Below are 71,855 nucleotides of genomic sequence, written 5' to 3' on the forward strand. Positions count from 1 at the left end.
CTAAACTATCTGGAGCTAAATACTAAGAGCAAACATTAAAAAAAAAATCAATTAAAAAATCCCTCCAAGTAACCAAAGTAACTGTCTCAAAAGTTACATGGCAGTACAAAAGAGAACAGAAGCTAATTTTTATATTTCAGGTCTGAAACAATGAAAGCACGGTAGATATGTAAATTGACAAAACATTCTCACATATTGCCACCATTCTAATCCCAAGCAAATTCCAACCATCCCTAATGCTGGAAAGGTTACAGCCAGCCTCCCAACGGAGACACCACTTGAGGGAAGCTGAAACCAGCAGTTCAGTTATAATTTCACAGAACAGTTACTACTACAATCCTGAACGAGATCTTTAAGAACTGCGCACCTTAAGATAAATATAAGCTTAAAAGCAGAGCACCAAAACCGATCTGGTTCTTCATTTTTCAAGTGTAAGCACTCACCAATGACTTCAGAGGCCAGCTGCTGAGTGCACAGAGTTTCAGAAGGCGCTTAAATGCAGACTCAAAAATGTAACTTGAGACACCCCTATCCTTACCATTGTTTTTAATGAAGTCTTGGCCATGTCTCTAAGACATTTGACTCCTGAACACCAGACATCCAGAGCCAGGGCTGCTCCCCACACTGGCATTGGCCCCACATAAAGTGAAGTACTCCACTCCGTGTAACGTGCCCTTAACAGCTGCCTCACACAGGATTAGCGTGCTGCCCCATTAACTTATTGAAAAATGAGCTGGTGACAAAAAACCAACCAACCAAAAAAAAAAAAAAAAAAAAAAAAACAAACACCAAAACAAAAAAACACCCACTCCCAACCTTGGTTTTTTTTTCCTCTTGCACCCCAATATTCCATAAACTATGTACAGTCAGCACACAGCCAGCACCTACCAGTCAGTTTATCACTCCCCATACAGGGTGATGTATGAACAAGTCTCATAGTGAAACTGAGGTTTTAGTGTAAGCCATATTTGCTTTAAGTTAGGCTATCAAGAAAGTAAATTAGATTTCTAATTCAGTAAACTGTATCCTTAATAAAAGAGACAAATTTAGCTGCAAACTAGTCTGCATCAGAAGGCTGAATATCAGTATTTGGTCCAGTCTCTTCTGTTATAAATAACTTATCACTACAGCTATGATGGCAAACATCCCCTCTTTCTTTTAAAACATATGAAAATACTCAATAAATCATTTATAACAATAAACAAACCCTAAAAATCTGCCAACTTGCCATACACCCCCAAATACTCACATTTCAACCCAGAACATAATTCCTACAAAGATATTGGAACACAATATGAGAAGTTTTGCACATTGTTTAAATTTCTATTTCAAACTTCATTTACACAAGTAGGTGTTATTTTTAACAAGTAAAATTTAGGGTGATTTTGGTCCCTTTGTAAGTGCATTCTTTTGAACTCCCTGAGTACCGTACATTCCTTTTTCTACAGTGAATTCTGACTGGAAGATGCTGAATAAAGTAGTTTTGCATTGCTGCATATAAAGTAAGGTCTATTGCTTAAAATGAAACACAGCAGAGTAAGATTTTACAAAATATGCAGCTCATGTTTCAGCATCGGAATTACGTGACAGCCTTCAGCTTCCCCAGAGCTCTCCTTTGGGTTCTGGAAGTGGCTAATTTACATCCACAAAGATAGTCAAAATGCAGTTACTGTTATTATTTATGTCTTGGCAGATAATTCTTACCAATCTGCTGTCATTTATACCTGCAAGTTAACACAATGGAATAGTCAAAGCCCACTTGGACCAGCCATATATATTCAGGCACTCCAAGGTCAGTAGCTAGTTGTGTAGGTTTTTATAAAAAAACCAGAAATTATACTAACAAACCAATCACCTAACTCCACATTTTCAAACACAGTAGTTCTTAACATTGTTAAAAATTAAATAGTAAGAAAAAGATTATACCACTTCAATATGAGTACTCATAGTGAAGTGTGAGTATAAGCAAAATATTGACAATAAACTGTAGCATATCGAGTATCCAGTTCCAAAAATAACTGTGGGCGGCAGCAGTGCTGAGAATTTGCTTACTGACGTTTTCTATTCTAAGGAAAAAAGAAAACTAGGCAGCACATTGAAAACATAAAGAATCTTGGGTAAAATGAGTTTTCTTTTTAAAAAATAATTCATAAAATAACAAATAACCAACAGTTCATTTTGTAGCAACAATATAAAGAGTTTAAGGTTACTGAATCAATCAGTACATACTAAAGATAAGATACTTTGATACCAAATGAGGCTTCCAGTTTCACTTAAGAACTTTGAGTTATTTAGCTCATGAAAGAATACCTTAAATTCAACAGATATGGCTGAATCTGTGCACTAGTTAAAATATAATATTGTAACTGCACATAAAAAGATGCATTTATATACAGTTTTTACAGTGTATGCACATGTGTGTATACATTTTTTTTTACTCTCCAACAAACACAACACAGACAATAAAAGGCAGCATAGAAATAGTGTTTTGAATATAAAAATGCTTTGTTTTCAATTCAGTAGAAAATGTGTAATTTGCATTTTGGCAGACTTACTGGTACAACTATCCAAAACCAGGAAAAGGGTCATGCAAAAGGGTTAAAATTATTCTCCAAAGTAAATAAGAGAAAACAAAAATGCCTAGTAGATTTGAGAGTACCTTATAGTTAATGGGAAAAGCATCTACAAGACAACATAAAACACAGAAATGGTTTGGTTTTGTTACTTTATACCTGGTTGTACCCAAATGCAGGTGATGAGCTGTATTTTGATGCTCAATAAAAAATGAAAATAGCATCTTTCTTCTCTTCCTTTCAGAAATATTTTGTCAAACTCAGCTTATTTCAAAAGCATAGTAGTATCATGGCCATTAAAAAAAAAGAGAACACATTGTGGACATTAACTGTTATTAAAAAAAAAGCAGACTCAAAAATATATCTTTTTCTCATACTTACAATTAAGTTTGTTAAAAAAAACAAAACAATAAAGCTTTCACAAGGTCAGACCAACTATCATCTTTTCTAATAAACTTGGTAAGTATACTCCCCATACATCTTGTTTCTATTGAGCATTTAGCTGTTGTTCTTATGCACAAGGAAATGTCTCTGCAGGAGTTCTAGTGGTTTGTAATTGTTTTCAGTATAGCTCTTTCGTATTTGACTGGGTTGTTCATACTCTTTTAGCTGCAACGTCTAACATGCTCCAAAACATACTCAGGAAAGTGCAGACTGCAGACCTGTAAGCCATCCAGCTTGCACGGCATCCTTGGATATTCATCTTCTTTCCATTTGTTTTCCTCTGGATCAAAAGTGAGAATTGAATCACTGTAATGACCATTGTAACAAAGGCCTCCAAGAACCATTATCTGTTTGTCCAGAACAGCTACACCATGACCACTCCTACCTATTGGCATAGAAGCCAATATAGTCCATTGATCAGTATCAGGGTCATAAACCTCTGTAGATGGACATCCTTGAGATTCAAAGGAGGCTCTCAGGATCACACAGACACCACCAAAGACATAAAGCTTACCATTATAAGAAATCATTTTGTGAAAGCATCTTGCATAATTCATTTTGCATTTGTTCTCCCAGCAGTTAGTGACCACTTGAGTTCTCCGTGTTCGCTGCTCTACTGTCCCTTCTTTACTGGGATCAAACACACACACTTGCTTCGAAGTTGAAGATGATGTAATTCCACCAGTGATATACAGCTTGTTACCAAGCACAGTCCCTTCATGTCCATACTTATTGACTGGATAGGGATCCACAAATTCCCATTTATCTTCAGTGATATCATACCGTTCAGTTGAGTAAAACGTTTCATCCCTGGTTCTCCCAGCCACTGCATAAACATACCTGCCAATCACTCCAACAGCAAACTCAGAACGTGGCACAGACATGTCTGCCATTCGTAACCAAGTGTTCTGTCTTGGGTCATATCTAAACACTTTGGATGAAGCATGGAACTCACCATCTGGCCCCAGTTCTTCCCCACCTAATAAGAACACAAAGTTATTTACAATGGCAAGGCAGTCTGGTCGTAAAGGTACTTGAGGACCCTCTAGCTCCCACCAGACCCTCGGTTTGTGCAAGAGAAGAATTTTACTGTTTACCATACTGTGTCCTATCATTCCTCTAAATACTGCAGTCTGGGGTTTGGCAGAACGGATTTTGTTCGATTTCATTTCCATCAAAGGCTGTTGGTGAACGCTATGAAAGTAATTCATGGCTTGGTCAACCTCATGTCGCAGCTGCCGGGAGTAGCGATAAAACTCTGATGTTTTTACCTATGAATACATTTAAAAGATATTAAAATTCTGACCAAGAGAAACAATCCAGAAAACCTAAATCACTATGTGTCATTAGAAGATTATTTTACTTTGTTTCATTCAGTCAATCTTAAGAGCAATTACATTTATGCATGTAGGTTTAAACTGATGTATTGTTATCCAAAATCCAGAAGGCAATTCAGTGATTAAGAGCAGTGACTAATATTTTCAGCAGAATAATCATATGCAGATTTTATGGTGGAATTAGGCACAACTGAAAACCCCACATCAAAAAATCATTATTCCTTCTCCTGAAAAAACCTTCTGTTCATCTTTTGCTTAATCCATAAAGTACCCAAATTAAAAAAAAAATCCATCTCTTCTTGGGTTTCAAAGACATTCTACACACCCATTCTGTGGCTACCAAGGTCTACTCTAGTCTGTTTTCTTTCTGAATTCCCACAAATGAAGCCCGAGCTCTCAAATGCTAGGCTCTGCTCACAGGGCTATTTAATTGCCATGAGGTGGGAAGGGAAGGTACCCAACTGCCTTCCTTCAGAATATGAACTTGCACCAACCACTCGTCATCACAACGACCTTATGGTTTTCCCCTCTGTGAGTCTCCACATGTTAACACATGCCTTTAACACAAGAAGGAAACATCTCTACCTATAATCCTTCAGTTGTGCATTTATTTGGCAAATTGCGGAGGCAGGTTTGAACTTTCACTTCCCAGGTGAAAGTTAAAACCTAAGAGCCATGCCTGCTCAGTTTCATAAGAGTTGTAAGCACAGGGGAAAATAAGAATTCCTTTCTGAGACCCTTCCTACTATCTAAGCCAATTTAAGTGCCTGAGGCTGGTCCCGAGACTACTCCAAAACACATTCCTGTCTTGAACATTTTAATTAATCTAGTTGAAGGCTGTCCTCAGCTCACTATGGGAATCCCTTCAGAGGCCTCATTCTCCCTGTACAGTCTGATGTAACATAGCATTTCAAATCACACTTCTAAAACAAATAAAAACCTGCTGGATGCTGCCAAATACACAAATCCTCCATCAGATTTGATCCTAAATCCCAGTTTCTTTCGCATAGAATTGGATTACTTTCCAACAGTCTGAAAGCCTTTAGTACCCACCATCTCCAAATAAGAAGCAATGCTCTGAAAAAAACATGGGAGGCCACTCTGAAATTTTAAGTGATCACATGGGAACACCAGGCGCTATTTTTAATTATCTTTTACCCCACTTCCTCCTATTCTCTGTCCCAAAGAACAAATGCCTCAGGGGTGGTGGTATGAATTTTGACATATATGGAAAGAAATTTATAAATTATTTTTCTTTATATCTTGTGAATAAAGTAGCTGCTTGTTCCATAAACACATACCGATACAATTTTGTTAGCCATCTGTTCATCATCTCTGCCTCGTGTAGTAATTAAGATATTCTGCTATCAAAGAATTTTTAAAAAAAAATATTTTGAACTGTTATTATTGAACACAATTTTCACAGTTTTTGAGACAGTTTGAAACACCAGATTTTTAAAAAATGCAGAATACTAACCTACTATTTTAAAGCAATCTATAGCTCAAGAGTGACAGTGACTTGATGTTTCTATTTACACTTTTTGTTTCTTCCACTTTAATTTTGACAAGTTCAACTTATCTTTGAAAAAAAGGAGGATGGTCACATGCAGCTCACATATATTATTCTTGCAGCTTCTTTCTACTGTTTTTACCAGAAGTGATTTTGGAGCAAAAAGGTTTACTCAGGTATGGTACTTACAGAAAACCCAGAGTAAGCCAAACATTTCTGGGAACAACAGCTCTATTTCTTCATTGCAAATAAAGAATATATCATACAAAGACAAATCTGCTCATATGGTATTTGTTAGAATAAACAATATACTTTGCCTGACTGAAAAGACTGATCATAAATTAGAGAAAATATGCTGGCAGGGAGAAAAGCACAGAAAAATGTTAACATAAAGGTTACAAAAAAAAAAAATAATAAGGATGTTAAAATAACAAAGAATAATGGCTGGGCTACTTTATCCTTAAAAGGGACTTTCAAATTCTAAACCAAAAGGACTACTTCAGGTATTCCCAAACTGGAGCTATCCCCTTTGGAATTAAACAAAAATATAATTTATCTTTGTTCAGGTTTTCTTGGATAATTATGGTAGACAACAGAAACAACATGCTTACAATGTGAAGTATATCAGTAAAGCCTGGCAGAGATATAAAATGTTTTTCTTCCTCCCTCAACATTTACAACTCTGTTATTAGATCTAGAAATCGGAATGCCAGCCAGAAACTGGAATTAAAATTAGCCTACAACCCCATCACTCTACTCCTTCACACAGCCTAAATCTCACCCCATGAGAGCACGCCAAAGGAAACAAGGAATATCTAATTCCAGAGAGACACCCTCAAGACCAGGGAATGAATCTATTAGTTTACTACTGCTTATCTCGACAAAGGCACTCATGACAAAAGAAAAGCCTCAACCTCTTACCTTTAAAAAATGAAAAAGACATCATGGAGCAAATGCAAGTCCCAGTTAATAACACCCCTCTGTGACTGAAGGGGAAGCTTCGACAAGCACAAGTTTGAAGAGCTGAACACGAAAATACACAAGCACCAGCAATTCTTACAATATGCAGAAAAATAATTCCACAAAATAAGAGTGATCTACTACCTCACTTCTGGTAAGAAAAAGTAATTGGTGCATTCCTAGACTTGGCTGTTGAGGAAAAATATCCCTGTTTTAGCTATCCACCTTTCACCTGCATAACCTCTGCCATACAGGAGCAGTACCTCTCCTCAGGCTCAAATGATAGTCCAGGATGGATGTTAGGATCTGTCTATAGCAAAGTATAGACTGCTCACACACTTGCTTGATGCAGATGAAAACACAGCAATGTAGGTCATTTGGCCCACTTTCAGTCACACATTATGAAATGTTCCAGAACTACTGAGAGCCCTGTTCAGCCCCTAGTAAGGAAAACCCTCTGCCCACAATTTCAAATAATTTTAGAGTAATTTTTATTACTTGTACATATAATCAAAAAAGAGAAGCATTAAAATTTGGGTAGTTTGGTATTTAAAACAACCGTAAGTTGTGAATATCAGCAGATGAAAGCCCAAAGCCTTTTGAAGGAATTTCTATCTGACACCCAAAACACGCAGAAGGAAAGCTCTCAGCTTTCAAAAGTAGGCTCTGCCACTACCTCTAAGTAAGTAGCAACAAGAAATTGATAAGCAACTATCAAAGTGCTTATTAACAGACCAATTTTCCTGTTATGTTCAAATGGAGAAGCTCTGGAAGGAATGTGTCCATAATTACCAACATTCAAACAGAATACACGGATTTTGGCAAAACAGATGGAAATGTACAGCAATTGTCACGAACCCTGAAGTAAAACAAAATGTGCATTCCTAAAGAGTACATCATCAACTCTGAATTGATAAAAATACATAAATGCTTCAAAGCATTTTTCAAAGTTTTTATTTAAACTGTTTTGTTATCTTGCTGAAGGGTCTCAAAGGCATTTTAGAAGTTGGGCTTCCTTATCAAGCCCAGTCATTCTGGAAAGGAATTTAATCCAAGTGCTAAAGCTTTGCTCATGTGATAATTTTTTTTTAACATTTTTCACATTCTTTCCAATTCCTTCTTTAATTTTCTGGAGAAAACCTTCTCAAAGAGGTTATGCTGGCACACAGCCTAATGCAAGATCTCCAGAGATGGAGAATGGGAACTATCTCAGTATAGGAACTACCAGACAATCACAATCAGACTTTCAGCTATACAGACTGAGAACAGCATAGACAAAATCAAATGTGTTACTCCATAATAAAAGATGCAAAAATAATTTCAAACATCCACCCTGTAAATTTGAGCTTTAATGCATTTTCTCTTCTTCACTTCAAATCAGTGAAGCACTGCATAAAAAAAATGTTGGCTTTCCAAATTAATGCAGTGATTATTCATTGCCTATTTTTCTGCTGTACTGAATGCATGCTTTTCTAGTTGTAGCAGCTATGGAAATCTCCAAATCTTCCATTTATATCATATGAAGTAAAACAAAAAAATTAACCCGCTAATTTCTAATTTGAAAAGTTATCCCCACAGAAGACCAGCTGTGTCCTACATTATATTGATCAACCTTCCCCCTCCCCAAAAACAACTATGCTAATTAATAAGCTTCAAGAAGAACAATAAAATGCAAGGTAAATGTTCTGTAACACATTTAACTTCAGTATTTAGCCTTTTAAAAATATTTTCCTCATACAACCATTTACAGCTAATGCTCTATTTGTATTCTTGTTACTTAGGTTTATAAGAAAAAGCTTTCAAAACCAGAAAGAAAGGTTTGTTTTGAACTGCCCAAACTAAACAGCTATTATTTGTGCACCTGGTAAGTAAATTTCAGTATGTTACTATATGGGATGGATATTAACTTGCTTCCTTCTGTAGAACTGGTAAAAAAAACCCAAGACAAACAAAAACAAAAGCACAGAAAAATCTCAATGGTTGATAATGTCACTTTTATCATCTCTAGTAATGTAAACAGAGAACTGCTTTAAAGATTCTAACTTATTGTGCTCAAGTGTTGAATCTGAATGTGTGATGCAATTCAGCTACTAGGAGTACAGAAACAATGCTCCACCTTGCCAATGAACAATGATGGTACCTGTATCACACTTGTAAAGACCAAATTCTTACTAAAAGAACAAACAACAACTTATTTTACTAGAGATTAACCTGAATCAACACTAAAGATCCATCAACTCCACTAATAAGGATCCTTATTATTGTCACATTTACTTACCTCTGGTCATACTCTAATCACAATTATAAGCTGGTATGAGAACTGCTGAGTACCAGTGAAGGGCTTTGAAGGGCTATTCTGCAAGAATAGAAGTCACTTAAGTATTTTCAGCCTAACCATGGAAAGGCACAGCCTCTGTGCAGCAAGGACAATGCCCTCAAATTGATTACTCAGCTGCTCCTTTTTAGAAACTGGAAAGAGAAATTGTCAAAGTCAAGATGGAGTCTAAATCTAATCTCTCAAATCAGAGTGGAGTCCACAATCTCTATGTGAAAATTAAGAAGCTCAGCACGTAATAAATACTGCTAGCAAATCTATTCAAATCAACAGTAACCTTAATAGCCAAAAATATTAAGCACAGCACCTATTTGCAATAAGAGGGGCCCCTGACTTCACCCACACTTCTTATTCTACACTTCAGCAAACGAAGCTGTGTAAGTAGATACATATGTACTACTAGACATGGAGGTAGATGGGAAAAAAAAAGAAATTAAACACACACACTACCATTAAACTACAATGACATCTTCTCAAAAATTATTGTTTTCTATGAACAGGACAGCAAATATTCAAAGATAGTGTGGTTTTCATCCTACCTCTACAGCAGAAGCTGATGAACCTAGTGATTAATAAATTTTTTATTTAAGATAGCAATTAATAAATCAGCATGGGCAAGTAGTCATAACAAACCTTACAGACTGGACATAAAAAAATGGATTTTAAGGACAGAGATTTCGAAATAACATTTCAATCTGAGTAGTACACAGGAACTAAATGGAGCTTAAACAGTGTATTTCAGTGAAATTCATTATATGGTTGCCTCCAGTAACACAGAGATTAAGTCAGATAAAGGCATGCCAATTTCTATCTAAAAAAATTTCTTCAAGACTTACAGAGCTATGGATGTTCCACAAAATAGGAAATCACAACGTGGATAGTGAAACTTGTGTTTTTCCCCAAACACTTTGCCTTTACTTTCTAACTATCCCCTAAATCCTTACTTGATTTATCCTTCCATTTTCTCCATACATCTGCATGTACTTTAAGGGCTGAGGAATAAAAGGAGTACCTACTCACAGTTCAGAAGCCATTCTTCCATGACAGTCTGTGGTAAGCAAACATGCTGTACCTTCACTTTGCACTCTAAATGCTCACCAGCCTCCTGGTATTAATCTAGACTCACTGATTTAATTATTAAACTGTACACTTCTCCAAAGAAAAAAAAAAAACATTGTAAGGAACAGAATGGCTTAAGAGGACAAAAGTATCCTTACCATGACTGGCAAAGTTAAGTTATATAAGTCACTTACATCCTACAGCGACAGGCATCTGAGAAATGTGTATTAGAAAGATTACACAAAAGTACATGACAAGCCAGCCAGTGTAGAGCAAATACAGAGTTTGGTGAACTGGAAGAGTCAACCTCAGACTGTATTTGGTACATTCATGCATTTAGTATGTACTGACTTCAAGAAAAGGGTGGATTCTCTTCATGGATCTTACCACTATTTCCCCATTCCACACAGAGAAGAAAGAGGCTCCCACCAAGTTACTGCCAGAACAGTGAACAGACTTTATTAAAAAAATAAAGTGTTCTATATTCTGATGTTGGCTCCAACTGCGGTTGTCCTTTGTCACTTGTCCTGCTGGATAACTTAATATTCTCTAGCCAGAGTAAAACACAAATGCATTCCTAGCTGAAGTAACAAATGACATAATTAGCTCTGCTTCCCTCTGCTGAGCTGTCTCACTCCATAATCTGCACCAGCTTTTCTCTGCTCCCACATACAATTAACAGAAAGGGTATTACCAGATAAAGCTTTTACATGTAGGTATAGAACCTGGCATGCTGAAAAAACTTCTCTACTGAAATTGTACCTATTGGGCCATTTGGTAGCTGTCAAGATAAAACCTGAGAAGCGCTCCATGCAGAATTTATACCTACACTATCAAAACCAACTCCAGGAGTTATACCCAAACATATATAATGCTGAAGGTCAACATACACTTTCACTTGCACTTACAGAAATTTAACTGAGGACAGCTTGATGTTTGAGCTTGCATCCCCAACACTCATATAGCTGAAGCAGACTCACAATTCCTGCCTTACTAGGTTAGCCTCTAAAAAATAACTTGTGAATTCTGTAGGTTTTATTACTGAAGGGTTTAAATGATGTAATAATATGGTAGAAGTGCTATTTAAAACAAAACACTACACAGTATCTTGCAGAGTTCAGCTCTTACTAATTAAAAAGGTTTTAACCCAATATAAACAATTGGAACACTATTACATTAATGTTCTAAAATATGTTTATGTCTATAGTCCAATATGGCATAAGGAATACATTTTATGTATCATTACTTCCTATACTCAGTTCACACACAGAAAAAAAAAACCAAAGTATTAAAATTCACTAGTCTGAAGTAAATAATAGCTCTTATAATCTGAAATACAAATAAGTAAAAGAATTACTGCTTGGATGATGCAGTGGCCCTTAAAACCACCAAAACCAATACAAACATGTCTGTATATTCACTAAATTCTGAAGTAAAAATATATGGGAGATTAATTTGTAAGAAGCACAACAAAAACATTGGGTCTGAACTGCTATCAATTTGCTGAGAGGTGAAAAACACAGAAGTTGAAGTTGTATCTTGTAACACAAAATGAACATGGTTAAAACAACACAGGTAAGTAATTCCTAACCTGAACACTGTTACTGGTCTGTAAGAGAAACTACTTACAAAGTATGTAATCCTCTACTGTTAACAAATATTCAGAGATTCTCAAGAACTAGAAAACATTTTGTCTGTTCTTCAACAGAAAAGTAGAAAAGGCAAGTTCTCCTTTAACTCTTACTACATACAATGAAATACACTGAATTATAAGATCATCTGTTACAAAGAATCCTCTGATATTTAAAGTAAATCATTACATTTTATACCATCAATTTTTGATTGCATTGTCTTGTGTACAACCAAGTGTATGTTTAATTTTGCAGGATCGGGGCTTACTTCTAATTGCTGTGTAATACCACAAGTACTGAAGATACAGCAACAACACTGAAGACTTCAGAGCAGATGCTACTTTTCATTTGTAAATAACCCTCCCCTGTACTTAAGCCACAGAAGATCTACATCACTGTTCTTGATTATATTGATATCAATCGTCATAACATACACCCTGCACATATCATGTGCGGGTCTAAAGCTTCTGGAAAGCAAGAAGCAACTTGCAGAAAACAGTTAAAACTCTGAAATCAAACTAGATACAAGTGACCTTATTTCAAAAGGTCTTTTCCATATAAAATCATGTATAAACATGTACTGCAAACATACCTGTTCTCCAGCCTCTGCAGGTATTATTGTCTAATAACCAAAGACCACACTTCTAGATGTTGGAAAGTACTTGTGTGCTTTTCTTTATTAGGAAAAAAAATGCTATCATTTTGTTCTTTCTCATAGCTTCCATAATCTTACCTATTTAATGGCATGCTGCCCTAGCTAAATGATGAATCCTGCCTATTGCTTTTCAAATGCACCAACCTTCTCAAAAACACTGGATGGTGTCATCAAACAAAACCTGATGTTCTGAATGATGGTGTCCGTATGTCTCCAGCGTCTTCTATCGTGACGTAGCCAGGCCTGAACAGCTTCATACAGCTCTATCTCTGGAAACCTGCTCAGATGATCATTATCCAAGTAAGACATGAGCTTCTCAAAGCTCAGATATGAAAGAAAGTCAGGTCTGGACATGAGTGGCACAAAATTCTCTAGCAGAAAAGAATCCAACTTTTCCCTGACTCCTTCAATGTTTACACCGAAATCATCCAGAAGTCTCATAATTTCTGCACAGTTTTCTAAGCAGATTTTAGCTAAGAGAAAAGAGCAGCAAAACTTTACCACTTCTATAAGCTGGACATACATGGCAGCCTGAAGGATTTCATGAACAGTGTTCATGCTCAGTTCAATAGTTCCATAGTACATGAATTGGAGGACATGACTGAAGCCTGTAGCTGTCAGACCTTTTAAATGGATTTTGTCCTGATCTCGTTCTCGCATGTCTGCTGTGAACATAATCCTGAAGTAATCGCTCTGGGTGGCAAGCAGTGCTTTATGGGCCTGAAATTGGTGGTCTTCAATGACAAGTGTGACATCAAGAAGCAATCCCTCCTCATACAGTGCTCTGAATCCTGCAGAGACACTGGTGTCGTGGATGGAGGAGCTAAACCCTTCCACGTCCCCTGCCATGAATCACCTGGGGGGAAGAAAAAAATAAATAAAAATAAATCATAACTTCTAATAACATATTACAAGCCCTTCCTTACCAGATAAATCCTAACTGAGATGGCTTTGATTAGGACTTGAAAGTCTTCATCAATTTTTCTGTTTCTCTACAGCTGAAAAATCAACTTAAGAAATAACTTAAAAGACAAACTTTAAATATTTCTCCCCAAACCAAATATCCTCATTTTAAAGACAGGGTAATGAACAAAAGTAACTACGCAATACTGTCAAAATGATTCCATAACTCCAAGTTAATTCATGGTCATACAATAAACTAAACTAAACCCTAAACTTTTTCCTCTCCTCCCTGTCAATCTTTGTAAAGAATTTATCTCAGGGGAGCAATAAAACACCCACTCTTGAATATCAAAGGTCTCAAAAAGGAAACCAAACTTCCTTAACTTCAGAAACAAGCTTCAGTAGATCTGTACATGGTATGATCTAAAAAAAAAAATTATTATGTTTTAAAATCTATGTCAATTTACTCGGAAGTTATTTGTAGGAAAATGAACATTTCCACAGTTACTATTTGAGATTGTGTGCTTCATTTCTCCTGTAAAAACACAGTCCCATCATGTTCTCCCCCATTTCTTACTATAGTGATTAATATTAAGTTATGAGATTTATGAAGTGCAAAATACTAAGGCAACAAGAAGCACTGACAAGAATAGGTTACAAAAAATAATATTCTGTTTAATGAGCTTAGTGAAGCCTAATTGCTCATTAAGCATTTGCAGATATGGTGTTACATATATGCAAGTTATAATTAAACTGCAAATAAACCAAAAACATTTGAGAGTAGCAGGATCCTACCCTGTTGGAGTAAAATCAATTATCAAAATAAAAACCTACTCAAAATCCAGAAATTTCTCAAAATGTTTCTCAATTTCCTTGGGTTTAGGTAGGGTAAAGTTGCACAACACAGTTTGAACCAATTAACAGTTCATCAAATGACCACAGCACACTCCATTCTCCTTCTCTGTCACATTCCACAACCTGAGCTTCTGCTGCCTACTTTGAGCCATTTCTGGTGTTCATTTGGTTTCTCCAGAAGGTCAATTCAACTCAAAAAACATGACTAAAAAATAAACTAAGAGCAGGGAGGACAGACACGAAAAAGACACATGACACAAACACGATCACCCCTTCTCCCCAGCACATAGAAAACCTCAAAACTAGAAATCTTTCTGCTTCCCAATGAGCTGACTACTGACCTGACACTGTAGGGTTTTGGCACAAGAACTGACCTGATGCAGAGGGCAGGACACATACTTGTGCAGGAAGAGAGAGAAAGAGCAACAGCTTCCCTACTTGGCATTCATTTACTATTAGGATTGGTTCAGCTACTTTTGTTCCACTTCTTCCCAACTTAAATTACACTTCAACTTTCCCTCAGATATTTGTTGCATTTAACTCTGAATTTTCTACAGCAAATAAAGCTAATAATGTTTTGGTACTGGCAAACCACATGACAAGCTAAATAACATCAACACATTAGAAAAACCTGTAGATTCTCAATGTCATAACACTTCACACAAGTATATGGACCCGGAAGTGACTCTAGGCAGGATCGTATTTCACAGCCTCAGAGAGCAGTTATCACTTACCCCCACTTCCTCAAGCACTACCTTCTGGCTGCTACCATTGTAACAGGAATGCATTTCATTAGACTCATCAATAGTTAATCATCTCCTCTCCTTCACTCCTCAGCACATATCCTGGAAAACCAAACTGGAGATACCCTTTGTCTTTGCAAAGCTGAACTGGTGAGTGGGTGTTTGTAGCCACACCTCATGAAATTAGCACCACTCCCACATGTTGAAGCCTGATGATGGGTTCTGTGCACAGTAAAGTCAGTGCTGGGAGTGTTCATTACAATTAAGACCTTCTCACTAAATTCAAATTCCTGAGAGTAAGAGCAGGATCAAAAAGATGACAATCCAATCACTTTCTCACCAGTATCCAAGAAAGCAGCTTCCATTCAATGTCACTGAAAACAAAGAGAAACATGCAAACTGCTCTGGAACCTCATATTGTGAGTCTCTTATTCCTCAGCATCAAATGCCTACCAGAAATAAAAATTACCATCAAATATGTTTTAGTTGTTGCCAATTCTTGCACAAAAGCAGATGAGGAAAGAACCACTTCACTAGTTCTTACCACCTCAAAAAGAAGCAACCAACTGAAGAGGAAGCATAAAGCCTGACTTTACAGGATTTTACTTTCTAACTGGATTTCTGATATCAAATAAAAAGGTAAGTACTAATATTCTTCTGTCTTTCATCAAAGCACTCGTAACTCCTCTCCTCCCATCCCCAGTTCTCTGATGTTTAATAATAGCTGAGGTCATACTCGGTCATTCCTGTTCAAGAGATTTAATAATCACTTGCCTTTAAACGGGTCACTCATTTTCATAAAACATACAGCAACTTAAAACAACTCTCACTGCTGTCTGAAATGAGCCAAGAGGTTCAGTGGTTACAAGGACTCTCAGACAGCACAACTGTGCAAGTTACAGTGCTTTAGGAGACCAACTAAAACTTGGGTCAGCCAATGATCAGGGTTAAAAATTAGAAGGGACAGTTGGGATTTGCAAATGTGAGAATGAGAACAGAATAACACAACATTGCATCATGGGACAAAAAGTAAAAAATGAAGCAACATTCCCCAAGTGACAGAAGCAATATATATTCATCTGAAAATAATGGGATCTCACATCATACAGGGGTCAACACTTGGAAATTATTACTTCTGAATGTTTTAAAATGTGGGTGTTTAAATCACTTAATCCCTCTTTTCACATTCCTGCTGATATTACTTTTAGTAAATCTGCAGTTTTCAACATCAACGTATTTTTCCTCCTAAACTGCAGCAAGCATTTAATGGATTACTTAAGTAGACCCAAAACCAGTAAGACTTCTCCTTACACAATCTAAAGAAGCTTCAGAATTCTATGAGTGAAAAGCAAAAGGACTACTTGTCTTCCTGCATTAGTTAAAAGGAGCAAATATCCTTTTCTTGGCATAAAACCATATACATTATCAGCAGATAATTTTTTCTTTAAAACAACAACAAAAAAAGTATTGCCAGTGCAAAGATACAAATGGGTTAAAATAGTACCAAAACCGGGAAAGTAGGTAATTAAATGCATATTATGCTTAACTGGTAAAAATCTTCATTTCAAAAGCTAACATCCATCGTCAAAAGCAAATAGTAATGTGGTAGTTCAAACATTAAAAAAAGCAATACAAAATACTCTCAAACCAAGTAATTTTTCTAAAGCATAGCTATGCCATTCCTCCCACACACAGACTTGCAATCTTTGATGTAATTCTAAGCACTATTCAAATGCTGCAGTTATTTCCCAGAGGACAATACATATTTTTTTTTCCATATTTTCAATAAAAATGGAAAATTCAGTTAAGATTTTCTTCATGCATGCAAATCACAGCAGCACACTTAATCCAAAGGACGGCATGGAGCCTGCAGTGGTCTATAGGAAAACTGAAACAAAAAAATTCCAATGTATAAACAATGGAGGGGAGGTGGGGGGCAATGTATATTGACATTTGTTATTGTTCTGCACATATTAGAGCTGATCAGGGTAATGCAGCACAGGAAGTAAGACTCTGCTGAAAAGCCAGAAGAGAAATACATTTAACCTTATTTGCTGTTCCTTACATTTTTCCCTCCTTTAGCACGTAATGCATTAGATTCTACAGTGCTGTGACTGTAAAACCACTTACTTGGAACACTGATTTCTCATCTTTATTCTGCAGCTGTAATAAAAGTCTGAAAACCCTACTCCAGACTGCTTTTCTGGCTAAACAAGGAGAACAGTCTTTCCTCAGGGTGTCTGAGGCTCTTAGTCACCAGCAGAAGAAATGGAGTCTAAATGCACTGGCTATTGAGAAGCAAGTTACAGAATATCTGCTTTTGACTCATGCCCTCCTGGATTTAAAATCTCTCCAAAAGCAGTACTACCTGAAAAAGGGCCCTTGGATATGTGTCTTTATGTAATATGTAAGCTTATATGCATTTTCTACAGACAGAAATTCATTGTTCTAGGAAAGTATTGACAATACCAAGTCTAGCACACTAGCTCAAAGGAAAATTTCTGCTTTCCTTTACTGTTGTTCTTTAGCAATTCATTTGGGATGCTGAGACAGAATCAGGAAGATTTGTTTTGTTTACTGATTATAGAGTACTTGTTCATTTTACCTATCCCATAAATATTCTAAGAAATCACCTTTGGGGACAAGCTGAACAATAAATTTTCACATAATAAAGCACTATTATCTAAGAGTTACACCATAAAGATATTTCAGCAGACACACAGAACCATGCTTTGGTTACACAAAGTACTAAAATGGAGCTTAAAATGCAGTAATCTCTTCCATCCACCAAATGCATGCATTTAAATGTAAATTTTAAAAGCCATTATGCATGATTTATTTGGTGAGGTGCACAGCAAAGGCTATCTAGAGCAGAATTATTTGACCCTAGTTTTGTAAATACACTTTTTTGAAGGAAAAGAACATTTCTCCATAGTCAAATGTTACACACACATATGAAAATACAACAAGTACCTGAACACATTTGCAAACATTCACAACTGCATACATGGCTGAAGCCTGGGCCTTTGAATGCAGTGCCATGTATTGAGTGAATGCAATTATAACATACACAGCATAAGTAACTTAACCCCCAAATTAAACCTTTGTTTACATGGTTTAAAACTAAAAACATTAAATTTGTCCATCAATAGTCCCCCACTAACAGCAACAGGAGTGATGTAATGTGGGATAAATCAACACCCAGTGGCTATCAAAACTTTCCATTGCTACAATTGCAAACACAGGGAACAAAGAAATACACGTAGTTTCCATGTGTCTTATCTAAAAATCCTTTGTAATTAGTACACTGAATTTGGGAAACAATTTATTTAAAATACATTGGTATGTTCATGTTTAAGACTTCACCCAATCCATCTCAAGAATTCCAAAAGCACTGGATTACTTGAGAAGGGAGAAATTAGGAGCTTACTAATCACCACCAGTCAGAGGAACCAGACAGCCAGAACTTCAGAAATTAAACCTTGGCTGCTCCTGAAAGCTGCCCACATTCCATTTCTTAGGGGCACAGAGGCGACCAGGACAGCTCCCCTGACAAGCTCAGCCCATGTTGCTATCCGGGAGCAATCTGAGTCAGCTCTTAGCAACAGCAGCACTTTGTATCATTATGGCTGTGTCAGAAGCATCAGAACTAGTTACAACCAAACCTACTAAAACTCAGCATGGACTGCGCCTCAGCTCAGTATGGTTATTCTTCACTCCAAGTGCGCCAAAACCTGTAACTGCACTTCACAGACACTAAGATAGCTTGAACCATCTGTCTAAAAGGTCACTGCGTCACACCACCTGTACAAAAAAACCTGATCCCAAACAGAGCAGGCTCAGCTCAATGCTCTTTCAATTGCATTTACTGATACCAGAACAGGTGCCCTGTATAAAATAGATGGTACATCCACAAAAATGAGAATTATCTTTAACTGGAAATACTTGTATCACTAATACCTAAAAGCTGAATGATGACAGTATTGAAAATTACAGATTAGCCACTGCTCTCAAAGTGGACAGGACTGCTCCATCCTGAATATCAGTCCATACATACACACATATATATGTACATATATTTGTGTCTTTTAGAATGATTAATCTTTTACGATGTAAGAAAAAGATATGAATAAAGCATGATTCTTTCACTGTGAAGACTTTTGTTAAGAAAATGATAGTCTATTTTATGCAGAAAAGCAGCAAGCTAAGTATCTGTTAGTAACAAAAAAACGCTATCTTTTGTGATTTATCACAAATTGTTAGCATAGCAAGATAGGAATGAGCTACAAGTAGTATTTAAACTATATTAATAAAAATATTTTAAATCTAAATTAGAATTGCTAAACTACCTCCTCCATTTGTCTCTTCGTTATCTGTATCTTTATTGCTAACTTAGCAAGTACTCCTAGCACCTTCTGAGAACATGACATTAATTGTGCCCTTTGTTCAAGACCCACAGGATTTGACCTCACTGCCAAATGTCAAACTCACTTACCAAAAAGACAGAAATCTCAAACATATTTAATTTCTACACATATCCCCCAAACTGGCAGCTAGATGAATGAAAAAGGTCTGAGGTCTCCAGTATGAGCTCAATGGTTATCTGCTGTGCTCTGCTTGCTGAAAGGCAAATCAACACGTGTAGATCCAAACCAGCCACGGGGTATAATTAAGGAAAGTGAAAGGAGATGTGTCAGTGGGAAAGTTTATAGGACATGTGGTAGAAATTAAGCACATTTGCTAGGTGATGGAAGGGAAAAGACAGGAAGTATGTTGGTACATGGTGGTATGCTCAGGGGATCTGAATGTGAACTGGGGCAATGGTGGTGCAAGAGCTGGGTTATTCTACAGGCAAGTTTATATAATAAGTCCACAGGAAGCCAAACTTCAGTTCTGTCATTTTATCCAGTAATAGCTCTACGATTCTCCTATTCCTCTTCCAAATGGGAGGAAAAAATCCCAAACTCCAAACAATAAAAAGGTGAGAAGTTTCAATTTTTAAGTGACGTTTCAGCATTCACCTAAGAAATCAGAGCTCCAGTACCAACACTGGGCAGCTCTACTCGTTCAGATCACGGATACTTTTTTCGCCATCAGCTACGATCGGGATGGGGGGAAGTAGATATGGCCATTTTCGGGGCAGGAACTCAGATGACCTACTTCAGCCTGTCCGCTCGCACGTTCAGCCCCTCTCTGCTGCGAGCGGAGCCCGCAGGCCGAGCTCCCCGGCAAGCGGAGCTGGCAGGCCCGGGCTCCGCCACTTGCGGCCGCAGGAACCCGAGGGGCCCGGCGGAGCTGCGCCCGCCCCGGACCCGCCAGGCATTCTCGCCCGCCCGGCGCGGCCGTGCCCCATCCCCGCTCCAGCCCGCCCGCTCCCCGCGGGCACCCAGCCCGCCGCCCCCCAGCCCGGGGAGGAGAGTCCTGAGGGCCAGGAGGGCGCCCGGGCCGCCCTCGATGGGACGGGCGGCGGCGGGAGGGCCCGGGGGATCCTTCACCCACCTCTCGGCAGCGGCGGTGCTGAGGACGCGGCTCCTCCCGCTGGAGCGGCGGAGAGGGGCCCTGGCTCCGCGTACCATACAGCCGGGGGCGGCGGAGGGAGGCGCCGGGGGGCTGCGGAGAGGGGCAATGGCTGAGTCGAAGCCGGGAGGAGGGGAAGGAGGCGGAGGAAGAAGGGGGGATCCTGGGCTCCCTCCTTCCCGCCGTCCGCGCTCGGGGAGGAGGTGGGAGCCGCCCCCGCCGCGCCGCCCGGGCACCGGCGCTCCCGGCCCGGCCTCGCCCCCGGGGTCCCCGCCGCCCTCACGCTTGTTTACCTTCCGCGCTGCCCCGCGCGGCCGCGGGCGCCATGTTCCCCCGGCAGCACCGCGCCGGCCGTCACTTCCGCCGCACCTGCGAGGAACGGCACCGGCACCCCGGCACCGGCACCGCCCCGGGCCGGCCCCGCTCGCCGGCCCCCGGAGCCCCGGCACGCCCCGAGGAGCACGGCCGGAGAAAGCGACACCGAGAAGCATCCTGTGCGTCCGGCCCGCGAGGACGCGCATCCACACGCGTTCTCTTTCGGAGAGTCGGTGTTGCTGCGGCCAATTTCTCTGAGGCTATGGCAGCTCCCAGTTTTCTCTGGCAGCTGCCCGGTGTAGCGCTGTATCCCGCCCCGGGCTACAGCAACCCCAGCCCGGTGCCGGCTGAGCTCCGCCCCGGACAGCGGCCAGCCGCAGGTGTGCGGGCTGATCCCAGCTCCCTGCTTTCCGCAGGCTGCCTTGCCAGCCGGCGTGGGAACCGGGTCACCAGAACCCCAGGGGTCAGAGCAAGCAGCGAACAAAACTGCACACAAGGAGCACAGCCCTGAGTGGGGTGAGCAGGGCTCTGCCTTAGCACAGACATCACCCCTTTGCTTTCGCTATTTTGCCTTTGCCTGGCAAATTCTGATTTTATTGTAAGAAATTAAGTAACCCACCCGGACCTTTAGTTTGCCACTAACATCCCCAAAATATTTGCTCCCCTTCTATGTCACCCATTGCTTTAAATAGTAGGCCACAGGTGCCATCCTCTCCCTGTTTACTGCTGTTTCCATCCCCTTCACAGCCTATTTTCAGTCTCTCAGTACCATCCCCTCCCCATTCTTGATTTATAAAACAAGTGTACTTTCTCTATAGCTGCCACCCCCAATATGAATGTCTTTCGCACCTTTCACACAATGAACCAGCTACTCTATGCTGTGCTTCACAAAGACTTCCCAATCCTATTCCCACTCTGTTCAACGGCCCACCTACTGCTCCCTCTGATACAATCAACCTCCCATTCACTCCTTCATCCCAATGACCAGACCTCTCACGGCTTTGCAACTCCTTACTATTCCATCTCATTCACTCATGCAGTAAATTTGCCCCATCTCCCCAGTCACTGTTTTAAAACCTGTTATTTGTGCCCTTATGGTGAATAAACTGGCCTTTACAGACCCGCCCTGTCAAGATAGCAGGTTTTCCTGCCACCTGTGTTCCAAAGGAGAGACATTCCCTCCCTTTTCCATAAGGTATATATCCTACTGCAGCAAGCATATACCCATTTCAACAAGGAAAAATGTGTAGAAACAAATTTTCTCATACACAGAAATAATGAAATCAAAACTTCATGCATCCTTCTGCACCCCTCAGGCTTCTGACCTTCATAGGTGAGCAAGGGTGGATACAGCTAAGCAAGACTCTCATGTTTTACCTGACTGTCATTTTGCTGTCTGCAGTTTGTGTCAAGCTGAGGCGCAAGATGATCTTCAGGTCTCTCCTACACACTGTCACAGAAGACCTCAAACCTAGCCACAAAACAAAACCACAACAGCTTTGACATTTAAAACATCTCAATATTTGAGAGCACAAAAAAAAACACCTCCCATCCCCTTCTCCTTCACACTGAACAATTTGCTTCTACCAAAAAAATCAAAATACGTTAATAATGTCTCAGTTCTAGTCTCCTAAATAAAATTATATAATTATATTTAGGCCTCTGACAATGACTACTAGTATCAACATGACCTTACTAAATATTAATTTGAGATATAGGTTGACCACTCTGATTTAGGCATCTGTACAAAGTCAGTTGCTAAGTAGTTACCACTGGCTTAAATGACACTATTGCAATGAATAAAATCCTGGATATAGTGTTTTTAGCTATTATTAATACACTAGTTAGGATTTAATTCTAATATTTTTAAACTTTATTTATTCAGACATACAATACATATATATTGACATATGACGTCACCTCCTAGCAATGTTCTTGCCTATTTTAGTTGGGGTTGTTCAGCCTGGACAAGAAAAGGCTCTGAGGAAACCTTGTAGAAGCTTTTAGTGCTTAAAGGGGGCCCAAAAGATAATGGATTTTCCCCAAGGGCATGTAATAACAGAACATGGGGGAATGGCTTCAAACTGGAAGAGAGCAGGTTCAGCTTATGTGCTAGGAAGAAATTCTTTACTGTGAGGGTGGTGAGGCACTGGCACAGGTTGCTCAGGGAAGCTGTGGATGCCCCATCCCTGGAAGTGTTCAAGACCAGGATGGATGGGGCTCTGAGCAACCTGGGATAGCAAAAAGTGTTTCTGTGCCCACAGCAGAAGATTTGAACTCAATGATCTTTGAGGTCCCTTCCAACCTAAACCATTCTATGATCCTACAATAATTAGACATTTGCAGACTTTAGACATTTCTGGGTTTTCTTTATGCTACAAACATTTCCAAGTAAGCGCATTAAAATAGCTGGAGTACCTCAGAATACGTAAAATGTACAATCTCATTGCTAAAATAGAAGCAACAACAGTGTGTGTATTTTTTTCATATTCCTGACAGGGTGTTTGGTGAAGATTAAGTCCTTTTTAAAGGCTGTTTCAAATATGACAAAAAAACTATTTCCGTAATTTTACACTGCACCGCATTTATTGCATAATTTAAACAGCTAAGTAACTACAGAGTCCAGTATTTTCAGTTCATTTTCATAAAAGAGGGATTATACATGCGTGAACATCAAGGCAACTGCAACCAAATATTGCATCATGTTCCCACTACACCTCGGGTATCTCAGATGTTTTTCCCAGAAGTGAGATATTTAATAAAAAATTGAAAACACCATGTGGCCTGATAAAAGATTAGATGTGAAAATTTATCTTCCAGACCAGTGTAAAACATGATTGGGTTACAAGACAAAACACATTCTGTCATTGGCAATACTATCATAGATACCTGAAGGTTTCTTCCAATGTGTTCCTGTTAATTTCTTCAGATCAAGAACACTGGTGTGTTTGCTCTAGTTATATTTAGCAGAACTCACACCTAGTTCTCATATCAGGAAAAGATGGAAATAGTAGCATTTGTGAAAGTGGGAGGTTGCAACTGCTGTTAAACCAGGCACACCAGTTTCACACGCATTTCCATCATCACATTTCAATCACGTGGCTGTCTGCGCTAAACCTGCTTTTTTTTTTTTTTTTTAACCTGCAAAGCCAGGAAAAATCTGAGAACAAACGTGCTCTCCAACAGACAAAGACACTGTTGTTGGCACAGCACACACATATTTCAGATAACTAGTTATCTGTATTGAAACCGGTTTTCCTGACCAACGAGGAAATACTATCAGCAACATCCTCTATGCTTTTAAAAGGTTCCCATGAAGAAGTCAGTTTGATTTCTCACAGGGAAGGGTTGGGAACTTGGCCTCTACTTTCTGGAGAACCTCTAAACTGGTTCTCATCACTGGATCAGGGATTTTATTAAACTTTTAAAGTATTTATGTCATACCAAACTCAGGAAACAGCAAGCGTTTGGTGGGATTTTTACCTGTTTCGTAAAAAACATTCAGGATGTTCGTATGTTGGGGCAGCTCTCACATCCACATGGTCTCCCTAACAATAAGCGCCCAGTCTACAAAAGACAGCAACAAGAAAAAAGGTTGAAATTAGAAAGATCTTCTCATGCCGACGGCCAGCAGAAGTTGTAACACATGTACGGTGACAGGTTACTGTATTCGAGCAGACACCGCGGTCGATGTGCTCGTTTCAGTACATACATGGGCCGTGCTTCAGTTCCCCCCCCCAGGTGCCCTTCTGCATCTCACCTCCTCGGCACCCCAAATAAATCCGCACAGCAACAAACCCGAGCGCGGTACGAGCCTCCCGCCGTCGGTGGGTCTTTCACCGAGCACGGTCCCCCTTCTCGCAGCCACGGCGCCGTTTCGCACCGGCGCTGCCTGTGCGGGGCTCCCGCCGCTCTGTGGCGGGGTTTCCGGGGTGTCCGTCCTGGCGGGCTCCCGCCACCGGCCCAGCTGCGCGCTCCCGCAGAGCACGCCGTGCCCGCCCCGGGCTTTCCCCGCGCTCCCGCCCCGCGCACGCGCACGCTATCCCGCCCGCGCACGCTGCGCGGCCCCGCCGCAGGCCCCGGTTGCATCACCCGGCGTGAGGGCGACTGGGGGTCCTTACAGGGGTGACCGGTCGGGCGCCTGATTCGCGACCGTCTTGCCGCGAGGCGGACGCTAGCCCCCCGGCGCAGATCGCGGTTTTTCTTTGAGGTCGGTGTCCGCTCCCCAGCCGGCCGGTGCCGCGCTTTGGGCGGGAGACCGCCGGCCGGCAGCGGTGGTGCCGAGAGCAGCCGGCGGTCAGGCGGCTGCGCGGGACTCCTCACTTCCTACTCGGGCCAAGATGGCGGGGGACGAGGCGGGAGTGACTCTGGGGCAGCCGCACCTCAGCCGGCAGGATCTCGGCACCTTGGTGAGCGCCGCCCGAGGGGCGCCTAGGAGCGAGATCGGGCTCCTGGGGCTTGGCGGGGGCGCCCGGGGAGCAGAGGGGGCGGGCGGGCTGTTTTGGGTGGGTGGGTGGGGGGTGCGGCCCGAGGGGCTCCGAGCCTTCTGCTGGGCGTCACCGCGGCCGATGCGTTCTGAGGGGGCACAGGAGGCGGTTACGCCTCGGGGAGCCGGGGTTGAGCTCGCTGGGGGCAGGAGAACGCGGGCGCGGGGCTGAGCGGCGGCGCACGGGGCAGGTCGTGCCGGTCCTGGTGGGTGTGGGGCGCCCGGGCGAGGTGCTTCTCGCCACGAGTGTGAGGCTCAGCGGGTCTGTGTCCCGCCGGTGCGGCTGAAGCTTTTATGGCTCACTGATGGGTGCAGTTTTCCTCATGTAAGGTTTGTCCTACTCTGTGATATTAAAGACTCTTCCCTTTCCAAGTGGAACCATTCATTTGAGCTGTGTTTCTCCAGCAGGCTCAAGGGCTTGGCTACCAGCCCTATCTTGGTTGGTTTGTCAAGAAAATTTTCTTGACTATTAACAAGTACCGAGAAATACCAGTTCTACGTACCGCTGCAACTGGTTGCAGTGGTCTCCTGCTGTGGCAGCCTTCCCTATTAAATATCTCACTTGGGCTGCCTCACTTATTACACTTACATGCTAGTCTAAGTGTGTATGTAATGTATATTTCAAATTCAAGTGTATTACAATGTACAGAGCCAAAAATCCCGTTGTTATGTCCCCAGTGTTTAAACTGGAATAGCTTTTTTGTTTTTACAGTAATAATGTTTGATGTTCTTCGGGCTTGAGCACAGGAATTCCCTTGTGTTACGGAGAGCGTGTCAATTATTTCAGATAGTTTCTTTACTTCCTGTCATTGTTGACTACGGCATTTTCTAGTTGGAAAAGGGACAGACAGAGACTAGCTGGAAGGTCAGCAGGAATTACCTTTAAGGCCTGTTCTGCCGGCCCTCGAGTGCTTAAAGCTGAGTGGAGCTTCTTGCTGAGGAATAGCCTTATACCAGTCTTGAGGAAAAAACTCCATGCGTGCATGGTTGTGTGCACCAGGAAGAATTCTCCTGGTGGCAGGAATTGCATCACGTTGAGATTCTGGTCGCTCGGCCACATGGTGCCATCTGCAGGTCACATTCCCATCGCTGGGAAGTAATTTTAAGTTCGATATACGAGAAATATAAATTTGTGTGTCTTAGGTGTTCAAAATTTGCTTTGTATTGAAGATGAACATTTAATTCATGTCATACTTGAGAACAGAATGAGTGAGTTTATCAGTTTTACACAGATAACGTTTGATCATTTTGCACAGAACCTTCATGTAACAGTGTAAACAATATGTGTTTTAATGTTTGTATTATTTGTATCTTAAATTTTGTCCTGCACCAACGACTCTTGTGGCATCGTGGAGCTTTTCTTAAAGGCAGTGGTTTATCCATATGGATTAAATGCAGGATGGATATTAGCATTATGGAGGAACATTTCAGTGGATTTCAACACTTGTCCATTATTTGGAGAAACATGTTTAAAAAAACCTAAACAATTCTTTCAGAGTTGTTTCTTTGTCTATATAGAGTGTATTTGTGAGGGTTTTGTTCTGCCAGTGGCTACCAATTAAGTTCACCCAACAGATTGTTTAGGACAGCAGAATTTTTGTCTGTTACCTAAAGCAGCACTAACAGTATCTGAGGGAAAAAATAGTCATTAAAAAGAATAAAAAGCCATAGTGCTAATGAAACATCTGGACCCACTGACTCAAAAGTATTAGTTGTAATTACGTATTGGCTGTAATGGAACCTTACACCTATTAAACAACTGTTTATTGGCAGAGTTTTGTTTTTAAAGTATTAGTGCTGTTCATCATGTAGACTGTTGAAAATGGATGTGCCTGTTATGTGTAATTTAGGTTCAGGGGCAGGTAATGGCTTGGGGTGTTTTGTTAGAAGCTTCTTTTGAGGTTTCTTGTTTTGTTTACTCCCATCTTTAGCACATCGCAAGTGATTAATCCAAGACTGATTTACAGTCAGGGATTTGAATTGTAGCCTGTCCTGAGTCACAGGTTCCTAGTTCACTTTGGGTTGTATTTCACACACTTAAGAGATTGGAATGTACATAATCTAACTGGATTTTGATGAATAGAGCTATCTGTTAATTTTCAAGTTTCTAAATTTTTAACTTTCTAAATATTTATATACAAGATGAATAAATTCTAAAATCTTCCTTATACAGGATGTCACCAAGCTGACACCTCTTTCACCAGAAGTCATCAGCAGACAAGCAACAATTAATATAGGTAAAAACAAACTTATAAAAAGGAGGGGTGGTGCATTAAGGTGGCTCTTTTTGGTACTTGTGCAGTAACAGATGGTGGCTGTGTGGTAATACTTTCAACAGATTTGTACAGAAACAGTTACATAGTCGTTTTAGGGACTTGTCAAGCCCTTTTGACTTGAAATACACTCATTTTACTTCAGGAACACAGTTGAATGGTGTGGGGAATAGTTGCTAAAACAAAATTTGTTTTACTGTGAAATAAAGCATTGGAATGAGTTTCATTAAAATGTAAAAATCTGTCCATTGGGAGCACAATTTCTGGTCTCGTTTGTTTAAACAAAAATGATTATAAATTCCATGTGGAGAATTGATTGATTGTAGTGGAACATTACACAGAATTAGACTATGGTTTATTGACAAACATTTCCGTTAAAACACAGGTACAATTGGTCATGTAGCCCATGGAAAGTCGACAGTAGTCAAAGCTATATCTGGAGTCCATACTGTCAGATTTAAAAATGAACTGGAAAGAAATATCACAATCAAGCTGGGTTATGCTAATGCAAAGGTGAGTCACCACTGTAAATGCAGCAGCTATGTTGCTAATATATTTCTGTAAGATTACTGGTAACTAACCCTTGAGGAATTAAACCTTTTTTCAATTTTAAAATATCAGATTTACAAGCTGGATGACCCAAGCTGCTCTCGACCAGAGTGTTATCGATCCTGTGGAAGTAGCACCCCGGATGAGTTCCCTACAGATATTCCAGGCACCAAAGGGAACTTTAAACTAGTCAGGTAACTGCTTTAAATTGCTGGAATAAATTGTGTTTACTTCTCTTTGTATGAAAACAGGACTGAGCTGTGAGCTGAGTAGGTTCTGGAAGACTATACATTCTTAGGTGGAGCACCTCTGGGCTAAGGCATTGTCTAAACTGTCCTGAATTCATTGATGGTGACGAGCACTCTGGGGTACAGCACAGCTGTGTCTGCTGTCCTCAGCAGCTTGCAGGGCTTTGAAGTTAAATATTTCTGCTATTAACATAAGTACATTTTAAACCAGCCAGATTGAGAATTGATGTGGACCTCACAAGCGCATCTTTAAAATCCCTTTTGGAAGGGTGATCTTTGTTAAACATTTCTTCCTAAGGGCAGAGTTTCCAAATTTTTTAAAATGAATATCTGAAAGCCTGATGCTTAATGTGAGATCACTGGAGGCTAAGTGTTCTTTGTTAACTTGGTTTCTGATAAAGTATAGCACAGTCTAACCCCAGCAGTGGTTACGTGGGTCTACACAATGATTGCTCAAATGAGAGTAGTCATGAAGACTGTTGTACAAGATTCTTACTTTGTATTTATGATAAAATACATGTGGGCCTGTAACCATATGTCTTTCCTTTTCTCAGATTCCCAGCAGAGCACTTGTACTAAGATTAACTTCTCTTGGAGTGTGACAGGCAGGCAGCCATTGTGAAACAACTGGTTAAAAGCTTTGCATTCTTTATCCTACTGGTTGTTTGCTTGCAGTAGATTTTTAACATCATCACCATATTAGTCCCTTCCTTTTTGGTGACCCACCCCTGAGAACAAGGATTCTTCACTAGATAGGTTCAGGAAATAATATAGTGAATCAATTATCTTGGTCTGCACAATATCATAAAGTTGGAATAATAACATTGCGTAGACAAATCTGTGAAGTGCAGTTATAACCATGTAATTAAAGATGTATAATTTCCTAAAATTGAAGAATGAGGGGTGCCTTTTAAAAGAGGTAAGAGAAATCTCCATGTGGTGTGTTGGGGTTTAGGTTGGTGGTGGTGGGTTTGTTTGATTTCGGACTTTTACCTGGTGCATTTAACTCTAATCTAATTTATGAGTAAATTGGTGAAATATTAAAGAGGTGCTTAATGGAATATGTGGTAATAAATCTTCAAACTCAGGAAAAGTATTCAGTAGCTGTTTAGTAATGTTCGTGTTCTTTTAGAAGTTTTTTGAAAATATTGTTTTAAGGATACTTTTAACTTCTATGTCTGCCTGATCACTGACATAAATCAGTCAGAGGAATTGTTGATAATGGGCTTTTGGATTTCTCTTTGACCTTCTCCCACAACAGGCATGTCTCTTTTGTGGATTGTCCTGGCCACGATATTTTGATGGCTACCATGTTGAACGGTGCAGCAGTAATGGATGCAGCTTTACTGTTGATAGGTAACAATTGCTACCCAAAACCACAGCTCCATTTGCAATTGCTACCCAAAAGCACAGCTCCATTTCATAGTAGCATGAAGCAACTTTATATGGGCTTTAAAATCTCCTGGGATGTGGTGAGCAATTTAAACAAGTGAATGAGATGTGTTAAAGAAAATAAAGTACTACACAATGGCAAGATACTCAAACAAGCTTGTTTTAAACACAGCTATGCCTACTCACTAGTCTAGTAGCTGGCCCCATTGATAGAAAATAGGTAATATAAAACCTTGTAGTAGTATAGTACTGTAAAATTTTTATAACTTGATGGAAACAGATTAGCTGCATTTTGAGTTTCTCTGAAGGTTCAGTTTCCTTTAAATATGCATGTAGTCTTTGCCATGCAGCAGAGTTCACAAACAACAGTACAAACAGTAAACCCAGATAAATATAGGCAAAATTTAAGTGCAGGAGATTTAATGTAATCCGGACAACTTTTGTTCTGATTTGCAAGCAATAGAAAGTGAGTAAAACTGATTTTTTTTATGTCTGTAGAACATTCTAGTGTTCTGTAGTGATACATAGCAATTATCTTACCTTGATAGGATATGTCAACAAAAGAAAAAAACAGCTTCAGATACTGTAATTTAAAGTCTGAGATAAATGTTGAGCTGTCATTTCTTCTGCCTGTTTATCTCTAGAAAGTGTGATAGACCAAACTTCAGACAAGATTAACCACCATAATGGCACATCAGCCAACACTGGCTTCTTAGCTGAAATCTAAACCATTGTGATAGTAGCCCTATTCACATATTTGATAGAATTATAACGGAGTTTGGGGATCTTGATATTTTTGTGACTTTGTTGATAAGAAAAGATATTAAGATACTTCTTGAAAGGTAATTTGTCTATTATGCTACAGTCAGCACTGAGGTATCTGAAGAGCTAAAGGAGTAAACCAAGCTAGGTGTTGGTATCTTTGGGTATTTTAGGTGTGTGTTCCTAGTGAGAGCAGGTACAATGGAGGAACCTCTCTGGCAGCCTCTTACCTGTCCTGCATTGTGTGGAGGCTACAGCCAGTAGCTGTAGGGGAGAATAGGTGTTTATTGACTTGGTAGCTTCACCTGTGGATTACTGAGAGACAACTGTCTTTTTTTTTTTTTTTTTTCTTACTCTTGCATAGTGATAGTAGATGGAAGTAGATATCCTAACTGTAGGACTTTTGTCTGTCTTTATAGTTTCTATATTCCAGTCACTTCTCTTCTTTCAGCTGGTAATGAGTCATGCCCTCAACCTCAGACCTCAGAACATCTAGCTGCTATAGAAATCATGAAACTGAAGCACATTTTGATTCTACAGAATAAGATTGACTTGGTGAAAGAGAGCCAGGCTAAAGAACAGTATGAACAAATTCTTGCATTTGTACAAGGTAAGTTTTCAAGAGCAGAAATCCAGTTAGTGGTGGAAATTCATAGTGGTTTTCCATACGTTCATAGCTTATCTTAGACAATGCTGGTAGACAGTATCTTAGACATGGTCTGTTAATGTGAAAAGTAGACCCTGGGAGTTGTGCTTCCTACCTGTTGGAGCCTGCTTGATACAGTAGTGTTATGGCTCTGGGTCAGAGCTCTAAATGTAAAACTAACATCAGTCTCTCTTTTGTTGTAGCTTTCAGTGGATTTGTGATTTCTTCTTAGAGTGCTTCTTTGGTAGAGATTTCACTGCAATTTTACTGCAGTGCAGGAGAGAAGGACACTGTACTTGTTAGGGACACTTTGGAGGTTTAAATATATATATATATTTTTTTTTTTATCTAATGACAGAAGAGAGCTCTTTCATCTCTCTGTGTAAATCCAGTTCGGGCAGCGTTACCCTACTCTGTAAAGGTCTGCTCACCTTTATAGTACTTTGAGTTTTATCTTCCCCAGGAGCTTCCTCTGTTTTCCTTGTTTATCTGCAGTAGGTGGGGGTATGTGACAAGCTGCAGAGCTAGATTGTCACCATCAGAAGTTGCCAATGGGACTTTATTTTTTTTTCTTTGTTTTTCTTGTTTTTACTTTTTACGTTCTTTTTTTTTTTCTTTTTTTTCCTTTTTTTTTAACTGTTGCCTTGCAGGAGCTGTTCATAACTGTCAGAGTGGATTGATGTGTAAATTTGGAGTTTGAAAACTGGAGTTACCACCAGAAACATAGATGTAATTAAAACTAATGATGTCTAACAAACCTGCATTACTAAATGCATTCTTCTGTAAAATAAAGATTTTTCTAAAATATGTATTTGTATTGCAAAATTTGAAAAACATCATTAAATTAACAGGAAATTTAGTCTGTCATAATGAAATCTGACTGTAAAATTAACACTGCTGTTCCACATACTGAGATATTGACCTCTCTTAGGAGATCTTACAAATATTTCTGATCATAATGTAGCAAGTGAATTCTCCCTTAGAGTGGAAGATTATCTTGCACAATTTCAGAATGCCTCAAAAAGTAGGTGTGGCTGATGTGAGCTGAAATGTTGAAGGGAAGGATAGATGCTCCAATGTTGCTCTGATAAATACACATGGAGCATGCCACGAAATTCATTAGTATTTTTAACAAGGACAGAACACTTGGTCATATTAAGGCTTTATGTTGAACTTGATTTTGTTTTAGGTACAGTTGCAGAAGGAGCTCCAATAATTCCAATCTCAGCACAGTTGAAATACAACATTGAGGTGGTTTGTGAGTACATAGTGAAGAAAATCCCGGTCCCTCTGCGAGACTTCACATCTGAACCAAGGCTCATTGGTATGTAAATGCTCAGGCCTGGGTGTCTGTGGCCAAGCATTTTCTGAATGTGCCTACACTTAGAATAGCACATACTGAGTGCCCTAAACAGAGCTGGGTTCATAAGGAGTATTTAGGATGCTCTTATTTTAAAGCTTGCCTGTCTTCTGAGACCTGTATTGTGTGTTCACTGTTAATTGCTGTTGGTTTTGTGTATATTCTGTGCATATGACAGCACTAAAGTGCAATAAAAGTGAGATATTTGTCTGTATCTTAAAAATATCCCATTGGTTGCTATGAATTTAGTTTTGATTTAACCAAATATTGGCAAACTGATTAATTTGATAATTAAATTATTTCCTTGGAAATATTTTGGCTTGCTTGGTTAAATCTTTTGTGTTAGTCTCCTGTTTCCTGGTTATGATTGTCAAAGTTTCAGTTCTTGTGCAGCGTACTGTGAAATGCAGTTCCTACAAGGAATTAATTTGCTTTTTTTATTTTTTTTTCAAATAATCCAAGGGAGAACCACATTACATGAAGGTTACAGTGTTCAACTATGAGTACATTAAAACAGAGTTCTGGCATTCACAATTAACATTGTGAATTTTGAAGGGGTTTTGTAAAATGGTTGATCATTACTTTCCTTTTCAGATCTTTAAGTTATTTTCTGCTATACAGAAGAAATCTTATGAAACATTTATATATGAGCAGTTTAAATGGTTTTGAGAATAAAATTTTTTAAATTAATGAAATAAAACTATGTCTGCCTAAAAATTTGGAATAAAATATTGATTGTTCTGGTTTTGTAATATTTATAAATATATGTAACCTTTCTTAAGAGCAGAGAAGCAGTCAAGTTGCTAAAGAAAGACATTGTTTAAAAATCTGATAGTAAATATAAACCTGGTTATGATCTTTTCAGTAATTAGATCTTTTGATGTCAACAAGCCTGGCTGTGAAGTTGATGACCTTAAGGGAGGTGTTGCTGGTGGCAGTATTCTAAAGGGTGTTTTAAAGGTAACCCTTTTTGTTTCTTGACTGAAATTTGTATGACAATGAGTAGAGTTTTTCCATGCTTGCTACAAAATGTATCCATGTAATTGATTTTTTTTTAAACTTTAATACAGTTAAAGAATGGCACTTATTCTTTCTGTCTGTACTTAAGTTTCACTTTACAGTTTTAAAATACCAGAACAAGAAGCATACTGGTTTTAATTTTTAAAATATATTATTATAGTCTTAACTTTTTGATAATAATAAGAGATTTAATCTCTCACAAAAATAGAAGGGGCTATTTTTTTTACCACTTCCTGAATTATTGTGGGGAAGAGGAGAGCAAAAGAACTTTAAAAGCACCTTGGAAGTGTGTATGGGTTCTCACAGGTCTCACTTCCTCATCTAAGTGTTCTGTATATCCTGTATACTTGCTTTTTTTTTTTTTTTTATTTTGCTTGCTTGCTCGCAACTTTAAATGATTGCTTTGCTAGACTGGAAAGCAAACTGTCTTTGAACATTTATGCAGCTTGTACTTTCTCTGGTTTGCAGTGTACTGATGTCAGTCAGTTACAATGATTGAATTAACTCAATTTTTCTCACTGCTGAAATGTTTCTGAATGAAATGCAGTGTTTAAAAATGAAACTGAAATTTAATTGTTGGAATTATTGCTGATAAAGATCCTTTGCTAAAGCAGTTTTAGAAATTGTATTGAAAAGAAAATCAGTTACTACATTTTCTGTAAGTATTGTTCAATTTGCTGAAATGGTGAAACAGAAGTTCTTCAATTTCTACAGTAGCCCAGAACCAAGGACTTATAAAAACTAGATCTTGGGATCTGTGAGTCTTGTCTGTGACTAGTCAGCTTTGTGTTCCTGTGAAATGATCATTTAAACACTTTTTCACTTTTGTCATTAGGTGGGCCAGGAAATTGAGGTGCGGCCTGGTATTGTGTCCAAGGACAGTGAAGGGAAACTCATGTGCAAGCCAATCTTTTCCAAAATTGTGTCACTCTTTGCTGAACACAACGATCTACAATATGCTGCTCCAGGAGGCCTTATAGGTAACAGTACTCTCCCATTAAAAGATTCATTTCTTCATGCTTATTGAAACCACTTGGTTTCATTCAACAGTTAATTTCAGTGTAATTAACAAAAATATCATCAGCATTTTTAGATAATTCATATATTGTAGAGAGAGACAGGGTTGGTGTGAAAAACAGATATGTGGGAATTAAATAATTTTCCTGAAAGTCACTGGCCAATGCAGGTCAGCTTGCATTGTTCATTTTACCAGCTTTAACAGCAGAATATTTCTTCATCTGTTTAGACACAGCTCACAGTCTTGCTGACATTCTGAAAGTGCTGTCTAGGTAATAGGGAATTCCCAGTACATTCTCTGTTCTTTTAGATGATCTTCAAATATTTAGCACATAAAAATGACAGCTACCTTTCAGTTACTCCTTCTGACTTCCCTTGTTGTGTTGTAGGTGTTGGCACTAAGATTGACCCCACTTTATGCCGGGCTGACCGCATGGTGGGCCAAGTTCTTGGTGCAGTTGGGGCACTGCCAGAAATATTTACAGAGCTAGAAATTTCCTACTTCTTGCTGAGACGACTCTTAGGTGTGCGCACTGAAGGAGACAAGAAAGCTGCAAAGGTCAGTGCCCCTTCTTCTGTTTATCCTGATTTTGCTTCCTCTGCTAATTTTCATTAATGAATGTATTTCATTGGTCATATATAGAAATTTTGTCTCAGTGTTGATATAAGCTAGTCACAAAACTTATCTGCTTGTTTAATACTGTAGAATGATTTTCAGAGGAGTAGAAATCATATTGGTAGTTTAAAGTAGCAGAAAGTATTTATGTGTTATGTATGTATTTTTCTAAACATGCTTGTAGTTGTTTTCTTTCCTTGTCATCCTGTTCAGTTGTGCAATATTTAGTTTTACTGATCTACTTCCTACTGACATGCCTTTTGTAGGTTTCTTCACTGAAGAATTTTTTAAAGTTTAAGTATTTTTTCAACACTCTGGTTGAATAAAACAACTTGAGGCACAGCACAGACTTGTGTAACATGATCTGTTTTACACAAATCAACTAAAATATAATTTCCTCTTTCAGCATTTAAATCTATAAACTGCTTCATGCAACAGAAAGGAAGGTGCTTCAACGCTCTCTTATCCTGATTTTTTTTTGTATGTAGACATAAGGGAAATGAGAATACAGCATCCTAGTAAACAATCTATATAACATCACAGTTTGTAACAGTATCTCTGACTGTGTAGCTTATAGAAAATGTAGATAAATCCCAAGAAAGTACATCATACCAAGAACCTCAGAACTACTTGTACAACATCTTTATGTAGTTGTCCTTTTACATACAAAACTTCTATCTACTGATACTGCTAGCCATAGTTAGTATTTGTATATTTATAGTATTTCTCAGCTTTTTTTTTGTGGCAAGAAGATAACAGAAGATACTTCGTACTGTCTGTGCTATTTGTTTTTTAACACTAAAGCTTATGTTTCAGAGTTTTGTCTGTCTGTCTTCAGGTGCAAAAATTATCAAAGAATGAAGTTCTAATGGTAAACATAGGATCCTTATCTACTGGAGGGAGAGTCAGTGCTGTAAAGGCTGATTTGGGGAAGATTGTGCTCACTAACCCTGTATGCACAGAAGTGGGAGAAAAAATTGCTCTGAGTCGAAGAGTTGAGAAACACTGGCGGTAAGTTGGTGCAAACTTGGTAGAGTACCTGGTTGCTACATTGTTAAACAAAAAATACATTGATCTGATTCTGTACTAGAATAAGTATATGTCTGTTTTAAAAATTCTTCTGGATTCTCCTAAAACATTGGCACCATTGTTGTGAAATACTTCATTTCATTGCTATCTCTTTTTTTAAATAAACACTGTGATTGGGAGGGTATGTATTAGTTAACAGACAAGGAAACACCTGAGGTTCATGTTTGTTGCCCAAATTGCCAATCTGTAAATTGAGCTCAGTTGGGAATCTTGGCAGAGGGGTTGGGAAATTCTCATAATGTGAAGCCAAATAGCTATCTTTATGCACACCTCAGTGTTTTTTTACCTGAGCTGCCTCTGATTTCATGTGCAACCTGGAAGTAACAGCAGGAGAGCAGAGGAGGGATGTTTGAGTGTTTTATGTATTATGAGCACAGAGGAAAGAAAAAAGTATCAACTGGATTGACCCATTCAGATTACAAATATAAAATGTCTGACTACACAGAAGCATCTGGAGGCTGAAAATGATGAACAGAATTGGTCAGTGATTCATTTTAACACAGTGCCAGACTCTCTTTAGGTGATTACGCATACTGTGCTTGTCACATGTTTCATGGGACTGGATTGATAAGAACATAAGAATATTTAGATTTGTTGGCTCTGCACAGCACTTGTAGTATTAGAGAGCACAGCCGTTTTTACAAGAAGTCTGTACTGTATGGAAAGGAACCAAGCTTTAAATATACATGGATGCATGTTTCTTTTTTAGATGACAAGAAAATGTAGACAGGAATTTAGTGCTTGCTGTCTCAGGGCAAGATGACAAATTAGGGAAGAGATTATTCTTTGAAAAAAAAAAAAAACAAGGCAAAAGATAGCATGTCTTGAACAGGAGAAAAAAAAAGGCAGGACCCAAATTAAGTCAGGTAAAGCAGAAGGAAGAGGAGAAACTATATTAAAAATTATGCATTTTATTTTCTTTAAGCTGTAGACTTACAGCCTGTGCAAATTGTCATGTGTCTTTTTGTTGCTTCTGTAGATTCTTTCCCAGTTAAAAAACTTGACTTAAAAAACTTTAAAAATTTTGCCCAAAAGCCCACCTGTCTCTGGATTATGAGGTGGGCAAATAGTGGCAGCCTGCTGTGAAGATAGTTATTGAGAAGTTGATTCCTATGCTGTATTAAAAAGATAAAGACAATGTAAGGAAACAGAAAATGGAAAGAAGGCAAACTGAGAAAACCAGCATAATAAAATCTAATTGGAGTAAAGATAATATACAGTTGGGACTGTGAAAAGGAACTTGCAGCCTGAGACAATATGAGTACTGAAAATACAGAAGAAGGTTCATAAAGCAAAATGAAAAGGGGGTATAAAATAAAAGGGAATTGTACAGAGGCATAGAGAGAGGCTAAATAGCAAATGGAATACACCAGTGATTCCAAGGATCAGTGAATTCAAAAGCAGTCAAGTTACAACCTATGGGTATGATACTAAAAAGTGGGAAGTGCTGCTCTGATAAACCTCAGTTCCTTTTCTGGTGTCCCAAGACAGGCTCTACCACTTGGCAAGGTAAATTGAGATGCAGATTTGGTTTCTCGACAGAAATTGGAAAGGTTTTGGACACCGTCTCACTAATAATACGAAGTACCTGCTGACTGTGGAAATGGATGTATTCTGAATTTCGTTTTACAAGCATATTTTTCTGAGGCAATAGTGGCCTATAAAAGAGGCCTTCATTTTCCTGAATGTAAATAGCAGCAATTACCTGAGAGCTGTCAGGTTTCCTGTCACAGTTCTGTCACAGGCTACCTGTTCATTGAGGGTTACTGCTGTTTGTAATCTTAGGGAATTGGCATTTATCTTTGAAAGTAATACAGCACTTCAGACACAGGTGAAAGAGATCAAGCTGTGAATAGATTTACTGTCCAACAGTATAACATAAGTTATAATATTTTCAGATTTTCAGCTTCTGTTCAGGAGTACACCCTCAGCTGGTTACAAATGCCCTCTATCCTTCACCCTTTTCTCTTCTGTGTTTCCACTAAGCAGGTTTAGTTCTTGTTGAATGTTTTGGGTGGGACACAAATATAGAAAATTCAAAATATAAGAACTGAAGGCCTAAGAAGGATAGAAGGATGTTGACTTATACAGGGTATTTCTGACTACTAGTAAAAGTAATATAAACCTTTTTTTTTTCTTTTTTTTTCCAGTTTAATTGGTTGGGGTCAGATCAGAAGAGGAGTGACAATCAAGCCAACTGTTGATGATGACTGAAGAACAAAAGAGTGCTTCATTTTTAAAGATGAAGTGCCTATTTCTATTTTGGAGGGGGTGTATTTTCACAGTGGAATTGGAAGCTGTGCAAACAGTATCTTTGAGTTGTATGGCTGTCCTCATACATTTTATTGAATTTTACCCTCTTACTAAAATACTAGTCACTATCACCATTAAAAGTGTAAAAGAATTGGCATAGAAGTGGGTTTCATTATCCACGTTTTAGTAGAAATTAATTGTACATGTCTCATGGCATGTCTAATTTATGTTACTTTGTGTTTCAGACATATCTGTTTAATATCAGTCAAACCAGCCCCAGTGTAACACACAAACCATAAATCTGGTATTGAAATAAAATATTGTTTATTTTCATTAATTCATACAGTTTTTCTGAGTAAAAAAAGACTGCAGTGGTTGTTCAAGTACAAGAATTAAAAGCAAGCAACCAAATTCTTCTTGGAAGATTAGTACCTTTTCTGCACAATTTGTTTTGTTTAGACTGTTACCAACAAAAAACTTTATTCCTTTGTTTCTATGGTTCTGATTTTAGTATTCTAAAGGAGTATGCTTTGTAATTAAGATGGCAATATTGGCTGACTTGAATTTGTCATTTCCGATACTACTACATGTTTTCTTAAATCCCCAAAGAAAAACCACAAGTAAACTGGATCTGAACTGGCAGTACTGGTTTTGGCCTATTTTAGTATGGATTTATGAAAATAATGTGATTAATTGGAATGTAACACTGTCATCATGGAAGCCTGAGGGGGTGACCTGGGAGTTCTTTATACAGTAAGAGTAAACTACTTCATAATTATGTTGAGCAGATACGAAATGTTGGGAAGAGGCTGTAGAAAGAAATTATTTGGGGTGGTCTAAATCACATGCCTCAGGATAAAACATAATGTAATGAACTTACTGCAGGGTGCTAATACTTTATTTCATTTAGATTTCACTCTTTCATTTGTACTAATATACATAGTTCTAGCTGTTTTATATACTATTTAGCAAGTCATGCTACTTAACATATTTTGGTACAAGGTACTGTCTGTTTGCAAAGCTTGGTTTTGGTTTTATTCAGTATTTTCAAGGGCTTTCTAAAGGTGAATATGATTTAGCTCATCAAATTGGACTTTGATGAAGCAGCTTGCATTCTGTTCTTGATTTTGCACTATACTGTGTTCCCTTACTCTGTCTAGGTTCCTGTACTCAGCTTTTCCATTTGTAAAGTACTACCTCACACGGTGTTGAGAGTAAATACATTGGTTTTTGAATAGTGCTTTTCCATTTTAAAAGCAAGAGTCGGCTGTAGTTCTCACTGACTCTCCAGGTACTTGACCAATCTACAATCTTGAATGTGTCTGTTTGGAGGATTGCATCCTCCATGCTTTGGCAGCTCCTTTCTGTAACTGAATTCTAAGAACTTGGATAAACTTAAGCCTTGCCTAGTCTGGTGGCACGAGGGTGAGCATAAAAGAGAACGTAAGCTACAGCGGAGTGGTTGGATGGCACCAGCTCCAGAGTGAGATGTAGTGCAGAGTCCTTTCTCAGTGCACTGCAGCTCTGGGTCTAATGAAACACATGCGGAAAAGCTACTGAGAAACTGGTTAAGTACCCACAGACATTTTTAGACATTCAGATATTTTGGAGGTTGTGTCTCTCTTGATCTGCAATTTAAAGAACACCAGTACCATAATCTTGCCGAAGTTGTGCATCGACCTGCTTTCCCAGTGGCTTTTCCAGGCAGGGTGGGGCTCTCACAGGATCACCTCTTTCTACACTGTGCTGTATATCCTGTCACACCAGGATGAGAGCCTGGGGGGCAGATCACAGAGCTCTTTTTCTGCCACCAAAATGTTAAATTTCCTCTAATGGAAAGCTTTGACTGCTGACGTGAGTGATGAGTAATGGGATTTTGAGACTGCTGAACACATGGAACGTATCTCTGCAGCATTGGAGAGCCAAGTGTGAACAGTGTAAGTGCAAATACATTGTGTGCTGATGGGTGTACCGCCCCCTCCTCAAGCGCTGAGCTGGGATCCTGAGCTGTTGAATGACAAGAGAAAACAATATTACGTACAGCTGAGGAAGTTGAAAAATATTTTGATTTGCTTGGCCAGGATGAAAATAGTGACAAATGCATTGTGAGCTTTCTCACTTTACCAAGGATTTGCTTCAGTGATTTTATTTTTTTACCCTTTTTAGGTCGTATTTAGCTACCTGAACAGAGGTGTGCATTTGCATTTCAAATAGGTTGGACACACAAATATGTAGATATCTTGTGCAGTGGTACAAAGTTGAAGTGTTGTGTCAGTAGCTATTTCTGAAACTTCAGTGTGTATTTGGGAAATGCCATTTCCAGCCAAATACCAGATTTTGTTCTGAACGGGTGAAAAACATCCTTTCAGTAATCCCTTTGCCGATTTGGTCCTAGTATACACGAAATCCAAAAACATTTTAAAATTACGTTTTTATTACATGTGTTTTGTAGCACTTAAAAAAGTGCTTGCTTCTAGTTCACTGCTGCAGAAAGGGTTCCTGCTGTTTTTCCATGCTGAATCATGTGGATGAGCCTCCAGCCTGCCTGCAGGAAAGGTTTAAACTTCTGTCCCGGCCCAGTTTCCCATCAGTGCTTCTGCCAGTGTAAAGTCCCAGCCCCACCGCCCCTGGCGTTCTGGGTCACTTCTTGCTGCCGGGTTGGGGCTAAACATTTATCAAGTTTCAAACGCCTGTGCTCCCTTGACCGCCCCGCAGAGCACCGGCTGCCCGGCCCCAGCTCCCGTCCTGCCCGTGGCACGGCCCATGGGCATCCACAACGTCAGTGGCCTTGCACTGACATCACCAGACCCTGTGGGCACTGCTCCTCACTCATCAGTTCTTCCACTGCCACCGTTCTTTTGGCACAGCTGGCTTAATGGCTGATTTCACTGACCATAGTGCCAAAATTACTAATGTGCTCTGACTTTATGGTTCTGCTTTTGTTTAAAGCTCCATCTGTACGTGCTCATTGAATGTTCCGTACATCTCCAGTCCATCCCAGTGGTGTAGTAACAGTGCATGTTTCATACTTTTCCAGACTAAAAACCCTGCTAGAATAACCATTTTCACATAAATTTTGTTTTATGATGAATAACATAGCAGCTGTAACAGTCAAAAACTGTATAAGTGATAGAAGTATGTAAATAAATTCTCCTTTCTTACCCTGAAAGAATTAAAAGCCAAACAAACAAGTCTCCTAACTTGGGCACTACACAGGCAATGAAGAAAGAACAAATTAGCAAGAGTTTTGTTACTAAGGAACATATTGTTCAAGGAATTACCTCAAATATTTAAATAAATACATATTCTTCAATGTATTTTATAAAACTTCTGTAAAACAAGGGACTAGAACACTGCTCAAACACAGATGAAAACTGTTGGAATATTTTAGTTGAAGTAATGTCAATATATGTGATATTTACTTGTCTTGAGGAAGGCTTTATTAAGAAATTACAGGCAATGCATTTATAAAAAACAAGCTTTTCAGTTCAAACAGTTTCTTTCTAAAGTCTAGTATACTTTTTTGAATATTTCATAAAGTTAGGGGGAAAAAAATCAAGATTCACTTAATTAAGTCTCATGTCACACAATCCTAAGGATTCAAATTAATCAGGGCACCAGCTCTTCCTTTTTGCCTCTGTGTGGGCATTTGTAAAGAAATCCAACATATTAGACTGGATTTATTGTTATTTAGAAAGCCCCTTCCCCTGCCAAACAGTGCATTTTTCTGTGTTTAGTTATTTTCATTTATTTGGTGTTCAATGAAGACCTGAAAGTGTTTTCACCTGCAAATGCGTGTTAAGGTTCTCTGAACTAATTTCTTTCCCCAGTTTTGCTTAATCATCTATTTGATTAGGTAATCTATTATGTATCTCAAAATGCTTCATTTGCAACATTATCCTAACTACCACACAGAGTTAAGTCTCAGCTTTTGCAAATTTTTATTCAAGCAGCTTTTTCAGCCTTGGTGATTATCACTGGACATACAGAAATGGAACAATTTTTTTCTACTTTTTCTTGGCTACAGCCAAAATGCTGCTGATAACCAAGTTTAGCAACAATTACTTTCATTTCCTTAAATTGTCTCCCATTTATTGGGTTGGCAGTAATTGTATACAACTTAATCCTTTAAAGATCTAACATGGAGTCACACTTCACACCAGAAAGAGGTTTGGAGGTATAATTAGTCCTTCCACAGCCATCACAAGCATTCACATACTCTCCATATGGTTTTGGCTCCTTGCCTCCTGCCTCTTCTGTTAGCACGTGTCAAACACATCGAGCCAGCAAACACTGGTACAGCCCTGTAAACCATGTGCTTATGTGCTCCAGGCACACAGATTGTCCTGTTAACACTGCTGGGACCATTGTGCAATTGAAGGTGAGCTTGTGCTTTAAGTGTTTTGGAAACTGGGATATTAAATTACTTCCATTTTTTTTGAAAGCTTAATTCCTCTAAATTTCTTGCTACTTCACACTGTTGCTGTTCTACCAATCCGTGTGTTCATGGTGGGAATTTATTTTTGCAGTTAAAAGCTGACATTTTGTCTTTGAAAGCATTTTGAGCCTTGTGGGAAGGTGTCTGTTTTGACACATAACATCACAGGAAAGTGGACTCTTGGTACGTTCCAGAGCAACCTGGCTGCTTTTTGGGCTGGTGAAAGCTGCTCCAGGCAGAAGCTGATCACAGTTCCCATTTATTCAAAGGCCAATTACAGTTAATGTAGCTACAGAAGAGTTCTGCTGGAAAAAGACCAAATAACACAGCTTTGAACTGACAAACACTAAAAATCAGTGCTGTCCCATTAAAGTCTCCCCTAAAAGAAGGTTGGTCCCTCGGTGTAATGGTTTGGTTTGTAATATCCTGCTCTCTTGTTAAACGATTTACTTGAGAAACAGGGAGAGGCTGTTTCTGTTTCAAAATACAATGCTTATATAGTTACCTAAGCAGATAACCCTCAGGGCTATCTACAACTGTATCAGCCGAGAAAAGGAACTCTTAACACTTCAAATCTCTACCCTTGCTTTTTTAAGATCCAGCAGTGCTGACTTCTAACAATGTATCAGGTTGAACATTTGTCAGTCTTTTTACCTTTGTTACACGTACTCATCAACATCTCTAGGCCTTTGATTAATGGGCAAACAACCTTACAAGTGACCTTACAGACTAATGGAGGAAAACCTGGATTTTTTTTTAAGTCCACGCCCTTCCCCCCACCCCCCCCAAACCAGTGAGAGTTAGTCAAACTAAGAGATGTTATTTGAAATTGTAGAATAAATAATTAACTGCCCTACCTAATTAAAAATTCCTTTAAGCTTGCACAGGACTTAAGCTGTGCAATAAAATAGCCTGTGAAAGCCTTCCTTTAACAACTAAGTACAACTGAGTATTAAGTCTACTGAATATTTGTAAACCAAGACATGTCAGAGATTTTAATGCAGATAAATAACTTACCAGTTCTCCACAGGATGCAAGGGACTCCTGCTCAACACAAGGACCACCCTCATGTTCAAATGTAAGATCTGTTCTCAATATTTTTTAATTTTGCTTTTCAATTAAAAAACCCCCAAACTCTTCTCTTTTTTCCTTTCCTTCTTTTCTTTCCTTTTTACTTTTTCTCCTTCTTTTTCTTTCTTCTTTTCCTTTCTTTTTCTTCTTTCCTTTTCTTCTAAACCTTTCTTTTTTTGTCTTTCTTAATTTTTCTTTCCTTTTCTTCTTTTCTTCTTTTTATTTTCTCTACAAGGGCAAATAATCTGCATTTTCATCTGAGGCAGCTGAAAAAACTGTCTGGAGTCATCACAAAAAATTCAGTTTGAGGCCAAAAACCCTTAGGGAAAATTTCAGACTTGTGAAAGCTGGCAAAGTTTTATGAGCAACTGAAAACCCGTACAATGCAAAATGTCAGACATCTTCAAAGTAAGTGACACTACACTGCACATTGCTGGTATTTTTAAGTAGAGAGGTTATCTGAGATATATGCAGCTGTGGAGATTTTATACTGGCCTTACAGTATTTTCACTGATTTAAACCTATTAAGTCAGTTCCAACTAACTCACTTTGTATAACTGAAACTGAAAAGACATAGACTGAACATCTGGACCCTCTTCTGATCTTTCTCTACAACTATCCTGTGTAGCACAGCACAGACAGACCAAATACAAGAACCTTGCATTCCTCTTCTGGGTTCCAACACCACGGGATTCTTTACACTGGACACAGTTCTCTAAGATATATGATAATATTGGAATGAAAAGCATTTCAGTCAGTCGTCAGCCTGGTATAGCTGAACCCATTTTTAAAATATTCTTTTTTTATAAGTAGGAACCATTAGAAAGTTTAAGTTCAAATACAGTTTTCAGACCCCAAGCAAGCAACAAATAAGATTCCCTGATAACATTTCACTGTTCAGTTTGTGTATTTCCCACTCCTCTGCAATCCAATATTCCAGCCTTATCGTGAAATTTCTCCAAATGAACACTGCCATACTTGTTTCACAGATATTCCTCCAATACCTTATTTTTCAGGGTTAGACAGATCCCAGCAATGTCTGTGTCAAGGCTTAGTAAAATTATGTCTTATAATGCCATGAAAACCTTACTCAAAATATTTTTTCTCTATTTAATTTTCAATGTCAATTTCTTCAAAATAATTTTGAAACACACAATTGTAAAGGTCAACTTTTCATTACTTCATTCAGTGCAACTATTTTTCCCATCAAAGAAAGTATTTCTTACAGCTCCATTCATCTTCGTTTTTCCTCAAGACTTTGGCTCCCAAGCATTATGGCTGCCTGTATGCACGGGCAGTTCAGTGCACATCCCAACTCTGGCTATCTAAATTCACCCTAGAATTGGAGACAAGTGCATATAGCACTTTTGTCCCCGTGCATCATGGGCTGAAGTGAGTTGCTGGCTTTGTCTGCATATGTAGCGTTGGCTGTAACACATCTCAGTGGCCAGCCATTGGTTCTGACAGACATCAGGCCAGATGCTACCCAAGACACAGGCATTGTGACAGCCCGGGCTCCTTTCCAAGCCTTGTTTCCTAGAAACTATATGAAACTTCCTGCCAACACCAAGCCAGTACTTTCTTCAGCTCTCTCAGGAGCACCCTGAACACCAGCAGTAATTGGACAAGTACAGATGGATGGGTCAAAGCCCCTTCACATGCTCCCAGGGGACAGTGATGGGCAGTACACCAAGCTGCAGCAGTCTCATGCTCAAGCTCCACGGTGAGAATACTGCCTGGTGGGAGCAGGTCTTGCAGCAAAACCAGGACTGACAGTTGCCAAAGCCAGGGAACACAGCAGGTGACTGTCCTGGAGTTCTGCATCTTCAGCGAGGCAGATAACTAACAGAAAAGGCTGGGGAACAGGGAAGCCCCTACCTGTGAGCAGCTTGGAGCCAATAATGACAACCAACCTGGTGTAGTGAAAGGTTCTCTGCCTGTGGCAGAGGGTTGCATCTAGATGATCTTTAAGGCGTCTTCCAACCCAAACCATGTGAACCATGTGGAGAGGAGCACAAGGTTATAAAGCACTTGCCACTTGGTGCCTGTGGATCACCTACAGGATCAAGTCCTGAGTAATTTTACAGTCTTGGGACCTCCTACCCACTAGAAGGATTAATCATGTAGGCCTCTCATTCCCCTGTCCAGCATGAAGGCCAAGCCCAGACTCCTCATAACATCACAGCTTGGAGCACCTATTGTTCTTTTGGTCTGATGGTGCCTCTCCTATGCTGTGATTTTGCTTGATTCCATGATGTTGGTTCTTTGGCCATAACATGGCGCAACACTTTGTACCATGGATAAAACACTCTGTGAATTCCAGATAGCCTGGCCTGTCTTCACTTTTCTGTAGTGAAATTCAAGGGACTTTCCTTCATCCACTGAGATTTTGTGCATAGCCACATTCCTCTGTCACAGCAGACCACAATAACCAGTGCTGCTTTGGGGGGTTCCAGCAACTCTTTTCTCACCATGATTTTTGCCCCAGGTGAGAGGAGTTAAGGAATCTTCTTTTCAGACCCATTTTAGGCACAGAGGCTATGATTCAATTATTCCCACTGCATTTCTTTCTATGGGTCACAGCCCATTCTTCACTGGAAACTCTTGAGACCATCTAGCCTGGGACATTTTTTGTGAAGGACCAAATGTTTGCTAAGAGATAATGAAGGATTAATGACGACAATATGTGCTTGTGATGCTTATAGAAAGAACTCTTTCTAAACCAGCAGCAAAAACAACCAGGAATAGGGTGTCAGTCTGCCATTGAAGGCTTGGCAATATCTGGAAATACCAATTCTGTAATATCTGAGAATTAAAAAAAGGGGAGAAACAGGCATTACTGTCTGAGAGCTAGCACCTCAGCATGGACACTAGAGGACTCTACAGCATTCACTGTCTCCACCGGTTTGTATTGTATAATTACAGTCATTTAACTTACAAACACAAATTAATGTCTGGACAATTCTTGACAAATTCTAAACAGCACTACAAAGATTATAAAATGGACAAGAAAATCTATGGTCTATTAAGCGTAACTAGGTCTGGGCATGCCTTGACAGAGAAAAAAAAAAAAACAACTGAAACTATTCTTAGAAAACCTCCGTCTACTAAAAAATAGGACTCCAAGAAATTATATTCTTCTAGATACCTCTTCCTGCTTCCACTTATGAAAGGGCAGGGGAGGATTGCAAAAGACAGCCTAATATCAATGTCTCTATGGCATAAGCCATTGCCTTTCACTCACTCCTTTGTGAACCAAAGAACTTGGGCAGAAATGCCGGGAAGTGCCATCCAATCTGGAGGTGAAGGCACTGAGGGGAGAAGACCCATCCCATCGACTATGTTTTGCCTATGGTTAATCACCATTTATTATTTAGGAAGCCAAGTCTCTTTTTATGTTCAAATCTATCTTGTTTAAACTCCAGCTATCCATGTCTCTTTAGACTGAATTCCTAGTACCAGGAAAGCACTATATGACTCATGTCTACAGTTTTTGTACTTGTTGTTATTAAACAGCTATAGACTTTTTAAGCATCCAAATTATTTTATAATTCTTTGTGGCCTCTCCAGTTTTTGGTCTATTTAAAAAACACAACCCAGCAGACACAAACTCACCTTATTTCTACTACCTGCTTCACTATGAGCATCCCCAAACAACACCAGCCCTTTCTGTCTCACATGTATATGAGGCTCATTTTGAGGTGTCCTGTGATTTGTGTTCCTTTAACATTTTCTGAAGTTTCTGCTTTCCAGGATTCAGAAATATCCTCTAGGTACATGATTTGCATTCATTCATCCTAGACACTTGATTTTGCACTTCGACAGATTAAGACATAACTTACTTAAGTGGTTCAATGTAGAGAGTAATCCACTCTGTGTGAAATAATGCACTCTGTTTCTGCATTATTGTCTTTTCCTCATCATCTGTATGTATTTATTCCAGCAATTTTGTCACAGCCACAAATAAAAACAGGGATGACTCTATGATGACTTCTAGATCACGATGGAAGTGTTGGGCCATAGCTAAGGTTCCACCTCTTTGAACAATCCAATTGGTTGGGTATTTCTGCAATGTTATGTATTTCTTCACAACTGTCAGTCCATCAGCTTTTAAACCATTTAACATATGATACTGAAAGTAAGGGAGACTTGGTGTGTGTAGTGTCAAGCACCTTACCCAAGTCTGCTCCATCTACACAATTAATGTTGTGCTGAAGCTTCTCACCTACTCAAGTAATCAAGTTTGATGTGTCTATCAAGATCATTTTTCCCTAAGCCACACTTACTGGTAGTAGTTACTTTTCTACCCTTTTATTCCATATGAAAGAAATCCCACGTTTTCCATTATTTTGAAAGAACTGACTTTAATATGACAGCCAGTTTATTACTCAGTTCAGACAAGTGGGCACAGGCTGATATCACCCTTTCTGAAGTGGCTCAAGCCTTTTGAGATTTATTGCTATAAATTAACTAGCTACCTCCTCTGCTGACAAAGGCAGGCAGGAGCGCATTTTAAAGCACATAATTCTACATCTCCCTATACTTTTACTTCTCACCAGGCATTTCCTACTGATGAGTGACCAGAAACACCTTATGAGGTCTTACAGATTTTGGTCTGACAGCTTTTCCATTCTTGCACTCAATTTTAAGATTCAGGGTTATCTGGACCTGCAGGTTAAACTACAAATAGAAAGACTGCTTATTCCTCATACTTCCTTCATTCTGGGACATATTTTTACAAGGATTCCTTTTCAGTGTAACTGTCCCAAATATACTATACATGAAAGTCACCAGCTACTACAGTCATGAAGTAGACCTTTATACTACTGCTAGAAATAATCTCGTTAATCCTCCTTACTCCTTCCTTTTTAGTCCAATGACTACAGGTAAATATTGGTGCACTTGCAATATTATTAACAACCAAAAGAGAACACTATGGAAACATTAAATACTTTGGCAAAATGGCAGTATTTCCTTTTTATAGCCAAGTTTCAAAGAGAAGTTAGAAGACAGAAAAATTATTCCAGAATTTCCATAAGAATATATTAACAGAGGACTATTCTGGGATAAATTAGAACAATCCCCCTTCACTTTCTTTCCTACCCAACCTCCATCACTGTAGTTGCATAGGAAAAAAATGAAAAGATAACTTCAGCAAGCTCATGTTTGCTGTACAGTGATGTAGCCAGCTCACAATGAACCCTCATCACCAGCTGAGGGTTTGTCAAGGTCAAAAAATGGTTACTGAAACATGACCAGGTAATTGGATGGTAAAATAACTCTATTTCATGTATTTCACAGATTAAGAAGCAAACACATGTATACTTCAAGATCTTCAAACCAGTCACCAGAAAGCTGACAAAAGTCAAGTTACTCTCTTATAACCTGAGGCTTGGCAATAAAGGAGCTACAGGTTGAGAAATCTGGGAGTGTTACCCTGCACAATGGTGTTTGCTGTGCATGTTGCCAGTACCTGGAAAAGGATCTAATTAACAACACAAAATGAAAAGGAAGGAACTGTGACTGAAAATGGCTCATTACTAACTTCTATAATTTATTGACAAGCAAATTATCAGCAAGATGGATGAAAACATTAGCCACACTGACTTGAAACTGTAACCCATTTTTCATGACTCAGCAGACAGAGTAACTCCTTTGAAGATTACCAAGATGAAACCTGATCGCAACATGGTAATAGCCATTGTGATAAATAAATGTCTAAGTATGAAATTAGCAGCAGGTATCTCCAGAACTAACTCAGTGACTGCTAAGTTCAAGTATGACTTTAAAAGGACACTCAGCAAAAAACACGAACTTCATTTCCTTTTGTGAGGAAAAAGATACAGCATAGTACCTACTCTGATTGACACCAAAACAAACTCTAGGGAAAAATACAAAGAACAGCAGGTCACAAATAAAATTAAGAGTTGGACTGCAAGGGCTCTGTTCACTGTACTGAAAACAACTGAGCTACAAACTGTTATATACAAGCTTATATACAATTCTCTTTCTGGTGTACCAAATCTGACACAAACCTAACCACCAGTGAAGCTCAGAAATACTACTGCTAGCAATGTAGTTTAACCCTTTGCCTACTGAATTCCAGAAAGTGCAAGTTACAAAACCATTTCTGCAGGTATGTTGTTCCAAAGTGGTGCCAGCACACCCATGGCACCTGCAGTTTCCAAGTGTGCTCTGCCTTTGTATACCTCTGTTGGCTGTGGCAGCAGAAAGGGCTGTGAGTATCAGCTGCAAACACTGCTTCCTTCCTGGCAGCTGCACCCATGGGAGTTACCCTGTTTCTGACCACACCAGGGTGTCTGTGACCTATTGGAAACCAGAGTGGCTGGGGAAAAAACATTGAGGTAATGGCTCCATCAAGACAAAAATCACACAAAAGACTCAAAATATGGTGGTATCTTCCTCCTGAGTGGTGAAGAACAAGGAGGTAAATGTGAAACAGTTATATACAAACAAGATGAATGGCCAGGCAGTTGAGAAGTTAGGATTCAGGTCTTGCAAAACATCCAGCCATTTGCCTTTTAACAGCATTATAGTTTTCTGAAGCTTTTCCCCTGCAATGACAACTGCCCATGCTGAATCTTTGAGGGCAATGTGCCCTGCATTCTGGATTTCCACTGCCCATGGGAACAAAAAATTTCATAAAACATCCTTGGAACCCCAAAGACCTTATAGGATATTGTGCCGTTCACTGGAATTTTCTATGCACTTCACATTTGTTGGAAAACTGGCTTAGAAATCATAGAATTGATCAAGCTGGAAGGTACTTCAGATTGTGTTCCCCAACCCTCCTGCTCAGAGCAAGGTCACCTACAGCAGGTTGCTTAAGGCTGTGCCCAGCTGGGTTTTGAGTATCTCCAAATCCAGAGGCTTCACAATCTCTATGGGAAACATGTTCCACTATTTCAAAGAAATTCATTCTTAAATTCAAACATAAAGAAAATAATTTTCCAGTTTTTTATTTATCTATACTAAAGTCACCTTGCTATTGATTATGAACTAACCATCATCTTTCTCTGGTATTTCCCTCAGCCTCTTCCATCCTGGAAAAAAATATTTACTTAAGACTATTATACATTAATAGCACATTTACAGTCAAGCTCAAAAAACCATATGAAAGTCAGTATTTTAGGACCCCTTCCTGAAACCCAGGTCTGGGCTCAGTCTACAAAAGTTTTGCTATAACCTTCATGGAATTAAATAAAATAAATTTTTGAAATATTATTGTTCCTATTTTGTTCTCAGTATCATGGTGTGTTGGCTTTATGCAAGTAGGTCTTGGTAGCAAGGGTGCTACAAGGGTGGTTTCTGTGAGAAGCTGCTGAAGTTTCTTCCATGTCCAGCAGAACCAATGCCAGACAGCTCCAAGATGGACCTGCTGCTGGCCAAGGCTGAGTCCATCAGGAATGGTGTGAACACCTCTGTGATAACATATTTGAAAAGGGAAGTTTTTTTGGGCAGGTGTAATTGCAGGTAGAGAAAAGCAGGGTGAGAACATGTGAGAGGAACAACTGACACCAAGGTCAATGGAGAAGGAGGGGCAGGAGGCACTCCAGGAACTGAAGCCAAAATTCCCCTGCAGGCCATGCAGGAGACCCAGGCTGAAGCAGGTGGATGCCTGAGAGAAGACTGTGAGTTCATGGGAAGCCCATGCTGGAACAGGCTCCTGGCAGGGACCTGCAGACCCATGGCAAGAGAAGCCCCTGCTGGAGCAGGCTTCCTGGTAGGACTTGTGACTCTTTGGGAGACCCACACTGGAGCAGGCTGTGCCTGAAGGACTGCACCCCATGTGCAGTGTGACCCACCTTGCAGCAGTTTGTGGAGAACTGTTGTCTGTGGGATGAACTCACACGGAGAAGTTAATTGAGAACTGTCTCCTGTGGGAAGGACCCCACACTGGAGAAGGGGGAAGACTCCTCACCCTGAGCAGTGGCAGGAAAAACCTGTGATGGATTTATCATAGCCCCCATTTCCATCTCCCTGCACTGCTAAGAGAAAAGAGGTGCACTGAGCTTGGGAGGAAGAAAGAAGTGTGTGGGGGGGATGTGTTTTTTAAGATTTATTTTACTTCTCATTATCCTGTTCTAATTTTGTTGGCAATAAATTAATATCTCCAATTCATATCTGTCTGCCCTTAGGTATTTGCTGAGTGATCTCCCCTGGTCCTTATCTCAACTCATGAACCTTTATTATATTTTCTCTTCCCTATCCAGCTGAGAAGACAAATGACAGATCAGCTTTGGTGGGTGCTTGGCATCCAGCCAGGGTCAACCCAGTACACACAGTTAAACTTTGCAGGGTGCATGTTTATCAAACATTGTACTGAAACTCTAAGCATAGCCCAACTTAAGTTTTATGCCTGTGTATTAAGATAGAAAAGACTAGTGTGTAAAATTTAAAGTGGAGTCAAAGCTGAAACAGAGGCTAACTGGCAAAATAAACTACATGTATGCTCTTCTCAGCCCGATAAGTCATATTTGCATCATTTGATAAGTGCAACAGCCAATTTCCTTCCAGTTTCCTTAAACGTCAAAAACGCCTCTTCAAGAAACCTCCTCGAGGCCTGGCCCCACAATTGTGCAACCAATTCGAAGGTACCTCCTCACATCCATGAGGTTACCAACTTAATTTCTGATGCCTCGAAAACTTTAGGGTGCATCTTTTATGGATCAACAGCAAGTCTCTCCTTAAAAATTTTTAAAAATTCTTATTAACTTTTATGACAAGGACTAGAAAACACCCCTAGACAGGCCTTAGGTTTCAACGCCAAATTATTTCTAACATTCCATAGTCCACAAAATGCGACCCTCGCGACCCCCCTGTACTGCTTTTACGTGAGTGCCAGCAGCCCCTGAGGAACGCCGTCCGTGTTCTACGTGGGGACCCGGGGTCCGGCACCGCAGCCCGCTACTTTCCGCAGTCCTTGTTCCCAGCAATTCCCGCCGGTAGCCGCGCCCCGCGCCGGGGTGACCCGAGGCCGGTCAAGCCGCGGCCGTCGGCCCGCATCCGCCCCAGAGCGGAGTCTCCCGCACCCTAAAGACCCGCACCCAAAAAACGGCTCCCCGCCGCGGAGACCCGAGTCCAAGCCTGCGGCGGGGGCGCGGAGCCTCCGGCCCCCACTCCAGGGCCGGACCGGGCCGCGGGCCCGGCGGCGCGCGGGGTGGGGGGGGGGGGCGTCGCCCGGCATGGAGGGGTCGGGCGGGGAGGGGGTCCCGGGGCACCGCTGTGCTCCGCGGGCGCACGCAGAGCTCCGGGCGGCGCAGCGCGGCCGAGCCGCGGCGGAGGCGGCGGCAGGAGGAGCCGCGGGACCGAGCGCCGCCGCGCCGCCCCCACCCCGCCGCCCCGACCGCCGCCTCGCCCGCCCCGCACAGGCCCCCGGCCCACTCGGCCGCACCGGCCCCGCGGGCGGGTGGGCCGACGGCCCGAGGCGGCGGTGGCGGCGCGCTCCCTTCCGCCTGCTCCTGGGCTCTCTCGGGCAGTGACGTGACGTGCTGACGGCGGGCCCGGCCCGGGGAGCTTGGCCGCTTCCACTCAGCTCCGAGCTCGGCCCCTCCCTCCCCTCCCGCCCGCCCGCCCCGCCGCAGCCGCCGCCGCCGCGCTCGGCCCAGTCGCGCTGAGAGAGGCCGCGCCGAGCGAGCGCCGCCGCCCGCCACCCGCACGGTAAGAGCCACGGGCCGGGCCCTGCCGCCCGCCCGGCCCGGGCCTCCCCCTGCCCGCACAGGCCGCGGCGCAGGCCGCGAGGAGGCCGCAGCTAGGCCGCGACAGGGCTCCGCCACAGGAGCGGGCCGCGGGCTCTGCGCCGGCGGGTCCTGCGCGCCCGGCGCGGCCGGGGGCGGCGGGGGAGGTGGCGTGAGGAACGCGGAGTGGAGGTGGGTGACTGCGGGCCTGGGGGGAGGTGAGTAGGGCCGGTGAGGGGCCGCGGGCCCGGCCGGGGGGGGCTCAGAGGTGTCTGGAGGAGGAGACAAAATGGCGGCGCTCGAGGGGGGGCGGAGGGCGCGGGCGCCATCTTGAATTAATCGCTCGCACAGCCGGGGCCCCGCGCGGGCCGGGCCGGGCTGGGCCGAGCCGGGCGGGGCGGGGGGGGCCTCGGGGCTCCGGCAGGGACCGCCCGCAGCCTCCACACCCTCCCCGCCTCCCGCTGCCACACTGAGAGGCGCAGCGGAGCGAGGCGCGTTTGTCCCGCGGCGGCTCCCTGCGCGGCCGAGCGGGGCTGCCGGCCGGCTCCTCTTCTGCCCCGCCATCTCCTTCCTTTGCTCTGGCCGGGGATTCGGGCGGCGCGGGCTCGGCAGCGCCGGGAGCTCTCCCGCAGCTGCCTTCGCTCACTCGCCCCGTAAGCAGCCCCCTCATCCCCTTGGGGCCCCCTTGGTGCTGGTTCAAAGGTGCGCCTGGCTATTTGATCGGTCGTTTCCCTAATTTAGGTTTCGTTAAGAATTAAGCTTATTTCCTTTGGAATTACTGTTGTCTGGCGCACAGCATCGCAGTGAAATCTGTAGAAAACCTTTTTCTTTAACCGGTTTCTGCAAATACCCCACTACTGAGCTGTAACAAAGAAGGGAATGACTTAAGGGTTTTTTTTTTTTTACGGAATTGCAATGAAAACAGCAGCACTGATTCTCCTGCCAAAACTGAGGGAGATGCGTCAAGAAATTAGCAGCTGAATAATCACATTGTTACATTTGTAACATCGCTTTTATTCTTCTGTTTCTCCACCTAGTAATAACGGGGGTCATTTTCAAGGCACGAATTAAATCCCATAGGAGGGTATTTTTTTTTTTTTTTTTGCCTTTCGTGTGTGTGCCTGGCGTTCCCCACAAGTGGGTCACGTCAGGGGAGTTGTGACACTGCAGCAGTGGCGTGGACTGAGCCCAGAGCTGCCTCAGGAGCACCGCGAAGCCTCGGTGGCTCGGGGCTCTGACCCAATTGGGACATGCCAGGCGTGCCGCAATTTTTAATGGGATGTAGCAAGGCACGACGGGAACATGGTTGTGGCTGTACACTAAGTCATCCCAGCGTGGGTAGGGGCCAGCACTTGCACGTGGGGAATTTTGCTGGTTTATGCCTTGATTTGTACGAGTTTCGCTGCCTGGATATTTGGTTTATGGCCTTACTGCAAATTAGAAGCAGGCAAATGACTGCAGTGTTTTACTTTTTCACTAGGATGGCTTTTCTGAAGTTTCCCCTTTTTTCTCTTTTTCCTTTTTTGCCATTTCCCTTTTTATTTTCCTTTTTCTTTGTCAAAGCAGAGAATCAGTTTCTGTGGGATATTAAACCTCTTTTAAGGAACTCTATTTTTAATATTGCTCCTTCTTTAAAACATGACAGCTGTCTATTTATTTCATCTTGATTACCTTGCTAGGTTTGTTGAGTCAAGGATCTGTAATGTGGCAGGGCTAGTGCACTGTCTGCATTGCTTCTCTTGACTGATTGTTCTCATGATCATTTGTATTTTGGAAGATTATTGCTGAAATAGTATTGCCTTTTCTTCCATTAATACGTGATTTTCCATCTATCCTTCTGCTTGAAAATGTTACCTTGACTTCCATACAGCCAAAACCAGCCAAGTCTAAGTAAATAGGTAAAGTTTGCAAAGACTAACTGTATGAACAGAATTACATGTATTGCAAGGTTGTTTTAGTTCTTGATCCATGTGAAGCTGGCATGGATGCAAGTCAAGTAAATGGTGTAGATCTTTAGTTCTTTTCAGAGATTTATAAAACCTGATTGTGGGTACCTCAGGTTTTTTTGTCACAGTGGTAGAAGAGTGTTGCCAGAATTCCTGAGGTTTGAACAAAGAGCCACGCAGTTGAGAAGGACTAAGTGTAGGGGCATGGCTGGGCATCTGCTTTTCTTTGAGAATTTGGGTTCCCGAGCCGGAAATAAAGAATTGATTCTATTGGTTTCGATGCCACTACTGGGTCCTGTGGTGAGTGTCAGCTAGAATGTTTTGGAAGGACCAAGAGGAGTTTCTGTCCTTCTTGAAATCTTGCAAAAAAGTGAACAGCTGGAATTGTTTCCTAGCCTTTCTGGTACCACAGAGCTTTGAGTGCTTGCCAGGGAATTGAAGATGTTCTCTGTGGTGCTTGCAAGAAGCAGCTCTGGTATTTCTGTTGTCACAGAGCTGCCGTTACAGGTACGGGGCCCTGTGGTGTTCCTTCCTTTGTGTGGCTGCATCTTGTGCCCCTGTGCTCACCCTCTGCTCAGAAGAGCAAGCAGGAAGAAACAGTGTTTTCTCATCTCCTGGTTAGAATGCTCAAACTCCTGAAGTGATTTTGGGAATATTTTTGTATTTTGTTTTTTCACCTCAGCTGTAGACAAATTACTTTATGCCTTTTTGGACTGGAGATTCTCGTGTGGAAACTTTCATTATTTCAGATAGATAAGTCCTGTTTTAAGTACCTGCATCCTCTTTTGGTCTTCTTGTAGCAAATTTCTGTTGATGTGCCCGTGCCTTTGTGGAGCACTTTCAAACTCTTTATGGTTCTGCACAGGGGTAAGAGTTGGTGTGCACTGAAGTGTTGGCTGGGTCTGTATGCTAAAGCACACTATGAGAAACATTATTTAGCAAGAGATGCACTGAATGAAAGCATTAAAGTTTGTTTCTACTCTGAAACAAGCACCAAAGCAAATTTTAAGACTCAGACTTGAAAGCCCATGTGCCCAGGAAGTGTATTTGGTTTGTTGGAGCCTGAGCCTTTGTTTTGAGCACATTTTGCCAGTGTAGGTGAAAATACCTGGCCAGTACAGAAGAAGCCAGAGTTACATAGTGTGCAGGTGGAGGGTTTGCTGGGCTGTCACTGCTGTGAAACTGCACCTCCTGAACACCACAGGGACATTTTGGGTTTGGTGTCTGTTGCATGGAATCCAGGCAGCAGCAAGAATAACGGGAAGAGATTGTGTCAGCAGGACTTACAGGAAGCTGGTAAATAGTGATGGAAACCTCTGCATTTCATGGGTGAAGAGGATAGACAGAAGGACAGTAAAAGAGTGCCTCACTTAGTGAAGTGAGGAATTTAGGGAGCAGATAGAATAGAGAAAGTACAGGCATGAATCATGAGAAATAGGAATTTGTGGTGGAGTGATGGCCAGGTGGGTGGTGAAAGCAGGAAGCAGAGAAAATGAATGCTAGTTCTTCCAGCAGCTGGTGGTGAACTGGCACTTCAGGCTGGTCAGGCAGCAGCAGGTCACAGGCTGATGTGTATGTGTACAGGCCTCAAAAGCACAGGCACAAAGGGCATCTGAACTTTTCCCAGAGAGCCAGACAGACAGTTCCATCTTCTTATGTGTGTGATGTCTGAGGAGAGAGGCAGTTTTATTTCTGCCAACCCTTTGTACCCCTTCACCTCCTACCAAAAAACCGCCTTCTAATTGCTGATACAGTCTTAGCTACAGATTGATGAGTAGCAGAGGTTTGTGTGAATGATGGGGGCGTACTGTAGTTAGAAGCTGGGGGGATGAAATGAGCAAGGTGAGGTAATGAACATAATATTGGTGCAGGCACACCAGAAGTTGGAAAAGAAGCAATAGAAGAGACTGAACAGTGAAGGCAACGTGGAAAATGGGACAAGATGAATAGGAAGGGCATTGATAGTAGGCTGGCTGGGTCTATACTGAATAGATAGATGGAAGGAAAACAGTTTGGGTATGAATAATTCTTGCTAGAATTACTATGTGGAATTTTGTTACTCTCTTCTTGTTTCTGTCCAATGGCAGAAGTTGATTGCCATCAGTCAAGCTGTTTCTTGCATCTGAGGCTGAGAAACACTTCACTTCTGCTTGGTTCTGAATAAAAGCACTGGGTGAAGAGCTGTTCCTCTTAACAGTGGGCACTTCTGGTGGAAGTGCTTGACAGTCAGAATAATTGGAAGGCAATTTATGTCCAGTTGGATACCACAATGACTTGTTGGACACCTGTCTTTAAAATACAGAGGCCTTCCAGCTAAGCATCACACAATCACAGAACACCTTGGAAAATTATTAGTCTTCCACTGTTTTTATCCAGTTCAATGTCTGGCTATATTTCCTTCAAATTCTATTAAAAACAAGGCCCGAGTGACTGCACTGGAGGCTGGACAACACCCAAGGGAGAGTTCCAGAGGTGAAGAGTTGAGAAAATTTGGGCTAAAAAGTGGGGCAAGTTTAGAAGATACTTGTTCTAGATGATGGGTTTAGATTTGTGTTTTGGATTAGTTAATTTTTTCATTTTTTTTATAGCAGTTTCCCTGATAAAGACTTAATGAATGTAATTGTTAGTTGATAAAATTTGGAAAGATTATGTTTCTTATGGAAACCATGGGTAGAATCTTGATGTTTTGTTTGTCTTTTGTGAAAGTATCGCAGAAATGGGGAGCTTTCTTCCTGTGACTGTGAAAAATGTTTGGAGGAAGAAAAATAACATCTTCCATTTCTACAGCAATACAAGCAAAAACATGAAGCAACATTCTGTTGCCTGTTGCTCATTCTGCGTGTAGGAAAATAGTTGGACTTAAGTGCAAGGGAGTAGTACAAGTTTATGTTAGACTCCATTTTACCTAGCTAGGTTGACTTGTTCCTAACCGTAATGCACACATGTAAGCAGCAGGATTTAGGTTGCAGTTTCACATTTTTGCAAGTATTTTAACTTTTTGGTCTTGTTTGATTCTTTCATTAAGAAGATTGAAATCCTAGGTCATTATGCATTGAAATGTTGGTATGCTGTTGAAAAATTTTTGGTAGTACATGACATCTGGTAATTTTTGAGAACTGACTTGTGATACTTACAGTACTATTGTCTTAGGGCAAGAGTTTTGAAAATACTTACAGATCTAGGTTTGAGAACATTTGATGTTATGCTCTGGAAGCAGTTCACATAGATTTCAGTTCCTGAAGTGACATAAGAGTGAACTCTTCCTGGCTGTCCAGGAATGAACATGAGGACATCAGAACTGGTGTGCATTTCAGATAATGAGATCTGTATGTTTTAACTTATCATATTGAGCCTTAATGATTTGACAGTCCTATATTCTTCCCCATCCAATAGAGACTTCAGTTCCTTGAGTAGAAATATGTCTAGGCTTTGTCATAATTTTTTTTTTTTAAGGAAATAGTATTTTCACATTCCTTTATGAGCTACTTCTGTGTTTGTGAAGCCATAGGTTTTGAGAAATGGACCCAGAGTGTTGTACCTCACACTCTGGTTCAGACAGTGGGTGTTTGGTCATCCAGAGTAGTATTGCTAGAATCCCAGACAGAGGGACCCTGAGTGAAATCTGATTCATCTTAAAGTCATGAGGTGCTATGTGTTAACTTCCATGCACCCAAAATTTCAACTTTTTGGTGCATAGACAGAGGTAACCTTCTTCACCTAATACAAGTGAAATAACCTTTCTTCTTTATCTTCTACAGACACTGTGACTGATGAGAGTTAAAGGCCATGGATGAAGATGGGCTTGAATTGCAGCCACATGAGCCAAATGCATTTTTTGATCCAACAGGTCTGTAAGGAGATAATATGTAGATAAGAGTGTTCCCATTAGATGCAATTGACCATTGTTTATTCTGCATTTACTTAGAAGTGCTGTGCTGCATCAATGCTTTTCTATAGAGTTGTCATTTTTGAGTTTGCATTGTTTTTATTATTCAGAGCAATATGAATGAGCCACTGTTCTTTCAGTCAAGTAATAGGTGTTTGGTATTGGGGGAGAGTCTAAAAATCACAAATCTTTTCTGGGAGAGAAAGTCTTGTTCATCTTAATTATGTTAGCACCTACTGAGGACATGCTTTATTTACCTATCTTAATAGTTCATCTGCTGTTATGCCTGTTCTACTGAAGTGCTGCAGCATGGTGTAAAAGTTGAAGTGAAACAGAAGTAATTTCAATTATTAACCGCGTCACATGAAACAGTTTTACAATTTAAGTGCCATTTTAATTGTGTTTTTCAGGAGCTGATGCAGCACATATGGATGGAGATCAGATTGTTGTGGAAGTACAGGAAACAGTATTTGTTTCAGATGTAGTTGACTCAGATATAACTGTGCATAATTTTGTTCCCGATGATCCAGACTCCGTAGTAATCCAGGATGTCATTGAGGATGTTGTTATTGAGGATGTTCAGTGCCCAGATATCATGGATGAGCCAGACGTATCTGAAACAGTCATTATTCCTGAACAAGTGCTGGACGCAGACGTAGCTGAAGAGGTTTCTTTGGCTCATTGCACTGTCCCGGATGATGTTTTAGCTTCTGACATAACAGCAGAGACAATGTCTATACCAGAACATGTACTGACAACTGAGTCAATGCATGTACCTGAAGTTGGACACGTAGAACATGTAGTTCATGATAATGTTGAAGAAGCAGATATTGTCACTGATACCCTGGGAACAGATGTCGTTTCTGAGGAAGTCTTGGTGGCAGACTGTGCATCAGAGGCAGTGATCGATGCCAATGGAATCCCTGTGGAACATCAAGATGAGAAGGGCAACTGTGATGATTACCTTATGATTTCCTGTAAGTGTTTGGGTAAAGCCATCAAAGTTCTTATGATATGGGCTTGCAATATCTGAGGGAATGCTTAAGATCATACCCAAAGCAGAGTTTCTCTATTTTTTTATTGAAATGCAGATCTCACAAATGTACTCACAGAGAGGGATTTTTAGGAATGTGTGCGGGCTAAAAGTTCTGGTGAAGGAATGGAGAGAAATACTGGCAAATGCACCTCTGATTATCAGTTATTTCTGTAGCAGTTCATAGCGTATGAACAAAAGAGTAAGAATTCCAGTAAACCTAATGCCATATACTTAATAAGAACTGAAAGAAAATTAATGTGACAATGTTTAAAAATGCTTATATGTGCAGGTTACTAAGATGAGTACCAAGACATTAAAGAAACAAAAATAATTAATGGAAAAGAGTAAAAACCCATGGTTTCTGAAAATCCAATCCTTGTCTTGTTTTTTTGCTAAGCTCCCACCTCTTGCACTCCATTTATTGTTGGATACAGACAGCAGTATGGTTTTCTTTGCTGTTAAGATCTGTTTTCTTCTCTTGATTAAGCAAAGGACAGAGGTATGCAGCTAACAAAAAGAGTAGCTATTGCTGCTCGTGGCTGAGAAACAGGGAGGTGAATATCTTAATCTCCCTTATGAACAGTGGCACAATCCATTTGAATTGTATTTCAAAAGGCTTAAATAGAGGGTGGAGAAAAATAGAGCATATCATCAATCCTTTTTCTACTGAGGATTTCCATTTGTGCGAACTAGAGTTTGCTCTGAGTATGTTACTTATTATAGTGATTACTCAGTGCAGCACCTAGGAACATCACAGTGTCATGCTGAACTTCTATTTATTGTAGCAATAGAAAAGCCTTGTTAGGCTGGTTTGTTTAATTGCCATTTCAGGCACTCGAGTTTTGTGTGGTGGTAAATGATTCCATTGATGAGGTGTACTTCGTGCTCTGCTTCAGTTACCTTTTTTCTTTTTTTTTTCTTTTTTTTTTTCCTTTTCCCCCCATTTTTTTTCCCTTTCTTTACTATTGGACGCATTTTTGAAATGTATAATAACTTGTTTTAATTTTATATTCTGTACTTACGAATTTTAATATTGCTTCTCCTTACCTAGGATCACTGCATTTCTTAATTTATCATCTCTTGAATTCCTTGAGTAACCTTGTTGCAGCCATGTTTTGAGTTTATATGAGGTACAGTTAATTCTCTATTATCTGGGAAAAAAATGAAATGGGATAATGCAAAATGTGGATCACACAAAATATTATAAATTAAACTGCAGGATTGTACTGAGGTGAAATAGGTCAGGGGATCTGTTCTGAAATTGTATTGATCTAGACTGATAAATGCAGTCTTGTCTAGTGTGGTACAGATAAAACTTCCTGATTCTGGACCCAAGTTAAATCAGATGAAAGCAGCCCAAGTGCTTCTGAGCCTGCTGCTCAGTTAGACAACAGACTGGATAATCTGCCTGTGGATAATTGAGGCCTGATTCTGGTGGTGATCCTTCCCTCTTCTGTGTCCCTGACTGGAGCTCTTCAAGGCACTGTTGCTCCTGTCTCTGCTCACCCCTCCTGTGCAGGTTCTCCTGCAGCAGAGCAGGGCCTCTGGGCTGCTGCCATGGAGCACTTTGCAAACCATGCCTGTGTAAATCATGGAGAGGGATGGGTGGATGTGTGTTCTGTTCATCGCTGGCAGTGGCTGAACAAGGACAGAACATCTTGATAGAGGCCATTTTGGATGTTCCATGTCTAGCTGGGAAAGCTTCTTAGATGTCCCAGTTGTCAACAGGTGATGACTGGCAGGAAGCACAGAAATTTAGTTGTTCTAAATTGCTGGGGTATTCTCTACATATTTCTGCAGTTTCATACTTTATTTATTATTAAATGTCTCTTGCAATGTACTTTGTTTAGATCCAGAACCTTAAATAAGCCAGCATTTAAAATAATCATTACACTACAAAATATGCATTCTATTTGTGTTTAATGTTCTACAGTTAATTTTAAAGGGAAGTCCCTACTACCACCTACTGTGTTTAAAGCCTGCATAACAAGTTCTTCTGGTTGTGAAGGCAGAGTCTGGTGCTTTTCCATCAAGTAAAGGCTGTCTTGCCAAACAGTCTCTTTGTTGTATGAAAAATATGACTTGAATTATTTTTTTATTATTTTTTGTTTGCGTCAGCAGTGTATATGTTCATTGATCTGATGCCTGTCTCAGTTCTTCAGTTGAACTTAGTTTTCAAAAGGTAGTAACATCAGCCAATTCAGTTTTGGGGTTTTCATCCTAACTTGTAAATTTGTGTTTGATTCTGGCAAACCTCCCTGAGCTGCAGGGGCAGATGTTGAAATGTAATCTTGTCTGCCATTACAGTCGCCAAATGTTGCTGCTTCCCAGATCTGGGAGCTAGACTGTGTTCTTCAGAATGCCTTTGCCTGTCTTCTTTTAGATAGGCACTTGAAAAGCAGGGGATGACACTTTGTGTTCTTTCTGTCCTGGGTTTCTCCATCTGTTTTCTTCAGTGGAAGCTATTGGTAAAATCTTTTTTGCTTTTTCCTGTCTTTAGGGAAAAAAGGTCTCTCTAAATGTTTCCAATTTTGTTCCTAATGAGCTGAGTATACATGTATCTTCTTGAGATCGTTTTCTTATGTTTATTGTGAAAATTCTTAGTTTGAAATTATTTATCTGTGTGTACACTTTTTTTAATGTTGTGTTTCTACCTTTCTTGGTTTCAGGCTGGTTTGTCTTTTCAGTGAGTACAGGTCCTGTGGGTTTCATTCTGTGACTTTGCTTCAATGAGCTCAGTATTTTAATATTTCTTTTCCCAGTTAGATTTAATTTAACTTTGGCATTAATATCCCTTTGCTATTTTCATTTTCCAGCTATTGTTTCTTGGCACAGCTTTATATCACCAGTTACTTCTTGATGTACTAAATTTTTTTCTTGGATCCTTTGCCCTCAAGATTCATTCTTGTTCCATGGTAGATTTGGGGCACTTACAGTGGAGCAAAATCAGATATTTATTAAACTTTCAAGAATACAAACTTACCAGTTAGTGGCTTGAAAAAGATGAAAGGAGGTTTGATACTTTTTTTTTTTGCTTTTTCATGTTCCATAACAAGTCAGTTCATGAGTTGGGTCAGGGAAGTATAAATTGTGCTGTGACTCACACTGGTACTAATTATTTGGTAGCTTGGAAAACCATATCTCCGTAAGTGAAACAGTAGTGGTGAGATTAAATGGTGTTTGTCAAAAGAAAACAAGCATCCTGCATTTACTAAGGAAAGCAGTGCCCTGCACCTGGCAGTGGCGGAAAGATGGAAATTGAATTTTTTTTTTTGTCTGATTCTATTCTGTTTGGCAAAGATAGACATATCCCCTGGCATTAAGTGTTTCTGTAAGATGAAAAGTTGTATCCTGATACACTCTTACTGCAGTAGAAGTAGTGAGGAACAGAAGTTTGACAAGAGTAGTCTGGAAAGAATGAAGGGCAGCTTCACAAGGCTTAGACTGCAGCTTTAAGAATTTAAATACTTGCAAATATGGGAGGTGTGTTATATCCCTCCCTCCATCCCTCCCTCCATCCCTCCCTCCATCCATCCCTCCATCCCTTTGCTTTTTTCTGAGTTAGACATGTCTCTTGTTTGTTTTATCTGAATTAACGCTTTTCATTACAGGAGTCCGAATCCAGGGTAGCTCGCAGAGAGAGAAAGGTTTTTTCATCATTTTTTGATGCTTAAGTTGAAAGCAATGGATCTGATGAACCAAGCCATAGGGTTCATGCTTTTCCTTAGGGGCATCCAATAGACTTTGAGTCAAGAAAGCAAAATGCTTTTAATGGCTTTTTTTTTGGTGTAAATATCTCCCTTTTTTTTTTTTCCTTTCCAGGAGGTTGCTAAATATGCAGGAAATTACGTTTTCCTTTCTCAGAGGTAGAACTTGCTGCCATGCCTCTATCTGACCACTGGAGTGGCACCAAGAGTTTTTGCAGCTCAGGCTGCTCAGGAGATTGTCCTGAGAGGTGATGGAAATAAGAGTTACTGTGGGCTGAGTGGTGTCTCAGAGCTTAGTCTGGTTTGTGTGCTAGGGGCAGAGGGTAAGAAGGACAGGTGTTAGATCCTAGTTGGGAGCTCAGGAATTACACCTCTCCTAGATTAGTACCCTGGAGGGACCTTTAGATGCATAGGATATACTCGTGTAAAGGCAATGGATTAAAATGAAAATGGGGCAGATTTCTCTTCCCATAGGTTAGGAAACCTGCTTTGCCATTCAAGAAATAAATGTGTGGTAAAAATAGCTTCTTCAGTGAACTAGGAATTGTCTGTTGTTGAGTGAAGTAGATGTTTTTGTCACAAATAACTGAACAAAGTCAGGAAAACAGCATGCTTTTAATCTATTTTAGAGAGAATAGTTAGTAATGGCTTTTTTCATTTAAAATGAGTACATAAGGTGTTTATTTTGTAAGCAGACAAGTGTCCCATGGTTTTTTTAACAGCTTAGAGAACCATTTGGGAACATAAAGGCTCACAAAATAGATGATACTTGTCTAACTGCTCCATGGACACATTTTTAAGATCTGTTTAACTGGTGTAGATAGACTTCTCCATAGGTTGTTTTGGTGTGTTTTTTAGCAATAAGCAGTGGGTACTTGAACAAGATGGAAGGTGTCTTTGTGCTTAAGTGAATTTTATTTTTCACAAGAGTTTTCTTTTCCTCATTAATCCCACACGGAGGAGAAATGGTAGGAAAGAATAAGTTTAAAAAGTTGTGGAATCCATTAAAAATAAAGGCAGTTACATTTGCATTTTTTAATTAGAAATAAACCAGTCTAAGGGTACAAAGTCTTTTTCTGCCTGTCCCTCAAATATGTGATATAAAAAACTAAAAGCAACTTTTTGATAAAAGTGTATGTGTCATGGTTAAACAAGAGATGTCCTATTGAAGCAAATCAGGATCTTGGCCTAATATTTATGCTTCTGTGTGGGGAAACTGGCCTCAACCAAGTTTTAAATATGAAGTTTATTATCAATGCATAGGAGCTTGTTTCTGTCCCAAAAATGGGACAGAAATGGACATCCTACTGGACGTGTTTTAATAAAAGGGTAGAGATATTAGAGATAATTGTTCTTTGTCTGTTTATTACATGTATTATATATTTATTACTAGTTTATTGCATGATTTTTTAAGTTAAAACTTAGTACTTTCTAGGAAACAAATGCTGTCATTGTGATAGATCTAGATACGTAGATAGAACATTTAATCTGTTGTTGTTGTTGCCTGTATCTTTTATTTCTTTGCTTTATTCTTTATTCCTTACTAGTTTTTTTTACCTGTTGGTCTCTTCCTGTTGATTTCCTTGTAAGTGCTAACTAGAGACAGGTTTTAAATATGCTGTGGCTTTCATGTTGTGTGACATCCTTCCTTCTCATCTATTTGTACTTTTAATAACAATTCTAGCATTATCTTTATATGGAAGTAGTTATTGCAACATTGGAGAAGCACATACTTATTTGTTTTTTGCAGCTCATAGTATGCAAAGAACAGGCTGCTCTAATCACTGAAGTCTACGAAGAATTTTGGCAAACTAACCATAGAGTGCATTCTTGCAATTCATGTAAAATAATACTGTGTCTAGTAATATTTTTGGGTTTTGTTTTGCTTAAAAAAAAACCAAAAAAACAAAAAACTCTGAGATTTTGTCTGCATCTTGTTTACTGAATGAAGGCTACCAGCTAGTATAGGGGGAAAAATCAGACATTTAAAGTTTTTAGTGTCCAGTTCACATCTGAAGAAATGGGGACACAAGATATGACAGCACTGGAGTAATGCTAACCTTTTTCTAGCATGTGACTTGTGATTAGTGGCTCTGCTTAAAAGGAAGTGGTCTCTTAGAAGCTTAACTAATTCTTTTAAGTACTTTCTTTTCTTTGGTTGGAGGTTTTTTGTTGTTGGGGTTTTTTTCCTTTATGTGAAAGAGGAGCAGTATGAAAAAATATCAGCCATGGATGATAATTTGTGGCACCCCTTGATGGGCTGTGAATTCAAACGAAAAATTAATATCTGATCAGAGTTCCAACTTCAAACATTGATCAGTCAAATATTTCTGAATATCATTTTCTCTTATTGTGAGACTGAGATATATAGAGAATGCAAAAACTTAGGGCAAATGTTAAATAGAAAGCAATTTTCATAAAATGCTGCCAGCCAGTCAATATAAATAAATGCTTTGTGTAGCCATAGGAAATTAGCTTGGAAATGGTGCTTTCTGTAATAGATACCCATTCTCTGTCACCTTGTTTGTCTCTTCCTTTTTTCCTGTCTTTTTCTTTCCACCCTGTTTTTCATCCTGTTACCTGTTTGTCACTATTCTACAAATATTGCTGCTTTTCAAGGCCATCAGGGATTTAAGTTTTTAAAGTATTACCACCTGTCAAGAGTGAATTTTTTTTCCTTTTAGATGAGAACAGTTTGCCTTATACATCCTACACATCAGTTTCCTTACAGTTTAATGGCTCTGTTAAAAATACTTAAGCCAGTTATATTATTAAAACAATGCTGAGTATAAAGGGAATTCAGGGATAAACAAACTCTAATTGTATAACTTTTTTATTATGTTGGATAAAATTATACATAGAATATTGGAGAGCTTCACAGCATGAATAGGGCATGTTTTTAAGACCTAGAATTCTTCTGTTATGTGAAAGTTATCAATGGATACTTCCATATATAAATGGAATTTAAAAACTGTGGTTTGGTTAAAAGAAACGGGCCTGTTTCACATCATGCACATAGGTTTGTTTTCTCTGTTACTGACTCAGCCATGGTTTTCCTTCCTTGTGGGTATGTTCCAGCATCAGTTGATCTTGGTGGCAGTCTTCCCTTTTGGCTTCAGAGGTGTAAAGTCAGTCTACAGTGATTTGAAAGCCTTCCAAGTACATGTGCCTGACACTGGAAACAGCCAAGTTAAGGGAGAGCAGCTACATAAATGTAGTGTAGGAACAAAAGCAAGTTTTTTTTTTTTGTCAGAGTTCCAATGACATTTGGTATATCATGGATGTGACAAAGAAGTTGTGAAAGTCTGTTAGTAACTGAATAGACACACTGTGGAGCTACATTGTTAAAGTGATTCAGAAGAACATCTTGAGGTTTTTACTTTTAAATGCTTTGGGGTTTAGCTACAAGATGTTATGGTTGTCCCATGACACAAAGGAATTTTTAAAATGCTCTGTTGCTTGAAACAGTCTGTATGGTGACCACTGATCATGATCTTGCCATTTGAGTATTTAATGTTTTTTCTGCTGTCCTTTTGGTAAGGAGAGAGACAGACTAATTTATATTAGTGCTTTATAATTAATGTTATTCGCATTTTTTGTGAGTAATGATGCCTCATTGAGAAATTGTACTTAAATACAGTTGTGTTTGATAAGTGAGTCAGAACGTGTGATAGTTTATCTAACTCAAAGGCGAATTTATTGATTTAATGGCAGGAAAATAATAGTAATAACATTTTGAGCTTTTTTTGAAGTATGTATTAAAATAAATTTAAGAATGCAGTTACTGAGTCCTAAAGCTATGATTTATTTGTGAAGGTAGTTCAATGAATGCTAGTAAAGTAAGCATACGTTGTGAAGTATTTGGTATGTACTAGGCATGGGAGATAAAAATTCTTCACCATTTATAGGTCAGTTCTTAGACTTCAATTAGTATAAATTCCATGTTTTTTCTGTCATGATCTGAAGTCATGCATGACTCTGAGCGAGTGACAGTAAAGTCACAAATTACAAAAGTGTTGTGTCTCTTTAAGAATTCTTAAATAATCTCAACACTGAAGAAACACCTGGGGCTTCTGAAAATTGGAAGATTCTCCAAAGGTCTTGAGATGCTGGAGTTGATTTTTGTGAATTCATACTTAATACTTTTTTCTTGAAAACCTGTTCTTGGTAAAGTAAGATAAGGGGGAGGTGCCCGTGTACAGTATGCCTCAAAAATCCAAGTGTGTTCCTAGTGAAGCTGGCTGTCAGCCATGGGTGTGTGGGATTCTGGGCAAGTTTTGGCAGACCAGGCTGGAGCTTGGTGTGGGTGCCCTTCTGGAGGCAGGAGAGCAAAGTTTGGGAGTGCACAGGGCTGCAGCAGGAATGCAGTGCAGGGCCCTGTCAGGAAGGGCACATGGACAGGTTCCCAGTGCTGCAGTGGCAGGGCAGCCCTCGGGCACTGTGTTCCATTCCCAGCTGTGGAGGGCATGAGCAAAGTGGGAGAGTTTCTTCCTGGAGTTGCTGTTCAGGTTTCCTCTCCTGGCAGCTGGAAAAGCATCAGTACCAGTGCTTTGCAGGGAGCAGATAATGCTTTTGAAAAGAGCAATTAATAGCTTATTAGTTGTGAAGAAGAAAGCAATTTAAACTGAGAATAAGTGAAATTGTTGCACAGAGTGAAGTACTGATGTGTACTTTCTTCCTACCATGATCTTGCTGCAGATCACAGTTCCCTTGTTAGCATTGCCTGGTGTGGTGCTCATGCTTCTAGTTCTGTCACTGCAGAATTCTTAACACTTCCACCTTAACTAGAAGATAACAGATTGAATTTATTTTTGTGTTTATTGTCACTGTTTTCAAGGATATGAAAAAAAATTAATGGGTAGGTTCTTTATCACAACTTTTTAATTTTAAACTGCTTCCAAATTTGAGTCATAAATTAATAAAGTTTGTCATATATGTCTGTCTGCATATGACTGGGTAATTGTAATAACTTGTTTTTGTAGTGGATGATGCTGGTAAGATAGAACACGAAGGTTCTGCTGAAATTACCATGGAAGCAGAGTCAGAAAGTGGCTCTTGTAAAGTGGATGGCATTTGTCCAGAAGTCATCAAGGTCTATATATTCAAAGCAGATCCTGGAGAAGACGATTTAGGTAAAATATGCTTGTTTGAGAATACTCCAAACTGACACTTGAAATTTTGCATGAGACTGTGGTTTCTCTCAAGTGGTCCGTAAAGACCTCTGAGTCTGATACTAAAGAGTTGACAAACTTCCAATTTTTTGTGGTTTAGCATGGATTTTGGTCAAGTGTATTTAAAATATTTTGCTCTGGTCTTCCTAATTAGGGGGCACAGTAGACATTGTGGAGAGCGAGCCAGAGAATGACCACACAGTTGGATTGCTCGATCAAAACAGCAGTATTCGTATTCCAAGGGAGAAAATGGTTTACATGACTGTAAATGATTCTCAGCATGAAGACGAAGACTTAAGTAAGTAGGTGGCTTTCCTTTGGGAACAGGGATTTTCACTTTCAGCAGTGCAGCATTCCTATTTTTTTTTAACTTCTTTTTCTCTTAGATGTTGCAGAAATAGCTGATGAGGTTTATATGGAGGTGATTGTAGGAGAGGAGGATGCCGCAGCCGCCCATGAACAGCAAATCGATGACACCGAAATTAAAACTTTCATGCCTATAGCTTGGGCAGCAGCTTATGGTAGGTAATATTCAAAATAATTATTCTTGGTGACACTGCAGCAAAGCACCAGGGGTTGGTTTTTGGAGGGTAGTCTAGAGTACTTGTGCTTTTGTGTTTTTTTCCTAGAGTTTTAGTTTAAGAATGGTTTCTTAGCATAATGAGCCTTAAAAGAAAGGAAGAGGGAAATTTCTTCTTGTTCCTGTTTAACAGGCATTTTCCTTCATATTTTCATGATGTGAAAGGGGAAATACATGAGCTTCAAGCTAAAAAATTCGGAGTTTTAGGACACAGTGAGTGCTGGTTTGGGATTAGAACTGAGTATTTTTATTGGGGGGCAGGGGCATAAAAAGAAGGCAGATGGGAATATGTAAGATTCAGTGTAGTAGTGAAAAGCAACACCAAGCTCCAGCTTGACTTGGGTGCTTACTAGAAGGATCATATAAATACATGATTTCACTAATGGCAATAATTAATTGATTAATGACAAGAAATTGGGGTGAGATATTAAAATCATAGCAGAACCTTGAGAGTACTTCCAGCATGCAGAACTGTTTTTCTTGATCATTGGTATGTGAACACCAACTGGTGCACAAACTGATTTCCCAAATTTTTGTAAGCTTAAAATCATAATTTCATCTGAGAAAATGTTTGTGTTGCCCCTTTCTCCTTATAAACAAAAGAAATAGTGGCGTAGATGACAAAACTTACATGTCTGCATGGTGTGGATTGTGGTGATGGTGCTAGCAGATACCATACTGGGAATACAGTGGGGGCTGGAATCTTGGACCTAAGTCAGGAAGGGCAAGATTTCAGGGAGCAGTGTGTATTTAAAAGTTACTTAGGGGATGGATGGTAGCACACCCAAAGCCTTCCCTTAGGCCATATGCTGGTGAGCCCAGTTTGAATGAGAAGGAAATGACATAAGCTAGTCTAAGTGGGCATTGAAAATGAAATTGAGTGAACTTGAAACCAGTTGGATACTGAACATTCAGTGATTTTGGAGGAGGGGGAGAACATTGAGCAGAATGTATTAAAAATGGTCCAGTGGAATTGAAAGGAGAATTTAAGAATATGGGAAACAGTGGAGTAGTTGCACTGTCAGCAGTAAGCACCCTAGCATGCAGGGTGAGAGATGGTGGGGACAGGGAGAAATTAAGCATGGCCTGAAGGCCTGAAAAATGGCAGAGGAACACTTGAGCTAGCTTGTAGATGAGAGTCTTCAGGCTTTTCACATGTGCCTGGCTCTGAGTCTCCTTATACTAATCATGAATATTAATTCTCAGCACTCTATGAAAGGAACATCTGTGGAGCATCTTGCACTTTCTTCCACTTGAGTCTTCCTGTCGTATTTGTGTGCTTTGCTTTCACTAGGAAATACTGGCTTTTATTGATTCAAGTAAATACTTGACCACAAAATTTACTATTAAAAGTTTGTTTATGCCTGTAAATCACCAGTGTTAAACTGATTGCCAATAAATACCTTCTCGAATGTATTTGTAATTTTCATGTTTGTTTTACATACAGTGATACCATTTGTGCATTAAACAAAGCTCTGTGAAGCAAAGACTCTTTTCTTCTTTCTGTTATACAACACTGAACATGCTCTTTGTTCCCAGTAGAAAGAATTTGTAAGTGCTAGAGCATCAGGTGTATAAATAGTAAGTAGTGTACTTTGTTTGCCACTTTATGGGCTGTTCAGAAGGATTCTTTGATCGGAGCTCCGGTTCAGAAATTTGGTGTGTGACCAACTTCAGTCAGGTGAATTCAGACATACAGAAGTGAATGAGAGCTCACACACAAATGCACACACAAATGTATTTCAGGACTGAGAAGAAAATTTGGCACAGTAAA

At 40.1% G+C, this 71,855-nt stretch overlaps 3 protein-coding genes across 10 annotated transcripts in view; 2 read left to right on the forward strand and 1 right to left on the reverse strand.

Moving 5' to 3' along the window:
• Positions 1–763: 763 nt before the first annotated feature.
• Positions 764–20,886, reverse strand: KLHL15 (kelch like family member 15). Of its 2 annotated transcripts, XM_062488082.1 has the most exons (4): positions 20,816–20,886; positions 20,505–20,615; positions 12,649–13,360; positions 764–4,288 (listed from the first exon to the last, which is right to left on the reverse strand). In XM_062488082.1, the coding sequence occupies exons 3-4, from the start codon at positions 13,351–13,353 to the stop codon at positions 3,179–3,181; spliced, it is 1,815 nt and encodes a 604-aa protein (XP_062344066.1). In that variant the 5' UTR covers positions 13,354–13,360; positions 20,505–20,615; positions 20,816–20,886; the 3' UTR covers positions 764–3,178. The 2 variants fall into 2 exon arrangements, with proteins under 2 accessions (XP_062344066.1, XP_062344067.1); XM_062488083.1 differs by lacking the exon at positions 20,505–20,615 and having other exon boundaries at positions 20,816–20,885.
• Positions 20,887–25,064: 4,178 nt separating this feature from the next.
• EIF2S3 (eukaryotic translation initiation factor 2 subunit gamma) lies at positions 25,065–40,623 on the forward strand. Its single transcript, XM_062488084.1, has 12 exons — positions 25,065–25,246; positions 27,497–27,560; positions 27,982–28,109; positions 28,218–28,339; positions 29,655–29,749; positions 30,999–31,157; positions 32,383–32,517; positions 33,419–33,513; positions 34,409–34,553; positions 34,980–35,149; positions 36,045–36,217; positions 38,446–40,623. Exons 1-12 carry the CDS (start codon positions 25,178–25,180, stop codon positions 38,507–38,509), a joined length of 1,419 nt encoding a protein of 472 aa, XP_062344068.1. The 5' UTR covers positions 25,065–25,177; the 3' UTR covers positions 38,510–40,623.
• A 13,028-nt stretch (positions 40,624–53,651) lies between these two features.
• ZFX (zinc finger protein X-linked) overlaps positions 53,652–71,855 on the forward strand; it is a 21,565-nt gene continuing 3,361 nt past the window's right edge. Inside the window, exons 1-6 of one of the 7 annotated variants that reach the window (XM_062488085.1) lie at positions 53,652–53,738; positions 59,460–59,548; positions 59,998–60,564; positions 69,313–69,462; positions 69,656–69,799; positions 69,888–70,022. In XM_062488085.1, the coding sequence (XP_062344069.1) occupies positions 59,488–59,548; positions 59,998–60,564; positions 69,313–69,462; positions 69,656–69,799; positions 69,888–70,022 (1,057 nt within the window). In that variant the 5' untranslated portion in view covers positions 53,652–53,738; positions 59,460–59,487. The other 6 variants (XM_062488087.1, XM_062488089.1, XM_062488086.1 and 3 more) reach the window with 6 other exon arrangements.

This window comes from Cinclus cinclus, chromosome 2, assembly GCF_963662255.1.
Source record: "Cinclus cinclus chromosome 2, bCinCin1.1, whole genome shotgun sequence".
NCBI classification, from domain to species: Eukaryota; Metazoa; Chordata; class Aves; order Passeriformes; family Cinclidae; genus Cinclus; species Cinclus cinclus.

Excerpts from the sequence above, each read along its gene's own strand:
- KLHL15 (XM_062488082.1), bottom strand. The coding sequence starts at position 13,353 with ATGGCAGGGGACGTGGAAGGGTTTAGCTCCTCCATCCACGACACCAGT. Across the intron at positions 4,289-12,648 it reads CATCCAGTGTTTTTGAGAAG|GTAAAAACATCAGAGTTTTA; the intron begins GTTGGTGCATTT and ends ATGTATTCATAG.
- EIF2S3 (XM_062488084.1), top strand. The coding sequence starts at position 25,178 with ATGGCGGGGGACGAGGCGGGAGTGACTCTGGGGCAGCCGCACCTCAGC. Across the intron at positions 31,158-32,382 it reads AATTCTTGCATTTGTACAAG|GTACAGTTGCAGAAGGAGCT; the intron begins GTAAGTTTTCAA and ends ATTTTGTTTTAG. Across the intron at positions 32,518-33,418 it reads ATCTGAACCAAGGCTCATTG|TAATTAGATCTTTTGATGTC; the intron begins GTATGTAAATGC and ends TGATCTTTTCAG.